Source organism: Tursiops truncatus, chromosome 10, assembly GCF_011762595.2.
Source record: "Tursiops truncatus isolate mTurTru1 chromosome 10, mTurTru1.mat.Y, whole genome shotgun sequence".
Taxonomy (NCBI): Eukaryota; Metazoa; Chordata; class Mammalia; order Artiodactyla; family Delphinidae; genus Tursiops; species Tursiops truncatus.
This window is the reverse complement of record NC_047043.1, coordinates 39,510,783-39,580,074: the sequence shown is the minus strand read 5'-3', so window position 1 is coordinate 39,580,074 and position 69,292 is coordinate 39,510,783. Positions and strand designations below refer to the sequence as shown.

Here is a 69,292-nt window from a genome sequence, read left to right as displayed (position 1 = left end):
CCACAGTGGCCCCAGGGCGATGCCGTGAAGGCCCAGCCCAGCTGACTGGGAGGCCAGAGCAGGGCTGGGGGCTGGGCTAGACCAGGAGGGTCCCTGCGCTTCCTGCATTTTATCTGATGACCCTACCTGCTTCTGGCCCCAGTCTTCCCCTCCATTCCCCTCCACTCCCATGCTGGCACTGGCCCTCATGTCTCACGTGGAGGGCATCCCCATCCTCTCTGTGCACCCGGCCTTCTTGGGGCACAGCCGTCCTCACGCCTCCACCCAGGCTGCGGCAGGGCAGAGCAGTGGGGCAGGGCCGATTGTCCGCCTTGCACTGGACCTCCCAACCGCCCTGCCTGTGCTTGGAGCTTGGCTGCCCAGATAGCCTTGACCGGCCACCCCCTCCAGCCTCCTCTCACGCCTTCTCTGTCCTCCCCGCTGGTGCAGGTGGCATGCTCGACATGGCAGCCGAATTCCCATAGCCTGTTGGCTGCATGGCCGCCTGCAGAATCCGTCCCGTTCTGAGTTCTGGTGCAGGGATTTGTCTACCTGCTTTCCCCTCCCTCCAACCTGCATCCTCCACCCCATGGGGCTGTGAGGTTTTTGAGAGTAGAGGGTCGTGTCTCTCTGCCTTTCAATCATTCGTTTATCCAGGTGGCACCTGCTACATACCAGGCATCTCAGGGGGTTTACAAAAACGAATCAAAGATGTCCTTGCAGTTGGTCCACACAGTGGAGTGAACACTAGGTCCACAATCCCTACTAAGTGATAGCAAAGGGGTCAAAAAGAAGGAGCCACAAGGACAGAGAGGATGAACCAGGAGAGGGCTGCAGGAGAGAGAATCAGTTTTGGGAGATGGAAAGAGACAAGCGAGTGGTAACCAACTAATGTCCAGCTTTCTCCACTTTGGGGAAGGCCCGCAGTCAAGGGATTCAACAAGGAACAGGGCGGGGGGCCTCTGAAACGAGGCAACTTATACACCTGATGCAGGAGGATGGGCTGAAAGCTGAGGAGTGGCAAGACCACATCCCCTCCCCAGCGTGGCTCCAGGGGCTGGCGATGTCCTACTTCTAGATCCGGGCTCTGGACCAGGCCCTGCCTGCAGGGTCAAGGCTCCCACAGACAGAACAAGGGAGAGGGAATACAAGGAGGCCCAATGACTCAAAGCCAAGCCCAGAAGTAGCAATCATCATTTTCACATGCATTCCAGCGACACGCTCTCTGTCCACGCCACTCAACTGTGAAGGAAGGCAAGAAACACAGCCCAGCCAGGTAGCCCCTCTGGCACGTGGAAGGAGGGAAAGCAGATCCTGGTGGCTGCCAGCAGTCGGCCACAAAGGGGTCAAAAAATCGAATTCCCATGCAGCCTGAGTCAGAAAGCTCTCAAAAGATGACGTCCACCAAAATGAGGAGAGAAACCAAGAAAGAGAGCAACCCAGCACCCGGCAAGCAGGGAATCTAATGTTGGAAGGTGGTGGAGGGGAGGCCCAGGACCTCAAGGTTCTGCAGGCCTGGAGAGCCTTGCAGGTCAGATTACCAAAGGGATGTGACCACCTTGAGAGGAGATGTTTCTTCTGATTTTTGTTTTGTTTTGTTTTGTTTTTTTCTGTGCTGCATGGCTTTGAGGATCTTAGTTCCCTGACCAGGAATTGAACCCAGGCCCCGGCAGTGAAAGCGCCAAGTCCTAACCACTGGACCGCCAGGGAATTCCCCTGAGAGGAGGTTTAAAGTCTGGTCAGAGAGTCTGACATAAATTGATGACAGTTGCACAGAAATCTCAAGGAGCAAACAAACAGAAAGCCTCAAAAGGCAACTTATTAACTTCAGGAAACAAAAAGTTTCCTAGGAGAGAAAATGTAATCCTGAGGCACTATAGGACTCAGATTCAATCATATTTACATGTTGTGACAGGAATGTAAACAGGAGATGCTGATTTAATAAAAATGGTAATAGAAGTATGAGGCAGGAGGGGGAGGGGAAATGGCAATAGATTAGTTAAATCTTAATGGGAAGTAAAACTCTAATCTACAGTAAGAAATCAATAGAGGGACTTCCCTGGTGGCACAGTGGTTAAGAATCCGCCTGCCAATGCAGGGGACACGGGTTCGAGCCCTGGTCCGGGAAGATCCACATGCTGCGGAGAAACTAAGCCTGTGCACCACAACTACTGAGCCTGCGTGCCACAACTACTGAAGCCCGTGCACCTAGAGCCTGTGCTCCCCAATGAGAGAAGCCACCACAATGAGAAGCCTGTGCACCACAATGAAGACCCAACGCAGCCAAAAATAAATAAGTAAACAAATAAATAAATAAAATAAATCAATAGATAAAACCTAAAATAGAAAAATCACGGGCTTCCCTGGTGGCGCAGTAGTTAAGAATCTGCCTGCCAATGCAGGGGACACGGGTTCGAGCCCTGGTCCGGGAAGATCCCACATGCCGCGGAGCAACTAAGCCCGTGCACCACAACTACTGAGCCTGTGCTCTAGAGCCCATGAGCCACAACTACTGAAGCCCACGAGCCTAGAGCCCATGCTCCGCAACAAGAGAAGCCACTGAAATAAGAAGCCCACGCACCACAATGAAGAGCAGCCGCCGCTCGCTGCAACCAGACAAAGCCCGCATGCAGCAACGAGGACCCAACGCAGCCAAAAGTAAAATAAATAAATAAAAAAGAAAAGTCACAAATTTGTAGTATCTGCACATTGTGTAGAAGTGAGACAGAAGCAGAAGAAAATGGCCAACAAAGGTGAAAGTAAGCCTGGGGGCGGGGCGGGGCAGCTTTCTTCGTCAGCCATGAAATACTATTTGATTTTTACAATTATGTCCATGTGTTACTTTGATAAAAGTTAAATTTACTTAAAAAGGAGGGGAGGGTGTTTTGCCACAATAAAAAAAAAAGGAAAGGAAAGGAAAGGAAGAGGCCCCCCCCGGCATAACGACGTAATGCACCAAGGTGGACCCCCTTGCTCCGCTGAAGCCCGCAGGTGGATCCGGGCAGGTGGGCGGGGCTGTGGATGCAGAGGGCAAGGATGAGGGAGGTCCCAGGCTGATGTCAACGTGAGAAGCTAATCCTAGCTAATGGGTTCATCGCTCCGCCTCTCAGATGTCACAAGGGCCTTCAGCAGCTTCCTGCATACGCTCCAAAAATATTCACTGGCTGCAGTCAGTAACTCTAAATCAGAAAGCAACTCCTGGGGGATGCAGCTTAGGGCAGCTACCCTGGAGAGGTGTTGGGAGGGGACGGTAGAGACCATTCTATCCTTGCCTTCCCCGGAGGGTCATCTGGGCCCAGAGCCGTCTCTGTTCTGTATTCCGTGTCACGCACAGGAGCTGGAGGGTGAGATTTGGGGGTGGGAGCGTGTCCGCACATGTCGTTTCTCATACATACACAGGTGTGCACAAGAGCCCACGGATGTGCGGACGTGCGCACATGTGAATGGTGTCTGGTTGGAGGGCTGCGAGTCTGTTCTGTCTGTTTTCACTCCCTGAACCCAGGAGCAGTACTGGGAGGCTTAGCTTCCGTCTCCTGAAGGTGTCTTTAGAGCTGGCCCTCACCCAGTGCTGTGTAGGCAGGGAAGTAAATCCTGAGAAACCCACTCCCCTGCTCTCTCCCTTGGCCTCCTCACATTTTTTCTTCTCCAGGATGCTATACATTCTCTCTCTTCTTTCCTTTGACAAACCTACTCTTAGGTGAGGCTCTGATGGGTTTGCATTTTGAAAAAGGACAAAGTGTTAAGCTAAAGGAATGAATTTTTAATGGTGGAATTTTAGGTCTTTTCCTCTTAGGAGAGGTTTTATTTGTTTTGGCTTTGGTTTGGTTTTGACAGGGAAGCTTCCCTGTGTCCCTGGAGCCACCCTGAAGCCCCAGGCTCCCTCTTGGATGCTGCTGGACAGGTCATTCTCCCCACGAGTCACCAGAGCATTCCCTGGGGTGGGGGTCATTAGCTTCCTCTGGCTCCAAATGGGCCCCCAGCCAGGGAGGGTCTGCTCTCTGATCCTCTGCTCCACCTTCAGCCCGCCCCTTTCCCTCCTGCTCTGCCCTGGTACACCCTCCCCAGAGGGAGGTGAGGGGGGCTCTGGGGGCCAGGAGTGACTTGCACGCCCTCCCGAGGGGCAGGGGCTGGGCAAAGGGCACCCCAGCCACCTCTGAGTCTGTTTGACAGCTGTGACACCTGGGCCTGGCTTCCCTACCTCAGTCTGGGGCGGCAGCTGCCTTCTCTAAGCGGGGAGGCCTCAGCGGAGCCAGTGAAGGAATGAGTCCCTCACACACCCTCAGTCCCCAGCAGCCCACCCGGGGGCTCGGTGCACCAGAGTGGGCTGCAGGGGATGTACTGGCCCACCCCCCCCGCTCACTCGCAGAGCAGCCCAGTCGCGGGCTGGAGGTCAGGGAGGGAGACGTGCCATCTTTGGGTATGTGGCTGAGTCCCTGCTCCTCCCTGGACCTGGTCTCCTCATCCTCATTCTCCTGGCCCCGGGAGGCCCCCAGTGGAGCTGAGGGAGGGCTCGACACAGGGCGGGCATGATGGATCCTGGCAGCCCCCACTGTGGAGATCAGAACAGATGGCCGGGTCAGCTACCCGCGTGACCCTTCTGGTGGCTGTACCCAGAGCCTCGTCTCCTGGGGTGCCAGCATCACTGTTCTGGTCTCCCCAGTCTGTCCAGAGCCCCCGAAGGTCCGCTGTGTGTTCAGTCACGGGGCTCCTTATGGGAAACCTTAGAGCCCTCCTTTTCCCATCACCCCTGCCCAGACCACTGGGTGTCAGGACACTGGCCTGACCTGCCGGACAAGCCTCGGCCTGAGCCAGAAGCAAGGCCGCCTGGCTCGGGTATCACTGCTGTCCCCACAGCTAGTGGGGAGGTTAGTGGTGACCTCCCTTATTCCTGCTGTGCTGCTGACCCCTGCTGGCCATCCTCACACACCTGGGAGGCCTCCCCTCCCCGCACAGGCATCAAGCGCAGGGTTTGAATACTTCCTGGGACGGGGGGCTCATCACCCCAGGCAGCAGCCTGCTCCAGGCAGAGATGCTTCTCCTTCTTGGACAAGTTCTTTGTAATGAGCTGAAGTCTGAATACTGGTTAATTCCATCTGTTTATACATTTTCATCATCCTCATTATTGTCGATACTGTCTATGCACCAGGCACATTGCAAAATGTCGTTTAATCCTTTCAACACCTGTGAAGTTGGTGTCTATGTCATCCCCATTATATAGGTGGGAAACCTGAGGTCCAGAGGAAGTGTGTCACCTAAGTATGTCACACAGCCAGGAAGTCACAGAACCTGGGCTTCCAATCCAGAGCCCAGGCCCTTGCCAGCTGGGGATGTGCCCATCCCACCCCCACTGTCCGCTTGGCCCCTGTCTCCAGCTGTTCTTACTTCTCTGCCAGGCGCTGCTACCCCACATAAACTCACACCTTCTCCCCCAGACCCTGCAGCTGGATTAACTCCTCTTCCACGAAGCCCTCCCGAGACAGACAAGGGGTATGGAGGGAGCCCTCTTCCCCAGGTATCTTCTAAAAGTGAGAGGAGGAGAGGTGTCACATTCAGGAGGATTCCCATGGATCAAAAACCTTGTTTAAGGGCTTCCCTGGTGGCGCAGTGGTTGAGAGTCCGCCTGCCGATGCAGGGGACGCGGGTTCGTGCCCCGGTCCGGGAGGATCCCACATGCCATGGAGCAGCTGGGCCCGTGAGCCATGGCCGCTGAGCCTGCGCATCCAGAGCCTGTGCTCCGCAACGGGAGAGGCCACAACAGTGAGAGGCCCACGTACCGCAAAAAAAAAACCCACCTTGGTTAAGCTTTAGCCAAGAGCTTCCCTGGTGTCATGCCATATCATGTAGGGCAAGACCTTCAAACTCATCTAGTTCCATCCATCTATTCCATGTTAGCATCTCTGTTGAATGCCTGTGCAGCCTCTGCTTACATACCTCCAGTGATGGGGGGCTTATTACCTATCAAGGCAGCCCAAGGTTCAAAATAGCAAGGGCCTTCCTTCTCCTACAGAGCCGAGGTTTGTCTCCTTGAGGCTTCTGCTCGCAAGGCCCAGCCCTGCCCCTCAGGGGTCATCAGAAGTAGCCTAACCCTTCCCTTATGATGTTTGGAGCAAGGGACCATCTTCCTGCTGAATCTTCTCCCAGTCACAGCCAAGAGAGGGGGCCAGTAAGAGACCCCTCAGAGAAACTGGGAGGTGCTGGCCAGACAGGAGAAAGACATGTCACTCCCAATCCTCAGCTGAGCTGCCAAAACTCTGAGCCTGGCCCTGTCAGCTTTGGGGTGCAGGGTGGAGAGGGTTCTTGCAAGAAGTGACCTGAGTCTGCCCCCACCCCTACTTTGACCACTTTGACTTTGGGAAGTCCCAGGCCTGTCTCTTGCTGAGACGTGTTTGAAGGGAGAGGCTGCCTGGGGAGGCCCTGGCCATAGGAAGGAGAGACGGGCATGGGGGCCTGATTACCAGGTGGATAGCATGGAGGGCAGTTGGGCTTGAGCTGCCTGAAAGGTACCTACCCAACGGGACGGCCTGAGCACACGGAGCTTCAGACTCAGGTGCTCCGACTCACGGTCCCCGCTAATCTCCTCAATCCTGGGTGCTATACCTTTATTGATGCAGCCACAGACCGACCTCCTCATTGCTTCCCATAGAACTGACCATGATCCCTAAGCCCCCAGTCCCCTGCTGGAGCTCAGCCGCGGCCCCTTCCCCACCCCCAGGTCTGCACAGTCAGGTCTGTGGCCCTGAGTGCAGGCATTTCATTGCCTTCCTCCTGTGAGCCACTATTCCTCCCCCATTCCTTCATGCATGGAGGCAGGGCACAAATAAATAAATAAAACAAAATAAACATGCTTGTCCCTGTTAAGTTTCATCTCGTTAGATCCACCCCATCGCTCCGGCCTGTCAGCTTCCCTTTAGATCCCAGCTCTGTCATCTGACCTACTTGCCATCGTCCCCCACAGCTGTGTGGCATCTGCAAATTTGATAAAGTACATGGAGCGTGTTTGTCTCAGATGAAGCCTCCTCCCCCCATTGGGTGGCTGGAGCACAGCCGTGCATACATGCCTGTCCACACACACACACACACACACACACACACACACACACACACACACACACACTTCCCTCTGTCTGGGTCCTGTCAGCCCTGTCCAGCCACCTTCAAGATCCTGGTGGGGACACTGGGCACCTGTGCACTCATTGTGCGCTCATTGTGCACGTGTCCCTGTGGGGGATGGGCCACTCTGGGGACATCCACACCTTCTCACTCCACTGGCCACTCTTTAAACAGCCTCTGAGCTGGCCACGCCCTATCAGCCTCTTCCACCAAGCTTGGGGCAAGGCTGGCCAGCCAGCCTGGGTCTCGGCTCTCCGGGACGGCTGTGTGGTCCTCCCTCCCCTGCTAATCAGGCAGCACATCCTCCTCTAGGTTGTGGCTGTCAGTGTAGAGCCAGCCCGACTGCCTGGGGTGAGGACTCCTTCTCCCATGGGCCTGTTGTGCACGTCTCTCTGATCCTTCTCTTCAGGGGAGCCCAGACCTTGTCTTTGGAGTAATTGCATAGCTGGGGTAGCCAGCTTGGAAAGATCCAGATCCTCACTACAGAGCCTGGCAGACACTGCTTTAGCAGAACGAAAATAATCCCAGGGCCTAAACTGATCTTCCAGAATCTTCTAGTCCATTCCCAGCCTCCAGGGTGTAGAGGACTCAGGCAGGTTCCTCCTCCTCCCCTACTGCAATACCAGCCGTTCGTTCTTCCCTCTGGGCAGGTGGCAAAAGTTAGTCGGCTGTATCTGTCAGCTGATGTTAGTAACAAACACCCCCAGATTCTGGGTGGCTTATGCCAACATACAGTGATTTCTCACACTACTGCACTGTGGGTCCGCTGGGGATTCCGGTCCAAGCCGTCGTTGCTCCAGGACCCAGGCTGCAAGGCAGCCCCAGCAGCGGCACCACCGCAGAGGAAATGAGGCAGATCGGTACCAGCTCTCGAAGCCTCTGCCTCCTAAGGCCATTGCCACTTCCATTTCATTGGCTAAAGCAAGTCACATGGCCAGGCCCAATTTTCAAGAGAGTAGGGAAGTGTGATCTTTTTTTGTGGCAGGAATTTTGGCAAATGGCCTCAGTGACACCTCTGCATACTAGCCGTTCCTGTCCCTCAGTCACTGGAGTTCCCACCGTACCACTTGGATGCCAGTTCTCTGAGCCCAGCATGGAGTGCTCTTACACCTCCCTCCCTATGGTCTGTGTGCCCAGGATTTGGCCCTTGTCTCTCACATTTCTGCTCTACAGTGCGTGTATTTTCTCTCCTCTTCCGGTCTCAGTGTCCCACCCCTTCCTTTGAGAGGCCCTCCTCCCATCTCCTACCTTCAGCACAGGATGCGCCCTGGCCCAGGGGAGGCCCAGGTTCAGGTCTGAGCAGCCTCTGGTTCCATCCCCAGTGATTGGCTGGGAGGCGGGCCCCCCACTCATGTCTGTCTGAGCCCTTCCCATCTCTCCTTCCTTTCGATGTCCTCAGAGCAGTAGTAGCCAGGTGGAGGAGACCTCTGAGAACATGTGGCCACACCCAGGCCCTGATGCTCCCCCTGCACCTGGATGGAGCTGCTCTGAGACCCGCCCACCCCCGCCCCTCAGGGGACTGGCTTACATGAACCAATGCTTGCACTTTGTGTTGAAGTTTGTCTGTGTTTCTGTCACTTCTAACTGTAACACACACTCCTGGAGATCTTGTCCATACCTGTATCTGTTCTATCACAAGCAACCAACCACCCGAAACTTAGTGATTTTGTGTGATAAAATTTCATAGAAACACACACGAAGCGCATGTCAAACTGGTGAGACCTAAATAAGGTCTGTGCCTGAGTTAACAGTATTGTATCAAGATCAGTTTCCTGGATTTGACAATGTACCACGGTTCTGTGGGGTCATTGGAGGAACTGGGTGAAGGGTACAGGAGAAATCTCTGTACTATTTAAGCATCTTTTCTTGAGTCAAAATATTTCAGATGAAGAAGTTACAATAATCATACAGACTTAGTAGCTTAAGACAACACCAGGCGTTTACCCCTGATCCACTGATGTGCCAGAAGCTTCTGGATTTGCCCCTGGGGTCTGGTCCAACCTCCTTACTTGGGATGCGGGGATGGAGGCTGGAGAGGGTCATGGGTTTAGGGGCAGAGCTGGACTCCCAACCCAGGGCTCACCCCACGTTACCCCAGGGAAGCCCCAACCTCACGCAGGGCCACTTTACCAGTCTGGCATCGCTGCCTGGGATTCTGCTTCGCACATGTTGGTGTTTGCAATCAGAAAGTTCAGCGGCCCTTCCAGTGTGCTTAAATTAGTCCCCATGAAAACCAAATCATTTCATTTGCAGAGAAGGGCTTAATTGCAAGGGGAATGAGGCAAAGGGAATTCTGTTGCCTGTTTTCATTGGAGAAAATTACTGTACTTTCCCCTGTCTCCTTACTAAACAGAAGCAGCTTAGAAATCGGGCTGTAATCACCAGCGATACCTCTGCCACCCTTTCTTCTCAGAGCCTGCTCAGTAATTCCCCTCTCCTGAGACCCTGCTCTGAGCTGTTCTTGCCTGTCTGCCTGGCTTGAGCAGCCGGTTCCAGCCCTGGTGCTGGGTAGCACCTCCCCGGTTTGGCTGGAGTCTCACCTCACCCCTGTGATGTTGAGAGGATCGCCCGAGATGTCACAGGGGCCTCAGCCAGGGATCGGCCCACACTCTTGGCAGGAAGAAACATCTCATCACTTTCTTTCGAAAACACATGAAATCTGCTCCAAGCCCCCACTCACTGGGGCTGCAGAGAAGTCACATTTCGGATGAAGGGCATCCCCAATCGATATCTTACACAAATCCTGGGGCTCGTCTGCTTTGCTGCCTGGCAAAAGGTAGGGGACCTGGACCATCTTCACCACAGCTCCTTCTGTCCTAGGATGCTGTGGACCGGCAGGTCCTCGAGGCTCTGTTGGGTGTCCCCCAGGAGGAACTCCAGCAAACAGACCCCCTCCTGTCTGGGGAGGCTGGTTCCCTCTCTGCTTCTCTGCCCAAGAACCCCACCCTGGCTCTGATAGTCCAGCCCGATTCCCACTGTGGCCAGTGTTTCCCTGGGGAGGGGCTATGGACCCTTCAGGGAGCCAGGTGACAGGCTGGTAACCTGCAGGGGGCAGGTGCATGAAGAATTAAAATATGTAGCACGTCTCGTGTTAAGAGAGAAATCCAGGAGGACTGGGCCCTAGAGGGTGTGCAGGGTGGGAGGCAGCTACAACTTCCCACGGGGATGGTGGTCTGGAGGAGGGAGGGAGCCACGTGTAGCTTGGGGGTGGGAGGGATCAGCAGGGTGGGTGGAACAGCTAGCACAGAGGCTCAGAGGCAGGAGTGGGCCTGGTCAGGGCGAGGGTGGCAAGGTGCGTGGCCCGAGTCCGGGGAGAGTGAGAGGGCAGGTCAGAGGAGCCTCCCAGAGCCTCTGTGAGGTCCTGGCTGTTTGTCTGGAATGAAGTGGTTTTATTCTGTTCCGGCAAACCCACAGCAGCACAACAGATCTGAGAGCGGCTTCCTCTTCCTTTCTTTGGAGAAGGGAAGAGAGCTGGGCTGTCTGGGTTCAAACCCCGGCTCCATTACCTTCCTGACCTCGCCACACCCTCAGTCCCCCCCCCCCCCACCACCCCGTAACCAGGGCAGGTAACAACAGCACCTGCGGCATGGGGCCATCCTGAGGCTTCAGTGTGCTACGGTGAGCACGCTATAATGCTATCCTGTGTTGAATAATTTTATGTCTTTTAAAAAAAAATTTTTTTTTTAAAAATTTTTTGGTTGTGCCACGCAGCATGTGAAATCCTAATTCCCTGACCAGGGATCGAACCTGTGCTCCCTGCATTGGAAGCACAGAGTTCCAACCATTGGACCGCCAGGGAAGTCCCTATCATGCCCTTCTTAGTAACTTCCCCTGCTACAGGGATAAGTTGACTGGCCCGAGGTCCCTGCCAATAAAGGGCAGAGTTGGTCCTGAGAATGCCGTGTCCCCACCCCCAACCCCCTGGAAACATGGCAGCACCAGGCAGCATCGTGCCCCCCACTCACCCCTTTGCCTCTCTTTTCCCGGGCGCATCATGGGACCCGCTGTCCAGATTCTCTTCTTCTCTCTTGAGCTTTCTCTGGGGATGGGGGTGCAGAAGTTGGCCTGGCTGCCCAAGGAGGGCTGTTTTGGAGCAGTTGGGTTGACTTCCTGCATAACTGCTCCCCTGATCCCTCCTTTTGGGGGCGGCTGACAGGATAATGGATTTGAGTCCACACACCTGCCTCAACGAAAGGTTTTTTTTTTTTTGAGGCTCAAAGTCAACGGTATATTAATTAAGGGGGAACAGCTGCTACAGCAGTTCTTATGATAAGTCAGTGACAAATGGCCGCGTTTACCTTTTTCCCAAGCAGAGACTCCGGAAGGTGGCCTGGAGCTCCTGGGTGGACGTCCACGGGCAAGATGTGTGGGGTCTACCTCTCCCTCCCTCAGCCCTCAAGCCTCTTTATTGGTGCCCCCCGAGTCCGAGAGGGCCGTTTGTCACCGAGGAAGACAGGGCTGTAGCTTGTGGAGCCTTGGAAGGGACTGGGCGGAGCAGCAGAAACTTCTCAACAGTGGCCCCCACCCAATGATGCCCTCAGACCCCTTCCTCGGGCAAATCCCACCACCCCACGCTGTTCCTTCTGAAATCAGAGTCGCTGAAAAGGGGGCTTGGCCCTTCAAAGCTGAGAAAGGGTGCAGAGTTGAGCCGAGACGCCTCGCTTGGGGCTTTTGTGCCAGGCGCTCTCTACCATAAAGGAAGAGGCTGGACATTGGGGGCCTTTTGTTATTTCTTTATTTTGATCTCCCTCCTGCTGTCCAAACAGCATCACAGAAATAGAGCCTTGCGTTAACTCCCTTCTCAGCTTAAAATGAAACACGGCAGCGCGAAAATCTTGTACTGAAAACCAGAAAAAGGGAAGATGGGCTCATTTTTTTCTGAGTTGTGTTTCTGGGTCCTTGACTATCAATTTGCCCACCGAGTTTCCAGCTAATGGGAGGACAGCAGGATGGCGCTCACGTAGCAGTAGGACCTGTGTGGACGGGCCGGCAGGGTGGTGGAGCAGCTTTCCTCCCAGGCTGAGAAAACGAAGGCCCTGCCGCAAGGGGTGCGGACCCCCAATGCCAGCAGCTCGCCCGCTGTGCCCCCAGGGTAGAGGCAGTGCTGGTGGAGAGCAGCAGGACCCCAAAGCACTCCCAGCAAACCCCTGCCTCTACTGCAGGTGGGGGACCCCCACGTGTCCCCCGGACTGTGCTGTTCTCCCCAGTGACCGACCCAGAGGAGACAAGTCTGCCATCGATGTCAACCTCCTGCCTCCCGGGAGACACCGTCAGCTGCCGAGGCCTCGTCCAACCTCACCCGCCTCTTCCTTCCTCCCCCTCCCAGGGCTGGTGCCGAGCACCTCCAGGAGCCTCTGGGGCCTCGAGGAAGGCAGAAATGGGGCGGGAGGAAAGAGGCTCTATCAGCCCCCACTCCTTGCCACCCACAGGAACCAGGCGTGCATCTTGCGAGTTCACCCTGCAGGGGAGGTCGTCACACCGTGTTATAAACGTGGAAACCAAGGCTCCGAGGTATGTGGTTTGCCCGAGAACCCGTCACAGGGAGGCCGCTCCCACCTTCTCTTCCAGCTGACCTCTCCCAGGCCAGCGCTTAATGACTCAGGACGTTGCCTCTCCTTACACATTGCTTTGAGGGAAGAGGAAAAGAACCACGGACGAGAAACACATCCATTTTTAATAAATAGTTTATTTATCCAACAGTTTCAGCCCTGACAGTGAAGCCTGTTGCAGTTTCTTCTTCTGGCTGGAGCCTGATTATGAGACTGTTGCGTTGCCACGGCGCCGGCGCTCGGATTCCGGCCCCGCCGATCACCCAGACATCAGAGGAAATGAGAGAGAGTATTGCTCAAATGAGAGAGACTGGCGCTTTATTAAGGAAACAAAAAATACCAATAAGACCAGAGAGAGGTGCTTCATGCCTTTTGGAAGCAGCTGTTCCGTCTCCTCGGCTCGCCCCCTCTCCCGCCCGTCGCGGACGAGAACTTGTGGAGATGCTGCTCTAATGGAGAGGCTCCCGGCCCTTAACTAATAAGGTCCCCGCGTAGGTTTCCGGAGGTCGCTCCGCCTGTTGGGGAGGCTCTGGCGGGCGGGCGAAGGTCCGCGCAGCGGGGTCACTCCGGTGGCCGGCAGAGGGAGGAGATGCGGCCGCACCCAGCATACTGAAACCACTGGCTGAAGTTCCCGCCAAAGTGCGTGGGGTGGGGAGGCGTGGTCGCCGTAAACGAAGCAATCTTCGCCCATAGGAAGTGCGAGGATCCCCAGGTCCTGGAGCGCGATCCAGTGATGCGCCATGGCTGCAGGCCTGGACTGGGGAGGCTGCCTCCGGTGGGGCCGCCCAGATGGGGGCTGGCGGCGGCTCGACCCTCCTCTCCGCTCTGGGGGGCACATCGTCGCCGACTCCAGGCTCCTCCTGGGGCAACCCTAGCTGCTCATTCCTCCCGACCTGAGGCCCTGTATGTCCGGGGCCGCGTGTCTAGACAGTTCTCCTACAATACTTGTTCTAATTTCTAGCACCTTACCCCTCCGGGGTAAGAGGCCCAATCCAGCTAGAGAACAGGCTTTCTCCCCTCACCCTTGAGCTCCCAAGTAACACCCCCCGAAGGCACATGACCAAGCTGTTCCCCAACCCCTGCCGTCCCAGCCACCACCCCGACCCACCTCCCACGGGCGCGGGGCCCACCTCCCTGCCGCGTGCTCCACACACCCAGCTGCACACTTGCTCTGCAGGGGCTCATGGCTGCTGAGCTTTTATCTTTCCATGAAAAACCCTTCTCCCCTTTCTGCCAGCAAAATGGGGCAGAGAGGATCGGACCAACGCAGAGGGCAGCTGCCCACCTGGCCTTCTGCCCTGGCCTTTCGAGGAAGCCCACGCTTTCCTTCTGAAAGCTCGTCTCTGAAGAGTCTCACAGAGACACCTTTGGAACCAGGGTCAGGAGGAGGGTGATAGTCAAGGCAAGTGTGAACTCAGCACCAGCAGGATGGTGGCCCTCTCACGCCCCTGGAGGGGACTGGCCGGGGACAGGCTGATTGGGAACAGGCCCCGCCCAGGGTTTATCGCTCTGAGTCAGAGAAGGAAGAGGGCTTAGTCCATCTCCACACCAGCATGTCTTCTCCGGCCACGCGGTGGGACTCTGTCTGGATCCGGGATTCGTTGGAGGCCAGGAACTCCACGGCCCGGTCCCAGACCCGCTTCATGCGTCTCCTGCAACGAGGGATGGGGGTGCAGGCTCAGCAGCAGGCAGCGCCCTTGGCCGCTGTGCCCAGCGCTGCCGAGAGAGGCAGGCTGGTCTCTGGATGCCCTTTGTACAAAAGGGGGCACAAAGCTCCAAGATCCCACACAGAATTTATCTGTGGGAAGAAGAGCGGTCAGGTACTAACTGGACTCCTGCAGAGGAGAGAAATTTCTTGGGCCCCCGAGAAATGATTCCTCAACATTCTCTGCTCCAAAAGCGTTCAATTAAAGTGAGCTGAAAGGGGCTGGAGCCACCCCCCCCCCCCCCCCCCGCGGGTGTCCAAGTGGGAAGACTCTTGCTGGGACCCATTACTGCTACAGCCCAGCTGGGCAGCACCCCCCTCCAGTGCAGGCTGCATTTTAATGCCTCATGTGGGCTAATTAGAGTGGCCACTGGGCTGTTGAGTCCAGACTCCACAGCACTTCAGGGGATGGGGATGAACTAGGCATCCAACCGGGGAGGCCAAGACGCTGGAGCTGCTTTTGAAACCTGAGCCACCAGGTAGGGCCCCTTCGCAGACACCAGAGTTCCTGCTCTGCCGGATCCCTGGGGCCTTGCACCCCCTCGGACAGCCCCCTATTTCCTCGTTCCCCCTCCAAACTAGACAGCAAGATTCCAGGGCAGTGGGGGAGGGCTGCTTTGACACCTACACTTCGGTGAGCCCCGGCCTCCTGTCTGACTGCAGACCACTCCCCAGCGCCCACACGTGCAGAGCGAACATGGGTACGTGTGGAAGCAGGGGGTTCCGCTGGGAGTGCGCAAATGGAGGGAAACTCCCAGGGTGGCCCATGTGTCAGGAGGCAGAGTGGGGTGGTGGGGCTTTCTTCCCCGGGCGGTGAGGTCCTGCTGCCAACCAAACCCCACGGCTGTTCAGCAGCCCCCACCCGGCTGGTCTGGCCCTGGCCACACAGGTCCTGGGGGCTGAGCCCCTCACACCGGGTCCCTGAGGGGGGGCATTGGCACTGTGTGGGGGCCGCGGCCTCATCCCCAGCCCCCTTCCCAGGCCGCCCGTTACCAGGTGATTACAAGCCGCCCCCGTGTGCCTCCCTGGACAAGCTCTTCAGATCTCCCCCAACCTCCCACAAGCGGGCCCTCACCCACAGGGCAGTATGCCCACGCAGGGCCCAAAGGAGCTGATGGGTCCTTATGAGTCGAGAGCTTGGCTACACTGACCGGGTGGCTGAGCCTCCTGGGTTCACGGACAGGGGTCCAGACCCTGTGGGGCAGCTGCCCGCCTGCAGTCTCTGCTGATGCACAGAAGCCGAGGTGTGGTGGCTCAAGCCCCCGATAAGCTGCAGTGTCACTTCCTGCTCTTATTAAAATGACCATGCGTGCTGCCCTTTGATGAGGGCTCAAGTGCTCCGTGCTGCCTCGGTGAGGTGGGAGGCCACCTCTCTGACATCCTGCTCCCCTTTCCTTAAGACCTGCCACTACCTAGTGGCAACACATCTTCCTTATGCATCTTGTCTTCTTTCTCCCCAGAACCAATGCTCCAGCAGGGCAGGGATTTTTGCTTCTTCCTCTCCCTGTCTCTGCATGACCCAGTAGAGTGTGGCATGCAGTAGGTGCTCAATAAACGTTTGTTGAGAAAATGAATGAATGATGGCCTCTCTTCAACACAGCCCTCTGCAAGGCAGTGGGATTATCTGTGTTACAGCTCAAACAGGGCGTTACCCATGGTCACATGATGATGAATTCTGGCGGGTCCACGAATTAGGGGGGAGTCTGGATCTACCAGTGGCCTCCCCTGAGAGCTGGAGGGCTGTGTGCCAGACTCATGCTGGGGACCAACAGCTAGCACAAGCCCCACACCGTGGTTGCTCTGCTCTAAGCTTCCTGCCTGCCACTGTCCCGGGGGTGGGGTGGGCATGAGAGTTATTAAGCATTTTCACGTTTAAAAGGGGCCCTTAAATGCTCTACTCTTCCAGCTCCTCTTGGGTTGACAGAACAGGGTGACCTCGACCACAGAGCCTGGCACTGGGAACACAGAAGTGGCACCAGCCCTGGGTCTCTGAGCAGGGTCTTAACCTCCCTGTGCCTCAGTGTCCTCATCTGTAAAGTGGTGTCCTCAATGTACTCCCTCCAGGGGCCATGCTGAGGGTGGAGTGAGTGAGCTGCACCTGTGCAGGGCTCGGAGCAGTGCCCAGCTCACAGCGAGCACCCAGCAAGGGTGAGCGCTTAGCACCATCCGGAGAGGGTGGCATCTGGCCAGAGACTGTGGCAAAGTCTGAGGTGACCCCGCAGTGGGCCCTGCTGGCTGCCTCCTGGGACTCTGTCCCCCGACTCTACCCTACTCCTGGTTTTGTCAGGGATCTACCCAGCATCCGCAGCCCATTTGGAAGGTGGTCCTGGAGTCGTGCATGAAAACGGCCTGCCAACCCCTCCCATGAGCCATGCACCCGGGAAGCTGACCCCATTCACTGCTGTGAAACCATGTTTCCAACTACGTGAGTGTGCCTTTGTGCATGGAAACTAGACCATGATACCTTAGGTAAGATGTGTTTCTGACTGTACACCATGGTTAAAAATGTTTGAAAAACAATCTCTTCCTCCTTGCCAGTGACTGATTCAAGAATAGACAAGTAACCAATTCTGGCCAGTGGAGCCTCAAAGAGGTGTGTCCCCGGTGGCTTCTGGGAATGTTTTCCCTTGCTCATGAGAGCAACAGGTAGCCCATCTCTCCCCTGCTGGTTGTTGCAAGGCAGATGTTGCTCCGGCTAGCTGCTGGCCACCATCCTGTGACCACCAGGAACTCCAGCCAGCCAACAACATCCAGAGAGCAGGACCATGAGAATCACAGAGCAGTGGAATCAGAGCCCTTAATGTTCTGTGCCTGGACTTCCATTCACGGAAACCCATCAGGTCCTTCCCTGCAAAGCCCCGCGGGGAGGGGAGGGGTCGGGTCCTAGGGTTGCTCCCCAAAGCACCCCAAAGCGCCATCTCTACAGAGGAGCGGGACCGTGCTTCTGTACCTCTTGTCTGCACTCTGCCTCAATAAGCTGATGGCAAGAGGTGTGGATGGCGCCCCACCTCCCGCGATCCTGGGGCTGAACTGCCCCCCTCCCCACATGACTGACTCGAGGCTCTGGGCCTCCTTCCGCGGCACTCAGTGGGGTCCGACCCAGGTCTCACCGGCTCTGTGGCGGGATCAGGGTGTCACGCACGTGTAGGATGCCCACGTATGGGTAGCGCTCCATGTCCTGCTCCCAGTCCACGTAGTGGTCCTGGACCACATCTGCAGGACAGAGGGCACTGTTTAGGGTGAGGACCCTCTAGCAGGAGCCAGCAGCCCTTTCACTGGGGGCCACGCACCTATAATCTTCTTCACCATCTCATACATGGCCTGCTCTTCCTCTTCCAACTTCCGCCACCGGTATTTCAGGAGGATCAGGAGCCCCCACAGAAAGGCCAAGCCTGGGAGGGAACACAGCACTGTTAATCATGCACACCACCTTCCCCGGCCAGGCGCCCACTGGCTGTCTCACCAGGGCAGGTCACTGCGCTGGAGGCTGAGGGGGTTTGAGTACCTACTGTGTGTCAGACCCAGGGCTAGCAAGCAGGAAACGAAGGACTGGGAAATGCAGAGGGAGGACAGGCTATTAAGTGATCATCTTCCTCCCACTGGCTGTCACCACAGAGGCCTCCCGAGCCGTCTGGATCTCGGCTCCTCCCAACCTCATTCTGGGCTTTCATCTCCTCCCTTGTGAACCAGAACACGGCGTTTCATACATATATACATGCCGGGGCCTTTGTATTCCAGATGCTGCTGCCGATAATGATGTCTGTGCCTGCCGGCGTGGGGGAGGGAGCCGTGTGCACGCCCAGACGACCTGTGATTTGTAACCCAGCTCTCTCTGCAGAGCTGGTGGTTTCTGTGTCACGGCCTTTGGCCTTCAGAGACACCCCGAGGCCTCTGCTCAAAGGCAGCCCCTCATGTCGGGAGACTCTGCTTTGCCGCTCAGCACCCTGGGCCTGCCTGCTTTCACTGGGCGTCTGTAGCTCCTGAGGAGGTGCTTACATTGTTCAGGGAGTAAAATTAGGCCAAGCTCCTGCTGGGTCTCCCCCTTGGAGCGGCCTGCGGTCTGGGGTGCCGGAAAGGACAATGCCCACCTCCAGCCCAAGCCAGCACCCTCTCGGGGATGCTGATGACCCCCGGCCCCAAATCCAGGATGTCTTCTAGTTATCTTCCTGCTCCAGCCACCCAGTCTCCAAAGGGAAAGACGATCCGGGGCAGAGGCTGACTGGTTCATCTCCTCAGTTTCGTTAGACAGACCTCAGGTTCACTAGACAGAAACGAACTCCGAGAGACCGCATCACCCATGCCCAGGGTGTTGCTGAGCTGGGCTCCCGGGAGGCGCAGTGGGAGGGGCAGGGTGACACAGTGATGGGACTTACACCAGAAGAAAATGAGCACATTGGTGACGGCCGTGAGCAGGGCGCGGCTCAAGCGGCAGCCGACACCCATGCGGGGGCGGGCGGACTCCAGGCAGACCACCTTGTCCACCGTGGTCACCAGCTCGGACGGGTCTTCCCCTTTCAACCTGAAACAGGACACAGGGCTGCAGACACGTTCAACAGCTCTGAGGAGCCGCCGTATAAGCCTCACTATCAGCAGGAGGAGGAGGAAGGCGGGGCTTTGAGGTCTCCACTTGCTTATAAAAAGGACTCGCTATCCTGGTTGCACTCTTTCCAGAAATTTCCCACGTTAGCTACTTAGAAAGAATAAAACTTTAAAGACGGCAGCAGGCTTGAACCCCTGCTGCTGAAGTGACGCCTCCCTCTGTTGGGCGGAAGATTAAAGTGTAAACTGGATGCCCCCCTCCCAGCACAGAGAAATGGAAATGTTTACGGAATCACCGGCTTTGTGCAGCACGGCAAGAACGGAAACAGAGTCTGGGAGGGGGTGCCTTTCCTCGGTGATGAGGAGGCACATAAGCTGTTTACGTGCAGAGACCATGGGGTGCCGTGAGACTCAGGAGCACGAACACCGCCAGGCTCCTGGAGGCCAGACCCCAGCCCCAGAGAGGAGGTGTCAGGACGCGCGGGGACGCTGCCGACACTCCGCCTTCTGCCGGCGAGGCAACAAGCTCCTGGTCTGGATTGCACAGCCGAGTGGCTGGTGCCCAAACTGTCCGGATTTCTCATGACCCACTTTTTTTTTTTTAAATTGAAGTATAGTTGATTTACAACGTTGTGTTAATTTCTGCTGTACAGCAAAGTCTCACGACCCACTTCTAACACTGGTCGTGGGAGCCAGGCTCAGCTCCCCACAGGCCACCCTCCTCAATGGGAAAAGGCAGCGTCATCATTCCTCTGCGTTAGCAGCTTCAGTGCACGCTGCCAAGGATAAAATCCGTGTTTTCTGCCTTTCCAACACACAGGAAAATCGCTCAGCCACTCAGGGAAGCTTCTTTTTTTTTTAAGCCAAAGAATTTGAATCGTGCCACGCATCCAGTCATCAAGTTTTAGGCTGAGCTGCCCGAGGGGCTTCTGCTGGATGCACTGCTGATGGAATCAGTAATTTGGGCAGATAGAGAGGAAGAGAACAAAACCCTAGAGTGTGCTTTAACATCAGCAGCTGTAACCGGAACAGAGACCCCGACAAACCCTGAAGGGTGGGAGGGGGCGATGAAGCGAGTGTCTCTCCAGCAGGGGACTCCGGTATCAGGCAGTGGCTGGTGCCCACCCGCCCCTGGGCCGAGCAGCCAGATAGGACCTTTCAGGAAGGTGAAGGGCACGCTGTCTCTGCTAACTGTGCTCACTAGAGACAGAAACAGGTGGAACTGCCCAGCTGGAATAAAACCCAGTCTTTCCTTTTGCAATTTCCATACTGAGTGAAACCAACATTCAGAATCATTTCATCTACAAATGAAAACTAGTACCAAGGAAAGGAAGTGCAAAAAAATGCCATCTCCAGCAAACTGTGCGGGGCCCGTGAAGGAAGGGGGCACAGACTGAGTTACCTGAAACAGGTTTAGCTGGACTGCCAGGCGATCACCCTGACACCTGGATTTTTGTCTCATTTTGAAACTGCTCCTTACACTGCATTCCTAATGCCTCTCCTTCCGCTGCCCGGCTTCAGACCTGGCCCAAGATGACTTGGCTGGGAGACCTGCCCTTTACCTCCCGGCCTGAGACACCTTGATGGGCGATGACAGGGCCTCAGGTGCTTCCGGACGCCCCGCCCACACTCACCAGATGCCCACGTCCTTGTTACTGTTCAGTATCCAGGTCAGTGCCGCTTCAAACTTGGCGGAGGAGCTGCCGGTCACATTCTGTGGGAGGGGGCGGGAGATTAGTCCTCCATCTGGGCGGAGCAGTTGGAGCGATATTATTCTGCTGCTAGATTAAGGAAGCCCTCTCCATGTCCTCCGCCTGCCCCAAAGCCCTGTTCTGCTAAATGCCCAGCAAGCTGGCAGGAAGGAAGTCTGTAGCTGATGATACCAGGGAAGAGGCTATAACCAGAGGAGGTGATGCGGAAACACACACAGGAAAACAATGCAGGTCTGAGACAGCAGAAGCATGTAATTTTCTCAAGGACTGAAGCACCAGGCCAGAGAGCTGGCAGCTCATCTGCAGTGAGACGAAAGAGTGTCGGGGTGGGGGCCCTGCAGCCAGTCCCGGCTGTGTGGCCTTGGGCAAGTCCCTCCCCTCTCTAGGCCCCAGGTTCCTCATCTGTGAAATGAAAATTGGACGAGGTGACCCCTTAGGTTTCTGCCAGTTCCAAAAATCTGTAATTCTGTCATACTGAGGCCACACCGAAAATCAAATGGACTCAGAGCAACCCAGACGGTAATCCTGAGGGGAGAGAATGACAGGTTAAATGTCTTAAGGCTGCTGAGAAGGGGGGAAAAATGAGTCAAAGGAAGGGCAAGTCACAGGGCCACTTAAAGAAGGGGCAGCGGCAGCAGCCCACACCGCTGGTCAGGGAGCAGCAGGTCAGGAACGAGCTGCGGCAGGCCTGGCTCTGGCTCACCGCTCACCTTGGGCCCAGTCACCCCATCATTGCCTTAACTTAAGGTAGCCTAACACTCAACTGAGTTAAAACAATTTTTTTTTTAAAACAAGGGAAAGCAAACACAAAACAAAAAGGGAAAAAAAACCCCGCAGGGCTTGAGGGATCAATACAAAAGCACCAGGACCTCCCGGGAACGGAGCGCACTGCAGCCTACTTACTGCTATATATTCCTGGGCTTCCATTACAGGAATGCATTTGCTTTTTAGTTTCTCTGGATTTCCACATTCAAAATTACCTAGGAGGGAAAAAACACACATTCAAGTACAAAGAAGAGGTGAAAAAGATTTACCCTGAAACCAACTAAAAACTGCAGCAAAAAATCAAGCCATCAGCTCTGATGTGGAACATGTGGCCCGGCGGCTCCAGCTTCTGTGGGGCATCTTCACTCTGCAGCAAGATCAAAAGCCACTTAGCTTGGATCGATTCCAGATCATTAAAACCTGACCTGCAAAGCAGTGCAGCGATTTGCATTAAATGACTAAAAAGCTGCCCAATACCAAGGTCCGTTTGCAACTGATCCCTAAAAGGATCAGACAGGCAGCTTCGGAGGGCACTGGGATGGCACTATAAATAAACGCAGCCTGGGAAAAAAGAAAGGCAGGGAGGCTGTTGCATTGCAGGGATTTTGACCCATGACACAGGCAGGTGACCTAGAATGCCAGGTTTTGAGGGGCCCTAGGGAGGGATGTCCAAAATGCTCCGTGGAAGAAGGGGTGTCTATGTGCTGGGGCCCCGATATGGTGCTCCAAAGCTCTCTTCTGAGCACCCTGGGTGGCTGGCTCCCACCTAGGATGGAGCTGGGAGCCTCCCCCTTAGTCCTGCCCAGGCTCCCAGGCCTGGCCCAAGGCCCAGCCCCTCTGAAAAGCCCCCAGCCCTAGGGGCCTCTTGTTTAGCCAAATCGGCTGGACTTGGGGCCCTGCCACAGCCCTCGGCTCTTGATTACCCACGGTGGCTCACCCACCAGGTGCTGCTTCACCACTAGACCCCTTGGAAGCAGGGACAGTGCAGGGCTGGGGTCGTACAAGATCCTTCACCCCCATACACGGCCTGACTGCCCTTGACCTGGCACAGCCTGGGGGCTGCGATGGCCAGTCTGTGCATGTGCTGGGGAGGGAGTGGCTGAAGATAATATTAAAAAAATCCTGAGAATGAACTGAAGCCTGCCCCTCACCCCCTAACACAGCCAAATCCTCCTATTTCCAAGTTGATCTCGTCCTTCTGGGTCCCCTGAGAATCAGCTGGCTTCTCCCGTGCTCCTGCCCCACCCAGATCACCCTGCCCTGCTTAGGCCTTCCAGGACCACTGCCAAGGTCTCCTGGTTTCCTCCTCTCCCCTTTCTCATCCATGTTTGGTCAACAAAGCTTTAAAACGATTCTGCTTAAATTGATACCGCTCCACTCAAACTGCTGCCACATTTGCCTCCCTGGCACCTGGCTCTCCGTCCATCACTCCCCTGCTCGAAAGCCTTCCCGGCCCTCACTGCCTTCAGAAGGGACTCCCAGTGGCCTGGCAACCATGGCCAGCCAGGGTGGGACTCAATTGGCCTTTCCAAACTCCATTCCCTCTGTTTCTCCTTCCTTGTGAAGCTGCTTCCATCTCTGACCCTATAATTTCCTGCCTCTCTGGCCCCACCTTTCCCCCACAAATACGTAACTAATCCCACCCGGGCTTCAAGGCCTGGCACAGATGCCACCTCCCCTGTGACGCTTTCCTGACTACTCTAGCTAAAAGGCATTGTGCCTCCCAGAAGTTCTGGCCTCTTGGTTCTCATCCAATGGCATTTTATACCACTCAGTGGTCAGGGGGGTAGGTAGCCTATCTCTTCTACTAGACCACAGGCAGCCTGTGGGCAGGATTCTGGGCTGAGTCGCCTTGTGTCCTGCAAAGGCCAGCCAGTGCCCTGTCCATAGCTGACCTCCAGCAGGAGGTGGGGGGAGGGAGTGTGGCTGAGTATAGAGCCTGCACGGCCCTGCGGCCTGTCTCACTGAGACGCATACCCTCAAGGCTGCCCCTGCCTGGCTTGTGGGAAGACGGTGGGTACTAGGCCCCTTGATGGCATGAGCCAGGACCACACAAGGAGGGTGGGATGGAGGAGAACTGTCTACTAGGATCCACGGTTTAAGAGCAGAGCTTCTCGACTTTATATCCTGGGGAACTTAGTAAATAGTAAAATTCAGACTTTGATTCAATAGGTTTGAGATGGGACTAAGATTCTCCATTTCCAGTAAGCTCTCAGGTGACACTGATGTTGCTGGACCCTGGACCACAACTGAGTCACAAAAGTTTCAAACACCTCCTCAGGCCAGAATTTATATGTCAAGCACCTGGGCCACAGATGACTGTGATGCTCTGAGCCCCAGCTCCTACCTCTCCTCCGAGGAGCTCACAGAAGCCTCCCTGACCACCCCAGTCTCCCAGCAGTCAGGAGGGAGGAGGCGGCAGAGCTGAGGCCCACAAGACTGGCCCCGAGGACTGAGGGCCCAGTACAAGTCCACCCAACCCTGACTTCCCGGCGACAGCCTTAGACAAGGGTTGGCCCTACAGGTGAGAGGCGCCCCTTGAACCTCCCACAGACTGACGTCTGGTTCTCGAGTCGAGTACACTTAACACAGGCACAAGCCCTGAGCCGTCACCCACGTCATCCGTGATTTGGAGAGCCTCCTGGATGCCAGGTGTCGGGCAGGACACAGTATAATGCAGGTGCCATCTCTGGCCTCAAGGAACATGTTTACCAAAGAAAACAGTGGAGGGAGCCTTCTGGATGGAGGAGATTTCAGGGGGGCATCTAGAGAACAGCACTTGGCTTTCATTTGGTTAAGAAAAGACAGACCCAAGATCATTCAGTCAGATGGGGAGACTGAGGCCCTGAGATGTCAGGGACTTGTCTGGTGTCCCACAGCCAGATGGGGACATGGGACACTAGGGCCCAGGAGGGCGGGCCGGGCCTGAAGGTGCTTGGCCCACCGCTCAGACCGCTCCACCTGCAGAGGCCTCTGCACCGAGCTGGGCCGACCACCTGGTACAGGGAGGCCCTCCAGGTTGGGGGACCCAGACTCTGAGAATACCTGAGGTCTGGGCCCTTCCAGTGCAACACGGACCCCTAGAACATTAGGTGGGGGGCATCCCAGAGAAGGGGGCACATCCGCTAAAAGGCCTATGCACGTGCCAGGACCCCTGGGATCCTTCAGGAACCTATGCGTTTTGCCCAGATGCAAGGCTTAAACAAGATGCGCCTGTGGGGAGGCGGGGAAGGGGAGACTGGGCTTCTGAGCGTGTCTTCTGGGAGATGACACGGCATCTCAGCCCACAACCCGCTCATGGGGAGTCTTGGGCCTCGGGAGACCTACTCACCCGCTTGGATGGCCAGGAAGTTGTACAGCTCGTGCAGCACCTCCAGCAAGGCCGCCTTCTGCTTGGCCTGACAGAACTGGAAGGGCACGGGACAAGCGGTCAGCAAGGAGGAGTGGGTGAGGGGGGCCTGTCTGATTTTACCTGTTCAGCTACACCGTCAAGGACTCAACAGCAAGGTACACCTCATACTTTAAAACAACAATGACAACAAATTCTGCAAAGGGGTGGGCCCAGGGATAGGGCCGATAAATACTGGGTTAACTGACTGAAAAGAACACCATAAAAGCAGAGGCAGATGGACAGCAGACACAGTAACTAAGGGTCCACCATCCTGGAGGCTCCTGGGCCTCTGCCCCGTGGTCCCCGTTGGAATAAAGGCCATTGGTGGGGCCGTGGAGCAGGGGCGGTGTGGTTGTGGGGAAATGCAGGAGTCCAGCCTCCTCAGAGGGAAGAGCAAACGCTGCACGGTGCAGTCTGGTCTCCCCCGCGGGCCATTCCTGTCCGTTTCTGGAGAGCCAAGCGTCTACAACCTGCCTGTGGATGGTCTACTTTGTGGATTATCTGATGCAAATGTTTAATCTTAGACTGCGTTTCCCTGGAAATGGAAAATTTCGAGCAATCTTGCAACTGTAGGGAGAAAATAAATGTCACCTGTCTGAGAAAATCAGAATATCTGCACATTTACTCCTTCAGCACCTGTAACAGTGGGGACACCGTTTTGCTAGACTCACTGGATTTGGAACATTTAAAAAAGACCGCTCTTCCTTGAGAGTGGACAACAGACCGGGTGCCATGCTGAGTGGTCTACATGTGAGGGAGCACTGCGTCCTCGCTGCACTCCTCATTGTACCCCAATTTCTCAGGCGAGGGGTCCAAGGTTTAGAGACCTTAAGTGGGCCACCAAGAACCCACAGTTCATAGTAGATGGTGGAGCCACTTGGAGTGTGGCCAGTCGACTCCAAGCCCCCACCCCTCGAACTCCAGGCCTCTTCTGGGTTGTCACTGGGCAGAGACCTGCACTGGAAGTCGAAGGTCTGGGTTCTGGACCCGGCTCTGCAGCTACAGAAGGAACCAAGGGCGTTTTCCTTCTCGGGGCTCGTTTGTTGCCCTGATCTAATTTGGTTTCTAACAGTCTCAGAGGCCAAGATTTGTCCCTTCACGTGGCCTAAGGACCCTCATGCCTTTACAAGGTAGGAAATGATGCGACCAAGCTTTATGCACATGACTATAAATGTCCAGAAACAACTGACGTGCCTCCTAGTAGAGTGAGAAACCCCAACTACTTTTTAAATGCTATTTAACAATATGGGAAAAGTTGATAAATAAGTGTCAAATGTAACTAAATACACAGAGATCCCAATTCTACAGACACACATACACAGAGAGATAAGGTGAGAAGGAAATGCTCCCAAAACGTTAATGGTGATTATCTCTAGGTCTCAGAATCACCAGCGACTTTTGTCACATTTTCCAAATTTTCTAAATATCTATTATTGTCGCAACCAGGAAAAAAAAAAAAAAGCAGTAGCAATTAATACTGTTCCAAACTCACAGACATTTAGGAAAGCAGGGCTGATAGCACCTAAAGGACAGAAGGTACCAGACAACGAGACAGCCTGATTAAGACAACACACCCACTCCCAGCCCATCCCCAGGGTTTCAGCAGGACAAAGGCAGAAAGAAAAACAGAGTCACAGTCAGCTGAGAAGGGAAAGAATACGTGTATCTGAAACCCAAATGCCCCTCTGGGTTCTGGGTGAGCTTGAGCCACACAAGGAATGAGACTCAGCAAGAAACTCACCCAAGCTGAGAAGCACCTCCCAACCCGCCTGTTCCTGTGTCCACCCACCACGAAGGCCAAGGGTACCCCATAAAATCTCAGCTCAACAGAGCCCAACACTGCAACCGAAGGGAGCCTGTGATGTCGTGGCGCAGGCCCTGCCTGTCTGTGCTCGCTGAGCAAGTCTTTAGCGAGGACCTGGATGGTGCCCGACTGGCTCACTCAGGTGGGGCCGGGTGCGTCCAGCGCAGAGGAGCACCCCGGAGCTTATCTCATATGTCATTCCGTCTTGGGCCTGATACACTCAGAGGTGTGAAGGACCAAGAGACAGAAACCAGGGAACCCGTTTCTAAATAAAAGACAAATGAAACTAACATCACCAGAGAAATCTTACAGAAAAAGTATTTTTGGTCCCTGTTTTTGTTTTCAGTCTTCAAAATTCTAGTTTCCCCTCCTGGCCATTTTCTGGGCCACTTCCTTCAATCGTCAACTACAGTTTTTATGATAGAAGGCAGATTATAATTATTATGAGTCTGTTTTTACAAAACAATAGGGAAGCAAAGACATCTGGTGGATGAAAGCAATAAATACGTGTAATAAAAACACCCCCCAAATATGACACAGCAGAAGCCAAAGGGAAATAGAACCGGTTGTCTGCGTCAGGATGCCCCTTCGTTAACACAGGTAAGAGAGTCAACGCAGGGGCCTGGAAATGACCGTGGGTGGTTACTTTCCCAGCCTCCAGGCTGCCAGAGATGTGCACTCAGGGCTCAGGGAGGCCAGGCGTTGCACACTTAATAATTAGACTACTAAGGCATGCCCTCTGGCAGCACGAGGCTCCTCCTGGCAGGATTTATGACCTGAAAATGTACTGCCTGGTATCTTCCCCAGACTACCACCTGTACCGGAGCACCCCAGCTCCTCGGTAATGCTGCTTTCATGACTCGTAAATGGATGGGGCTGCTCACCTTCCCCAAGTATTATTTGTAGGGAACATTAAAGCTTCATAAAACAAATCTATAGACTAAGAGGGCTAACTCCACTTCAGATGTGTTTAAAACAACTCCCTGATGACCTTTCAAATCAGAACAGCATTTTCAGAGCCACAGACGTACAACTGGAGAATGTGGAATTGAGAACCTGGCCTCCTGATGCCTAAAAAGCTGCCAGCCCTTCCTCCTGAAGCGAGGGGAGCTTGTGAGGTCCCTCGACCACAACCTACTGCATCCCCCCAGATCGACTTAGGCAGAAGATTAAAGTCCTTAATGCTGCGATTGATGTGAGAGTTCCCGTAACAAGCCGGGGGTTGGATCTTGGAAGGTCAATTCTCTCTGTTTCAAGTACTCCTTCACTGCCACAGTTGAGTCTAACACATACATCAGGGAACACTACATGACTCTGATACATTACAGGAAGCACTCCTGACAGCGATCCTATTATCATCTTTTTGTGGGCAAGTTTACCTCCTGATAGAGGCCAACATCCTTGGGAGGAAGAACAAAAGCTAGAGAAACTCAAACTCACCTCATCTGTTTTTGTCTCACAGTCCACTGGCAATAATTTCACTGAGACCAAGAAAAGAAACAGAGGAAATTAAAAGTGCGGGTTGTGGGAAAGGGTACAAAAAGGGATCACTCTCAAAATTCAGGGTAAAACATTACCAACATAACGTGGGGGGAGGATTAGAAAGATGTCATCTAAATGAGGCATTTTAAAAATGCGGACAGTAAAAAACGTAAGGGGTTCTCGGTCTTGGATTAGGGATTAGTACAGCTGTGTTCTAATCCCAGGGGAAAATGATTAGCCTCAGGATAGTAGATAACTATTCACTTAACCACTCTGAACCTGTTTCTTCATCATAACATGGTGTCACTAAAGCCTTCCTTGCTTAACTCAGACTTAGTCTCAAACAAGACAACACATATGATGGTTTTATAAATTGTACACGTTATGTTAAACAGGGATTAATACTATCACGGGAAGGGAATTCCAGGTAAATCCCAGTATCTATCCAGGAGCTATTGTCTTAAAGCATCTCAGCAGTGAATACGACAGTATACCGTTTTTTGATGTCACCAATGTAAACAGTTATAGTTAGTACCAGTATGGTACCATGACACTCCTGGGACTGCTTAATTTCTCTAGCAGGTGGATTAAACTGCTCTCATACTCAAGAAATTATTTGGGTGTGTGCACGAGCCTGGGATCCTCGTGCCCACAGACTTGTTTATACACCCAAATATCCATCTGCTGCAACAGCTAAGACATAATTTAGCCTTTCCCTGCATTTTGGCTGTTCCTGCTAGGCGTGGAAAGATGTGGCCTGGGCTAGAGGCTGGGAATAGTATTAATCACAATCATTCTTTGCAAAGAATATTAAAAGTCAGTGAACTACAGTCATTTTATACTTAAATTTATAAAGAAATGGTCTTTGTGCTGTTTCCTATTAGCCTAGAGCCCAGAATTATGGAAGAAGCAAATTTTCCTTTTAGGAAACACGAACCCTTAACTATTCGTTAACATACTGTATCCTGCAGACTTCTTGTTGGTATGTCTTATCACGGAACTATCTGTGGACAGAAGCATGGCTGGGAACATCCTTGAGTCACGGCACCCTCTCTTTTAACACACCCCAAGAAGGTGCTGCAGTGATAAATGCCATCATTTACATCAGTTTAAACTCTTAAAAGGCTCTTCCACACCTGTCTCAGAGGCAGGGTTAGTATAATCCTTTGACAAATGAGGGTCCTGTGGTCCAAAGAAGTGGAGTATGTGGCCTTTTTGGTGCCGCGAAGTTGGGACCCCAACCAGAGCCTATCTGTGAGCCGTGATACCTGGGGTGCCTTCAAACGGGCACTAATGTGTGAAAGAGCAAGAAATCAAAAGGGAAGAAAGAACTCAAAAGCAATGGGGGTGGACCTTTAGAGGGGTGTGTCAGAGGGCTTTCTCTGGAGAGGGAGAATAAAAGTGACCACAGAAAGATTGCTTCCAGCACGTGGTTGAAAGGGAGATTAATAGGGAGAGCTAGGGCAGAAAATGAGAATAGGACAAAATGAAGACAGAAATTATTGCAGATGCAGGAATCCCAGCCCTCTCCTCCCATAACTGGAGGAAAAAAAGTCAAAGTCTGGAAGGAAGAAGACGGCCAGAGACATCTGACAAGGCCCAGGAGTGTTCAGCCTGGTGCTGAGAGGACCGGGGCGGAGGGGTGTGGGGGGCGGATTATCCTGGTGGACACACGCGCGCTCAAAGCCCTCCCCTGCGCCGGCCCGGGACGTACTGTTGTCCTCCGCCTCCTGCGGCGCCGAGGGCTTGCCCATCTTCACCCAGAGGATGCCCAGGAAGACGAGCAGCAGCCCCAGGCTGGCCCAGAGCAGGAGCCGGGAGAGGTAGCGCTCCAGCCGCCGCCCCACCTCGGGCCGGGCCCGCGCCGCGCCCGCCTGGCCCGCTCTCGTCGCCCGCAGGCCCGGGCGCGGGTCGGGACCGAGGAGGGCGGAGGACGGCCGCACCGGGGCCGGGGACGAGGCCCACCACCGACGGACTCCGTGGCCGGGGCCCGGCACGGCCCTGTCGAGTGGCCGGCAGTCCTCGTCCTCCTCGGAGCTGCCCCGGACCGAGGCGCGGCGTCTGAGCTGTGCGGGGCGGGGTGGGTAGGCGAGGCCGCGGCTCCTGGACCAGGAAGCGGCGGAGGCCCCGATGTCGCCGTAGGCCCCAGAGGTCGCGTAGGCCGGGCCCGAGGCCGGCGGGGAGAGCCAGGGCTCCGACCGCAGGGAGGACGCGGCGGGCCGGGCGCGAAGCGGAGCCTCCTCGCGCAGCCGGGCCTCCTCCCGCAGCCGCTCCTCGCCCCTTGCCCGGGCCTCCTCCCGCAGCCGCTCCTCGCCCCTTGCCCGGGCCTCCTCCCGCAGCCGCTCCTCGCCCCTTGCCCGGGCCTCCTCCCGCAGCCGCTCCTCGCCGCGCTGCCGGACCTCGCCCCGCAGGCGGCGCAGCTTGTTGCGGTAGACGTTCCGGGTGGTGTCGGTGATGGGTCCTGGCTGGAAGCCCAGGGCCTGCAGCTCCCGCCGCAGCTCCAGGTCCGAGAGGCCGGCCATGGCCAGGACGCCAACCCCCGCCTGCCCCCGGCGCACCCCGGACCCGGAACTGTTCCCGCCGACGGCCGCGGCGGAGCAGGCGGGGCCCGCGCCATGTTGAGAAGGTCGTTCTTAATCGCCATGTTGAGAAGGTCTGAACCGCCGTATGGGCGGGCCATGATGAGGAGGTCAGAATCAGCCTCCAAGGCTGCCATGTTGGGGAGGTCTGAGGGTTTTGGGCTATTTGTTTTTGTTTTCTTTTTTTATTTCCCACCTTGCTCAGTCCTTCTCGTCTGTAAGAGCAAGTGGTGTTTACCTCTGAATCCTCCTCCCCTTGCACAGTCCCTGGCACGTGGTAGGCACTCGATAAAGTCATGTTGATTTAATGGATGAATTACTTAATGGTAAGAAAATATTGCCTGCCATATCAGTAAACTAGGGATCTAGCCACCACGTTACAGTCACCCCCAATGATGAGCCCTGAGGGAACTCAAGAAGGAAACAAGGGATGCCCGCCATCTAGCAGCCACTTCCCACAGTGCAGCTTGAGGAAACTGGATGAGAAAACAGAGGATTCTGCCCCAGATAGCTGAGGTGCATGTGAAAGAGTGGTTTAAGTGAGTCCAGACTCTTGCATCTTCCCATACATAGAAAAGTGCTAAATTCCTTAACTTGAGTTATCTGGTTTTCTTTTATTGACAGTTATCTTTTGTTCCAACTACCTGGTGTTATTGCAAAAACTCCTATATATCCTGACTGCCCCTCTTCCCCTTGGGAACCGTTTTCTCAGTGTTATCTGAGAGGCTCTCTCCCGGGCTTGAAGTCCTAAGAACGTCTGCTGAATAAAACATAACTCTCAACTTTTAAGTTGTGCAATTTAGTCGACAATGGTGAAAGACAAGCACTGCCGAGAGTGGGGAGATGGAATCCTTTGCCTCTCTCTGCACTTGGGGACCAATGCGTTCAGGGAAGGGCTTTGTTTGGGTTGTGGCATAGACCCCAGGCACGCTCTGGGACCTGGTCTGAACTAAGGTCATGGTCGGCAGGCCTCTGTGTTTTCCTGGCTGTTCACTCACTGACATTGAGCCCCAAGGGGCTGCAGGCCCTGCCCTTGGCGAGATGCTGGCAGGAAAGGAGCTCCCGCCAGAGGAGGACACTGCATCCCATCGTGGGGGCAGAAGAGGCAAATGCCCTTGGGCTCTTAGGGGCAGTTTGAGCCCGTGCGAGGAGGCCGTGTGGCCGGATGGTGGGATTTTCATAAGGAGAGATAGATAGGAGAAGACCCCAAGATGTAATCTTGTGTCACCTGTGGATTTAGGTAGGGGGTTCTTGAATCCAGACTCCACCACTATTAGACGTGCGATCATATCCAATTAACATTTCTAGCCTGTTGGCCAGTAAACCTCATTGGATTGCTGTGAGGATTAGAAGAGGTAATTTGTATAAGGTGCTCAGGACACATGCTCCATAGTGTTTGCACTTAACCCATTTGTGTGCAGCATCAGTGCTGTGTAGAACCTCCCACCCGACAGAGAAACCCCTAAGGAAAGCATGGGGAGTGGTGACAAATGGAAGTAACACTGTGGTCTTCCTTCTGCCTCCCACTCCCTCTTTGTATTCCTTACACATGGATCATCAACTGCCTTTCCCAGACACTTACTGCTGGTCTCATAAGTTCCATTCTCTTTCTAACCCCTCCAATTCGGTTCTCGCCTTCCCCCAATCTCGCCTCCTCCCCTATGGTCCCGTTGCCCACCCACACCTTGTCTCCCCACCCTGGGTCCCTGGACAAGGCACCTCTGCCAGCGTTTGCATTTGTGCCACTTGCTCTATCACGGAGAATTTATCACTGGCCACATTGCGGGGGAAATGACAACCTCCGCTTGGTCAGGCTTCCGAGTTAGTCTCGCCATCTCCCCCGACTTAGCTGCTCCCACGTGGTGCGATTTCTCTCACCAAGTGTTGTTTTCCTTTCCTCTGCCTGTGTTTGCACGGAATACCATGAATTTGATATAGTGATTGCCTAACACATATACCACATAATAGTATTTTCTTTCTTTCTGAAGCACTGTTTGCATGACAAATGAGTTGGTAACATTTGTGCTTCTCCTTGCAGCTGTGCAGTTCAATATATAAAGAACGAGCCTTTCAGCATCAGTACTGGCCCCGTGTATTCTAAGAGGGCTTGAAACTGATGCTTAAACAAAGTTAATGTTACAGCATTTCGCAGAGTTACAGTATATTTCCACACAGTGGATCTCGGGGCGATTTAAAAAAATACCCAAATGGGGCCACCCCTGGGGTGGTCCCCAGTGTGGGCTTTGTCAGCTTTCCTTGTGTTTGGGGTCCCGGCTGCTGCTACATACACCCAGGGCCAAATGACCCCCAGCCCTCCCCCAGCCCCACCCGAACCCTGTTGTCTTCCCTTCAGCCTCGAACCCATCATGTTTGCAGCAGTGCCCTCCCTCCCCCCATCCCCCAGCGCTCCATCTCTGCCTCGCTGGGTCTAGCAGGCCTTTGGGGTAATGTGCCACCACTTACAGCATATTTGCCAATCATGCTTCCCTTCCCCATCCCTCCAAGAAGAAGCCTCACAATCTGTTTGGAAAATTCAGTCAGAAAAAACCTCATGAGGGACCTCCCTGGCCGTCCAGTGGTTAAGATTCCACGCTTCCACTGCAGGGGGTGCGGGTTTGATCCCTGATCAGGCAACTAAGATTCCTCATGCCGCGCCGCAGCCAAAAAGTTTTAAAAATTAAAAATAAGAAAATTAGAAAAAAGGAAAATTAAAAAAAAGAGAAGAAAAAAACCTCATTAAAAAAAAGAATAAAGAATAAAACCTCATGAGTCAATCATTCCTCCCATGTCTCGGGCCTCTGCATTTTCCTCCTGAACTCCCCGATCCAGTCTACCCCTTCCCTGGATTGATAACCCTTCAGGGTCCTCCTTCAACATTCTCCACCCCCAAAGCACTTTTACCAGCTTCAGTGAAGTCAGTTTGTTGCCCATCAGCTTTTATCCACGTGACCGTCCCCACACTTCTGACACTGACCCTTAGGTCTTCCCCTCCGAAGGGCTCCATCTTAGTGCTTCTTTGCCACCACTGCCTGTGTTGTGTTGGGAGCTGCCCACGAGGCCCCTTTGGGCCTTCTCAGATCTGCCTTTCTGTGTCTCTTCTAGTTCTGCTGCTGGGCCTGTCGAGTATGGGAACACACATTTCCAAGAAGAGGGCAATATCGCAAAGTCAACGGCTGTCCTGTGTGCCCTCCTTTCTCATCACTTTGTTGTGGTTTTTTTTTTAAGGTGAGCACCTCAGGCTGCGGTTGGTCTTCCTGATTTCTTAAAGTCAGAAGAGGGAAAACAAGCTCCAATATCTAAATCTACTGCGTAACCACATCCACACATTTAGTAGAGACGAGGGGCCGCTGGGAGGATGCTCTGGATTCCCAAGGGGCTGCCACGCTGCCTGCTGTCCTGCCGACCTCTCTCTGCCTCGGCAGAGCCTTATAATAATAACAGCCATAAATCTTTTAGTGGGTTCCTTTCTCATTCTCTTCCTGCGAAAAGCCCTGCACACATTTATCAGGTCCTTTACAGATGCTCCAGACCATGGACTTGCCCTTGATCCACCTTGTCCCCGGCCTCGTGCATCCCTCTTGGCTATTCTGGGCTTCCTTCGAACCATAGCATGGGTGGCGTCACACCGTGGTGGGGGCACTGGGAGAGTATGGTTGGAAAGGGGGACGATGTAGGTGCAATTTTTGGCTCAGATTTGGACTGGAACGGCCCCAGCTCTGCCCAGCATCTTGCTGCCTCATCTCAGTACCCTGACCTATCTCTCTAGGTCAATGAAGGGGCAAACAGAGTCACAGAAAAGTGTCAGAATGGGTTTAATGAGCAGTTAGGTTACCTGCTTTTCATCAGCAGCTGAAAATTAAACAAAACTCTCATTCTTTTGGCCACTTTCACACCTTGAAATCTGTGGGTAAGAGTTCCTTTAGAGGCATGGAATACATTCCCCAATGTCAATAATGAATTGTGTATGAAGAAAAACGTAATGCTTTCAGAACATTTTCTTTTGGGCTTTGTCCATGATTAGATTACACTAAATTATAGAGTACAGATATCAGGCAATTACTCTTTGCTTTTAAGTATTCAATTTCATGGCAAGTCCACGTAGCTCAGTAATTTTAAAATCACACCGACGTGGTTACCAAGAAAATACCTCATCATCTCCATCTTGTGAAACTAGGCTCAGGTCGCCCTATAATTACCCGTGGTCCTAAGTGTAAAAGTACATTCCAGATGAAAACGGGTAATCTGTAACTCTCTGTAATTGCCAGGTATCTGGAGAGACTCGTAGATTTTGCTGGATAAATCTCAGCCAGATGTTGAGAAGCTGCGTCCTCGCCCTACTGGTTCCTCTGGGCACTTTCCCTGTCTCTGATGCTGGCTGGGTCCTGGTCTAGGCATCCTCTAGCTTTAATCAAGAGTGTGTCTCTCTTTACTTCTGTTTTGTGAAAACATGGTCATTTTCTCCTTGGCTCAGTTCAGAACCTCCCCAAGCTATCCCCCGCCCCGACCCAGTTTTAATTTCTTCCAGGGCTGTGCATGTCCTGTAAGCAGTCGAGTCCGCTGTCCTGGAAACGGAGGCGCTCATTGGAGAAAAAGAATTATTTGAGCCGATGATGAGAAATCGAACCAGTGGCAGGAGGAGGAGGAAAACGAGAGAAGAAAGGGGCCGACATATCTAAACAGGCGGCCAGGGCGCTGTGCATAAAGAAGCAGGTGGTGGCTGGGTCCCCGTCGTGGCTCATTACTGGGAAGCACTTCAGAGGCCACCGGGTGAGGGTGGGGGACAAGTCGGCTGCAGCGCTGAGCTTTGAACCGGCCTGTTCTGCGGAACCGACAGCATCCTCACGCTTCCTAGGTGCTCTGCTTGCTGAAGCAATTCCCATTGAAAAAGATGCAGACCATCCGGGGTGAAATCTCCTAGGTGTCTCATTTCCCTCCATAGCACCCATTTCAACCCTCAGGAGCTTCGGGAAAATTCCCCAGAGGATGTTGGGACCTCCACACCCCGCCCCAGAAATGGGTGCCTCCTGCTGGGGGTGGGGGAAGGTGGTCTCACTGTAGGGGCAGATCTCGGCAGAGGGCGAGGAAAAGACGCAAAATCTGTGTTTTCCACAAGGAAAGAGACAGTGAACATTTTACGTTTTTGCTTCTTGGAGAGCGTTACTGATAACGGAGGAACTTGGTGGAAATTGGAAGGGCGAGGAGGAGTTCTGGATCCAGTTCCTCCAATCGCGTGCTTTATAGCTAGATTCCTGTGGCTTTTCCTCCCTTCATGTGCCCTGCTGCAGCCCTCTCTCCCCGTTTATTAGCGGGTGTCTGGGCAGCATCTCCCGGGATCCGGCAGCTGTGCTTGGGTTGATCAGTACGTGCACTGGAAACTGTGTGAACGTGCTGTGTGCAGGCTCTGGGTCCCGTGTAAGCTTCCTCGAGGGGCATTCAGAGCACCCCAAGCGAGGGTCCTTTTTAAGGGCTGGAGTCATCTTGTTCTGACTGTTATCCATGGCTAAGCCCTTGAAGTGGCTGAGGCGGGTGGCGATATGGAATGGGCACTGTTGTCTAATTGCTGGTAACCTATGCATGGAGCTTGGGTTCCTATATGGCCCCAGTTTATAAATAAATGAGCATTCATTAGCGTAAAATTAAATTAGAATGAAATTTCCCATCCAGTTTTGTTTAGAAGGCAGAAATAAAATGGGTTGGCTGTGTAATTTTGCCATAGATGCTGGAGCATGTAGTCACAAGGTGATAATAATAATAGTAATGTGCTTTTTGCTGGTGCCTCCGTCCCCAGATCTCAAGGCAGATATTACCACCTTGCTTTTGCAAAGGCTCATTGAGGTTAAAGGGCTAGCTGGAAGTTACCCAGCAAGGGGTTGAGCGCAGAGGCCTTAAAACGCTCTGGTCCATTAGACCTCGAGTCAGTAAACAGAAAATGGACGAGGATTCAGGAGGCCTGAGTTACTGTGCTTGCTCTGCCACTGACTCAGAACATGGGCCAAAGATGCCGTCTCTCCGGGACTCAGTTTCCTTACCTAGAACGGAAGGGCTGGCGCAAATCTTCCGATTCCGTGGGTCTCAATTAATATTTGCACACAGAACTTACAAAAGGCACATGCGTTGCTAATATATGCACCATTTATGGCCAAACTCTCTCTGAGCTTTATTATTTCCCTCTTTATGGCATGACCTGACTCTGACCTTTGGAAATTAAAATATTAAATAAAAGAGTCATTTCTGTATATTTCATGATTTATTTGCTGGAGGGGGATTTTCTTGGGAGACGGTGTTTTCCTTCCCAGCCCAGCAGATGGGCTGTGCAGATGGGCTCCCGGGGCCTCTCTGGATGGGGGGTGGGGGGATCCGAGTTCCATCCAGCTTCTCCCGCAGGTGACCTGTCACTTGGCTGCTGGAGAAAAGCAAAGGAAATTTGCAGCTCAGAAGTGTCATCAGGTCCATCTGTGAAACCGCCTTCTAAACCTGCCTGCAGGTCTGGGGAACGAGGGGAGGTCTGGCCAGACTCTCCCTCTAGCTTTCTCCATAGCCTGGGGCTAGTAATTTAACCTCTCAGTTCCTCCGCCCCAAACGTTTTCCCCTGGCCTTTCTCTTCTCCTCCTGGGGACTAGGAGAAGAAATTGGTGGCTGTTTGTCACATAGGACCTAGCTTTGCACAAGTAACTCAGGCCGACCTTGACCCGGGGAAGGCCAAATGGGGCTCAGGACTTTGATTTGCAGAATGGATGAGGGGGAAAAAATGCAGGCTTTTGTGGCATACTACGCCAGGGTTTCCATTAGAGTCACCAACCAGCCTCAGCAGCGTTCGGGGAGGGAAGGAACAGATCTGTGCAGGGGGAGGGGTCGGGGTTGCTGTCATTTGTGGTCCTCTGCCAGAAAGGCGTTAGAGAAAGGGGTCTGAGCCCTGGAGGCAGGGCCTGGAGACGCCCCTGGCTGGGGAATTGGGCCTCCCCAACCACCGGCAGCCATCCGAGGCCCGCCCCCTCGCCCCCTCCCCGTACCCCCACCAAATCTGTGATTAGGCTCCCCTCGGAGATGGGGTGGGGTGTGGGAGCTTGCGGTAGAAGGCAGCTTCAGGTTCTCAAGAGCAAAGCAGAAAAACAAATCACAGCCCCCAAACCCTGCTTGGCTACGCTGCAGGAATATGAACCCAGAGGCGCCCTGGCTCCGCTTACCCTTCTGGCTGGACAGCAGCACCTCAGGCATCAGACCTTTCAGGGTGGCCCGGTCCTTTTCCAGCTGCCTGGAGTTCATCCTCATGCCAATTTCCACGGGAGCAGTCAGCTGTGAAATAAGGCAGAGTTAACAGAAGGCAGAGTGCGCCGTTGACCCCTGGGTGCCCTACAGGTGGTTGGAGGGACCGCGGGGGAGCCGTGCCACTCTTCCAGATCCTCTGGGGTCCTCTGGGAACTCTGGCCCCTCTCCCCAGTTCTCACCTGGGGGCTGGATCCTGGAAGTTGCTGAGACCAGCAGGGAGGGAGGAGGATCAACCAGCCTCACCCCGGTGGGGGAAGCTGGGATCAGAGGAGGAAAGTCCCCTCCCCTTCTCCTGAATGATAATAGCTAACACGTGGGAGTGTACCAGGTGCCAGGTGTCACTCTAAATGCTTTCCGTAGGTTAAGCCTCTCAATGACCCTATGATGTAGAGACACTAATGGGGATTAATATCCCCATTTTGCAGATGAGGCAACTGAGGACAAAGAGGTCAGTTAACTTGCTCAAGGCCACACAGGTACTAAATAGCAGAGGGAGAAGTACACCCAGAGGGCCTGGCTCCAGGGTCCGTTCCCGGGACCCCCAGGCTACGCTTTCTCTAGCACCCTGGGGACACAGGTAAGACCCTGGAGGAGCTGTCTGGAGGCTCTCCACCAAGAGAGGTTGTTGGGGCAGAGCAAGGGGCTCCAACCGATCTCCCCCCCTCAGAGCTTCCTGGTTCAATGGTCTTGCCACACAAGCCAAGACCCCCTAACTCTCCAGAGACCCACGATGGAGGAGTCCCAGGCCTGCTCCCCCACCTCCCACCCGACACACCGGGGGTGGGAAATGGACTCAGGAGGCTGAAGGACAACCTTTGGGGCGGCTCTGCAGGCTGGCGGTTCCAGCCCTGCCTGTGCTGTTCCCTTGCTGTGGGAATGGTTTCCTTACTTTTAAAATGAAGAGGCTGGACTGGATGACCCAGAAAGGACCTCCTGGCCTGCATGTCATGGTTCTAAGGATAAGGAGAGGGGACAAGAGGTACCCACCCCAAGCCTCCTGAGATGTTACATCGGATATAACCTGTACTGTGGGAACCTCAGGGTCAGTGCCATAAACTCTGTCTCAGGTGCATTTTGAGGGCAATTCTGAGCGAGCTCCCCCTTTGCCAGGTGGAGGACTCGCTCCCGGCTCCCTCCTCTAGAGCCCAGGGAGCATTCGGGAAGGAAAAGAGTGCCCCCTCCTTCCTCCGCTGCAGTGACAGCACCGAGGTCACTCTCTGTGCCACATGTGTGACCTCACTGTCTGTGGACAGCATGCTGTGGGGACCCAAGGGGGTGCAAAGATCACTGGCCAGTGTTCACTGGGAGGCAGGAGGTGTGGAGTCCAGCTCTGTTCTGCCTTGACCACTGCGTGACCTTGGCAAGGCCCCCACTCTCTCTAGATATCAGTCTGCCAGTCTGCCCCACCCGCTTCCAGACCCCTTTACAGGAAAGTGTTCCACACTCAGCCCTGGGACTTCTTCTTTCTCCATCCACCCGCCCCGCCCCGCCCCGCCAAGGATCTCGCCTTGTCCTGGCCTGAAATTTTATATAATCGCTGATGACTCCCACATTTATGTCTCCAGCCCCAACTTTTCCTAAAGTCCAGACTTGCATATCTACCTGCCGGTGCAACATCTCCACCTGGGTGCCCAACAGGCATCTCACAGTTCACAGGTCCAGTTTGACCACCTGATCTTCCTGCCAACCTGAGCCAACCACAGGCTTCACCGGCTCAGTGAGTGGCAAATCCTTCCTTCTAGGTTTTCCAGCCAAAAACCTTGAAGTCAGTTTTTACTTTTCTCTTTTTTCACATCCTATATCCATTCTTTCAGCAAATCCTGTGGGCTTGTACCTCCAAAATATTTCCAGAATCTGACCACTTTGCTCTGCCTCCCCCATGACCACCCTGGGCTGAAGCGCTCTCTCTCTCTCTCCTTCCCCCTCTCCTCTCCCTTCCTCCCTCTCCCCCTCTCCTCTGGGCCCACTCCTGCCTCAGGGCCTTTGCACTGGCTGTTTCTTCTGCCTGGAAAGCTCTTCCCTCAGATATCCTTATGGTTCACTCCCTCCCTCTCTTCAGGTCTTTGCACAAACACCAGTCTACTCATGACACCTGCTCTGATCACCCTATTTAAAATTACCACCCACCCCTTCTCCTTTCCCTGTTTTATTTTCCTCCACATCACCTATCCCCACGTGACCTACTGTAAAGTTTGCTTATTTACCCTGCTTGCAGTCTGTTGCTGATGCTTCCAGTACCTTGTTTCTGTTCTCCCCGGGAGTGTGAGCTCCATGAGGGCAGAGGATTTATCTGTTTTGTCACTCTATCCCCAGTGCCCAGAAGCGTGCCTTGCACGTAACGGAGGCTTAGTAAGTGTTCTCCGTCTGAATAAATGAGTCTGTGAAATTGAAGAGTCCTACTAGACAAACTCAAGGCTCTCTCCAGCCCTGACAATCTGTGCATCCTCACTGGGCGCTCAAGGCCCTGGACCCTGTGTCCTGACGCAGTAGCTGTCTCCCGGCTCCAGTCTAGGGCAGGAAACGGCCCCCCGTCGTCTCTCCCTGAGGACCACAGCTGCCTTCTGACCGGCATCCAGCCTCCACTCCTGCCTCCTCCGTTCTTTCTGAGTCGGAGCAGATGACCTCCCTGCTCTGAACCCCCAATACCCTCCCAGGTATCTTGCCTGGCCCACCAGGCCCTGCTGGCCTCTTGCCCTCTCTCAGCACCCGCTGGGCCTCGAGGGCCTCCGACCCACCAGGGGCTTCCTGAGCCGGGCCTTTGCACTCCCTGCTCCTTCCTCTGGGGTGTTCCTTCTCAGCTCTTTGCATGGGTGGCTCCTCCTGATGCTTCAGGTTTCACATCAAATGTCACCTCCTCTGAGAGGTCTTCCCTCCGCTCCCCCAGCCAAAGCAGTGTCCCCAGCCCCACTGTCACTCTCTGCTCTGCCTCCTTATTTGGGGCCTAAAATGGTTTATTGTCTCATCTTCGGTATCTGTTTCTCCCTCCTAGGATAGAGCTTGTTGCCTCAGTGTCTGGTTCACAGAACATTCTGTGGTGGCCGGGGACCATCCCCCTACTGGGTTTCTCTGCATTGCCCCCCTGTCTGCTCGCCTTGGTAACTTCCTTTACTTCTTCCTCCGAGGGTTCTGCGGAGTCCAGAGGGCCCACCTCCTCGGACCTCTGCTGTACACTCAGGGATTTCTTTTGCCCTTCGTACCGCTCCTTTTCCTAGGGGTTGAGCACAAAACTGTACAAAACTCACTCTCCCTCAACCATCCATACGGCCCCTTGGAGTCTCTACCCAGAGTGCTAAGTGGCCTGAGCTCCCGCTCAGGCCGAAAGAACCCCTTTTCCCAGCACCTCTCACAGGGTGTCTCAGACACCCAGCGGCTTGACAACGGCCCTCGATTTGCCCGGCAACAAGTCAACCAGAAGAGGAATCCGTTCCTTTGTAGTTCAAACATTACACCCAGGTTGTTACTGTTAATTAAGTTAAATGCTGAAAATAATGGCTGCCCTTCCTGCGTATTAAGTGTGAAAATGTGTTTTTCTTAGCAAAGAGCCTATAAAAAAGATGGTGAGGGCGCCGTGGGGTGGCCCCGAAACTGGAGCCCCTGGGAGGTGATTTATGAGGCAAGACAGGGAGATGAATTATGGAGGAAGGAGTTTGCAGCTTCTTCATAAAAATGCCGGTGCCTGGCAATGATGAGGAGGAAAACCACAGAGCAGATTAACGCCAGGCGTCCTTTGGTTGCCACTTTGCCAGCTCGTGTAACACTGAGTTTGATTCTTTCTGTCCAGCCCCACATCTTGCCGGGCATCCTGCTTGCTAGGTCCCTGAGCACTGAGATCAGATACACCCCCATTCCTTTGGTTTCTCTGAGGACACTCTGGGGGTTCAGCTCTGGGCCTGCCCTGGGACATGGTGATTCTGGAACAGCTGGTCATCTTTCCTGCAGAGGGAGCCAAGTGGTGGACAAAGGTAGGTTTAGGGGAGCCTCTGTATCTCCTCCATCACTTTGCATGTGCACCCCTGAAGAAGGGGAGCTGGGTCCAGCCTGGCCTCTGTAAAGGATGCTGTTCACTGGGTGTGTGGAAACCTACCCTGGGACAGAGCGCGTTGCTACAGAGGCTGTGCCTCAGGGCCACGTGACCTCCCAGAGAACTGACTCAGTCATGGATCCCCGTTGGAGCCTTGGTCTCAGACACGTGGGACATGAACGTCCATGACTTCATCCCATTTAAAGAGAAACAGGGAATTCCCTGGTGGTCCAGTGGTTAGGACTCTGCACTCTCACTGCTGAGGGCCTGGGTTCGATCCCTGGTTGGGGACGTAAAATCCCACAAGCCGTGTAGTGCGGCCAAAAAAAGAAAGAGAGAAACAAAGGTGGCGAGACACTCAGAACTCCTTGATGTGTAAAGTAAAAGGTCCAGGGAGGCAGGTGCAGCAGCCCAGTTTTCCTTAGGCTCTGCTGCCTGAGTTCCATTAAGCCTGCCCTGTTTTCTTCTGGGCTCTAAAGAGAAGGAGGCTTTGGCCACCACTCCCCGGAAAGACACCTTCTTTCCCGCTCGGACATTTGCGCCCACCTGTCCTCCATCCTTCTCTCTCGTGGCCCTCAGCTCAGGTTCCCCTCTTCCGCACCAGCCCACCATGTTTTCTCCTGCCCTGAACTCAGCGCGTACCAGCAGCATTACTTACTGGACAATTAATCACATCCTGCCTTGTGACATCTCCCTTTTGTTTGCTGTTATTAGTGAATCTTTCATATGTTTGTGTCTTGGCTCCCGAGCCAGCTCCCTGAAGATGGGAGGTTCTGAGATTTCCTTGCGTGTCTGGCCTCTCACCCGGGGTGCGCTTTGTGATGCAGAGATGTTCCACAAATATTTATTGGCTTGTTAATTGAAAACTTCCCCTGAAGGATGGGCAGGGGTGGGAAAAGATGTCGCCCGTGGGAGCCACTGATACCTTTGTGGCACTAGTGAAAGAGTGGAAGTGGCCGGGGGTACGGCTGGGGTCTGGGGTTATCTGGGGTCCTGGTTTTTCATATTCGCCTCAGTGTCCCTGGCATAGCTGATTAAACGTGGGTTTACTGAAGGAACACTTATGCCTCAGAGAAACTAATGTGACTTCAGTGCTGAGCAGGGCTGTGGGTCAACTCGGCCACACTGGGGAGGCGGGCAGCCTGGGAATATCTTACCTGCATCCTCTGGACTTCGCCGTAGGTGAAGATGGGAATGTAGGCTTCCGTCTGGGAAGCCAGCATGGTGGCTGCATGCACCACCAGCAGAAAGGCCACGGCCTTGCAGGACAGCATCCTGGAGCTGGACGAAAACAGGGAGCTCCTGTCACCAATGTAGGGTACAGGGACAGGCTGCTGCGTCGGAGGCAGGAGCCCTCAGCTCTGGTCCATGGCCCACCTGGAGCTGTGTGATCCGGAGCAAGCCACTTACCCTGTCTGGACTTGGGTCTGGTGTGGGGCTGTACCAGAGGAACTCAGAGCCCCCTCTCTGCCCTAAGCACCCAGGAGAGGCTGCCCTGCCCCCTGCACACACCGGGGAAGAATCATTCCACGTGGCCCTTCCCTTTGTTACTGACGAGATCTCCTGGGGTCAGCTGGGCTAATGAAGCAGGAGGGACCCCATGTTGCAGATTAAAAAACTCTTAGATTGTCAGCAGAACCAAGCCCCAAGATCCAGAGAACCCTGCCTGCTCCCTGAGCCGATTAGGATGATAAAAGGGATGGACCCAGGCCCAGCTGATTCCAGCTCTGCCTGGGAGCACTGGGCCAAGACCCCAGGTCTAGAGAGGAAGGGCGCAGACCCTCTGCCCATGCGGAGGCAGAGCCAGATTGGAAGACTTCAGCTTGGAGCAGCATCTAAGAGCAGAGCAGGGTTCCCATCCCTCTGGGCCAGCACCAGCTCTGGAACAAACCCTTTCCCAGCTCCAGCGAGTCCAGCTGCCTGCTGGCCGCCATCCAGAAACAACTTCCTCCCTGTAACAACCCGCACCAATGCCACCAGTGCTGGCGAGGTGCCAGCGTGAGCATGTGTGAGGCCCTCCCACATCCTGGAAGTAGGTGTGTCAGGAATGGCTGGCGGGAAGGAGGGCTGCCAAGACACCAGGGAGCAGGTGGGCGTGAGGACCTCAGGAGTGCAGGGACTTGAGAGAGGGGCCGGGGCAGGATGGTCCTGTGGAGGGGGGCGTGGCCTGCTGGGCGCTGGCCTTGGTTGATTCCTTACCATTCCAAGCCCTCTCCCGCACACTCCTCATGTCCACCTGGGAGCAGGTGTGATCTAGGGAGTACAGGAGGCCTGGGGAGGTGAAGGGACCCATATGAAGGCAGCGGGGGCTGGAGGCCTGGCCTTCTGAGGCCCGGCGCTCGTCCTAATACGCTCTCCATGTGGCCTCTGCCCACAGAAAGGGGAGAAGGGCACCACAGCGGGCCGGCCCCTGGAGCAGGGAAGGGAGACCGGAGCAGCCTCTGCTGCAGCGGGGTTGGGGGGATTACAGGGTTCAGATAAAGAGCTTCTGGGGGTCACCTCAGGGCTCCCTTGGGCGGGCTGGATTCCATTGGGAGGAGAAGGTCCTGCCCCAGACTGGCCTCCAAGCTTCCCTGCAGGTCCAACTTCGACTCTCCCTTTGGAATCTTCCAAGATTCCAAGGCTGTGGGCCTGCGTCCTGCCTCTCCACTAGGACCCGTCTCCTTGGTTGTGTGAAGGCCCCTCTGCCTTCTTGTTCTCCCACTGCCCTGTCCTACTTGGTCTCTCCATGTCGCTAAAACTCCACGAGAAAGAACACGACAGCTCAGACAGCCAAAGCCCCCCATGCCGGCTGCATACAAATTCCCAGGAGGGTGGGACGGACCACCCACCCACTGAAGATCACGTCTCAGAAACTGAGGCCCTGTGCTCTGTTGAGGTAACAGAGCTCCCTTTCAGAGGACACAGCTGTGTCACATTAATGGTGTCCCATTTCCTTCACGGAGATGCTATGGGTCCCTTTTCATTCTGGTGTTCACATTTAATTCACTCCAGAAGAATCAATAAAAACTTTAAATTAAAAAAAGGCAAAAATCCAATTGCTGCTCATTTTCGTGCTCCAACTGGCAGCCGGCATGTCACCTACATTCATTTGCGTTCTGGGGAGCTCAGAATAGGAGCGAGGGCTTTTCATATGACGAGCTGCTGATTTTCCTTTTCCGTCACCGGGAGTGGGGCTCCAGGCTTCCGGCGCTCGGCTCTGGCTGAGGGGGCACCTGTCTCTTCTCTCTCTCTCCTTGAGGAAGCCTGGGCCCCACTAGTCTTGCCCAGCCGTGTCGTCTCCCTAGGGACCCAGCCTTTCCCCTTAACTTCCCGGGGCCAAGACTCCATGCCAAGTGGGATGGCCCTGCACCCAGGCCGGGCTCTGGCTTGGGTTCCCGGCCTGCAGTCGATGGCACCACCGACCCCAGACAGCTTCACTTTTGCCAGGATTTGCACCCCCTGCTCCTCCCTCCAGCCTGCACGCCTCCGGGCAGCCCTGCGCTTGCCCGCTGTGTACAGCTTTAACCCGTACGCTGGAAGCCAGCTCGGGGTACTCAGTCTGAAGCCCAGGTGGGTATTTGAAGGTGGCAGAGGGCCACAGGAGCGGGTCAGCTCACCCCGGAGAGCTCTGGACGGGGCGGGCTCGGCTCACATCCCATCCTCAGGCTACTGCTGATACCTCCCCCGCCCACCTTCTCTGGCTACTCACAGTGTGAGTGTGGTCTGAGTGGGCCAGGCAGAGCCTCTCTCTGCTTGTCCACTGGTGTCTGACTGGTCTGATGGGCCCTTATATACCTCCTGCCCTCCCTTTGGAGCCCATTAACCTTTGGCCATACCTTTGGGGGCTCTGGGTGGGGAGCCTGGATTCTTGAAGCTCGTGGAAACAATGGGCAGGGCCTGCCACGCTGTGGATGTCGGGCCTTTCCTGGAAGGCCTTTTCCTCGAGTGACAGGTTTGGTGGAGGTCAGCCCCTGCCCAGATGGCATTCTCCTGTCCACTTAGAGCTCGACTGCCGCTCAGAGGGTCATTTTAACAAACGCCCTTTCTTTTTGTTACTTAAATATATAATGTTGACCGTCTCCAGGCCACCCTATTGATCAGATTCTCTGTTGGCCTGTCAAAGTGCTGTACTAGGAAGATAACTTGTCTTTGGCCTTTCCCCTGAAGCTCCTCACAAAAGAAAGGACACCAGAGTGTGTGGCAGCATTTCAATAGATTAGGGAAAAGCAAATGGCAGTCCAGACCCAGGGCCGTGGAGGCCCAGAGTCTCCGTGGAGGGCCAGGGAAGGCGTAATGCTTTCAGTACAAAAGGTTTGTAGCCTAAATGGGGAGAAGGGACACCTACCCTGGAAATCTTTTGTGGTAATTGTGTCATTCAAATGGTAACTTTAAAAATATTCAAAGAGGGAAGAGGTGAACCTATTCTTCAGTCAGACAGGGCTGGCCGCTGCTGGCTGGTGCCCTTTCCAAATACAGTGGCGACTCTGGTACCACTCAGGGGACGCTCGGCACACGTGTTCTAATTAAATCTCAGCAACCCCATGAGGTTGGTGCTCCTATTTTCCCCATTTTATAGATAAGGAAACTGAAGCACAATTAAATCCCTCTTCTGTGACCCTACTGCAAGATCTCTTCATATAAAGGTCAAGGCTGGATGTGACCAGGTGTGGCAGAGGGTGGGAGCGGGGGCTTCTGGGATGCAGGACACACACAGGTGCAGAGGATGGTGGTGTCCCGGGAGGTCCACTGTGTGGCTGGAAAAGGGTCAGTCTGGGAGCCTTAGAAACCAAGTAGAAGGATTTAGATTTGATGGCGGAGGAAGCCAGGGGTCCTCACGGTGTCTTGAAGGGGATACAACAAACGTGTCATGGTGGAAGATCACTCAGTGTCTGGGTGTAGGCGTAGGAGCAGGGAGAGGCGGGGCTGGGAGACCACTGGGGAGGTGGCTGGGCAGATTGGTGTGAAGTCCCGAGAGTCTGGTGGGCAGAGGCCTTTCCCCAGGTGAACGTTGTTGGCCATTAGTGTCTTCCAGAGAGGCTGCCCCAAACATTCAGAAGCCCTGCTCCTCATCCAGGAACGCCTATCTTGTCGTCCTTCCATCAGCTCTGGCTTTTGTCCTCTGAAAGAAGCAAATGTTTGCAGTGCTTCAAACCCAACCCAGATAACCTCTAAATTCCCTGCTCAGCAGGGCTTCCCACCAGCTGGGGCTCTGTGTTCTATTCCAGATGCAAGGTTAGACCTCTTCCGGTGTGCTGGATTGGTGACACACTTGTGCATTGGGTCTCTGGAGTCTGAAATTTATCTTAGAGGAATTAGAGCTCAAAATGCCAGGGCTTGGAACTGAATTGCCATTTCTTAACCCTGGCCTGATCAGAGTCTCAGTGTCCCCGTTTCGAGAGAGACTTTTAAGACAAGGTCAGAGAGCTTGGTGGGGGCATAGTAGCCTGAGGGCTGTGAAGGAGCCCTTCCCAGGCTCAGGGAAGCTCGTGGGCTCCTACGGCATCTGCATCTCCAGCGTCTCGACCAGGGGTCAGTCAATATGGGTCAAATCCAGCTCGCCCTCTATTTTTATATAGACTTTGAGCTAAGAGTAATTTTTACATTTTTAATAATAAAAAAATCAAAAGAAGAATAATATTTAGTGACAGGTGAATTGATATGAAATTCACATTTCCGTGTCTATAAATAAAGTTTTATTGGAACACAGCCATGCTCATTCTTTGCTTATTGTCTATGGCTGCTTTGGGGCTATAGCAGCAGGGTTGGAATAGTTGAGACATTAATGCCCACAAGGCCAAAAATATTTATTATCTGGACCTTATAGGAAAAGTTTGCTGACCCCTGACCTCGACAGTGTCTGGAGTGTGAAAGCTGTTTGATACGTAATAAATATCAGCCAGACATCACACGTATCAGTTTTAAAAAAATCTCACAACAACCCAATGAGGCTGGTGTGGCTACTATCCCATTTTATAGGTGGGAAAACTGAGCTAAAACAGCTGCCCTAACGTCACACAGCTATTAAAATGGCAGGACCAGGGTTCAAACTCAGGAGTCTGGCTTTAGAATCCAGTGTGCTCTTTTGCCTCTCAGTATCTGATGAGTGAGCACGTGAATGTTTACAGCTGGGGAAAGCCCATAACAGTGGCCAGGTACAAATTCTCCAAACCTGTGGCTCTCTCCCTAAGCCATCTGCCTGGCAAGGCATCTGACTGTGACGCAGTCCCAGCTGACCAACTGGGACACGCATAGACGGTTCTCGTATGTTCTTAGGTTTGGAGAGACCAGATCTGGACCCAAGAAGAACTGCAGCTGGCAGGGGGTGGGGGGGCGCGGCAAGCCTGTCTGCCAAGCACGGGGGAGATGCGAAGCTATTCCTGCCCCCCGCCCCTTCACACTCTGCTGGGCCAGTCTGGGCTCTGGTCCAGAGACACCTTCAAGACACTCTGTCTGGGCTTCCCTGGTGGCGCAGTGGTTGGGAGTCCGCCTGCCGACGCAGGGGACACAGATTCGTGCCCCGGTCCGGGAGGATCCCACATGCCGTGGAGCGGCTGGGCCCGTGAGCCATGGCCGCTGGGCCTGCGTGTCCGGAGCCTGTGCTCCGCAACGGGAGAGGCCACGACAGTGAGAGGCCCGCGTACCGCAAAAAAAAAAAAAAAAAAAAAAAAAAAAACACTCTGTCTGAGAAATGATTAGGAGCCTGGAAACCGGAGACAGGCCTGCAATGAGGGATGGGGAGAAGGGAAGTGTTGGAAACAGTAAATAACCTGGGATCAATTTTCTGGGCGTAAATAGCATTATCCTGAATTGCTTCTGTGATTCAGTACTTCTGATCCAAGCAATTTGCAGTGCTACGCTATGATATCTGCAGTTTGGTGTGGAAGGAAGGCAAATCAGGGTTCATAAAGGGCTACGCCTCGTAGGGCAGAGAGGGATGTAGACTATGGGGGAGGGGGTGGGGGGGCTTAAGGTCTGCTATGGGGTCACAAACAGGGTTAGTGGCACCAGCCACAAGGACATGTCCCTCTTGGCGGCAGATCTTGTGGGTCGGCCCTTTAGGAACCGACTCAGCGAGAACAGGCCTGTTTTCCCCTAGCTGTCAGGTGCCTTGGCCTCGACGTGTATTTTCCACTGTCACGGTTACTGCTTCAGGAACGGAGAGGTGGCCGGATAACAAGCCTGATAACGACAACTTTGTCTTTATCATGTACACCGTCTCTCCCTCCAAATGCTCAATTAGTGGCTGTTTCTCCTGCTAGAAACTGGACAAAAATAAGATGAAGGCATAATCTGATGTTCTTCATTCTCCAAATGGGAATTGCCCCGGATGTGCAGCGGCTGAAGCTGAGGGGAGGCATAAAAACCTAACGCAAGTCAAGAGAAAGGAAGTTCCCAAAACCCAGAGGAAATGACTCAAACCACATGTGGGCACTTGATTGCCTCTTTCCCCCGTGTTGGGCAGAGGTATTAGCAGCTTAGCTCTCCTCTCCTCATGACCTTGAAAATATCATTTGCGGGGTACCGCGGTAACATCTTCATTAATGGCCTGGAACAGGGAGGCAAAGGCATGTTAATTACATTTGCAGCTGAGACTAAATTGGGAGATGTAGCCAACGTCAGGATGGACAGAGACCTAATGCAAGAAGACGTCAGGAGGTTAGAACTGTGAGCTGGAAACGGGCAGGTGAGTTGCTGGACATATGTCATCGAGGCCCCGAGGACACAGCACGGAGGATGTGGGTGACAGGCAGGGGTCGGCAGAGAAGGAAAGCTGCGACTGGGGGCTCCTGGGGGGAGGTGTGGCGGCCGAACACTGTTTCCCCTCAAAGAGGCAGAGGGCGTCTAGAGGATGACGGAGTTCAGATGAACAAAAATAGCCCGGGATTGCTGGGAGTGCCAAAGCTTACGGCATCAAAATGAAAAATGAAAGGTTTCCAAAGGTCAGCTTGCCCAGAACTCTGGGAAGAATTAAACATGCACTGCTCACCTTATGCCAAGGCCAAGGAGAGGCAAAGAACCCGCTTCTCAAGTGCGGGAGCTGCGGGGGAGGGGGAGGGATAGCTGTTGCTTCCCCTTCGGTTCCAAGCCCTTGATGCCCCCCACAGAGCTGGGGGTGTGCGACTGGGCTCACGGGCAAAACTCCTAGCCCATGGGGACGGCATTTAAAACTGGGGCAGGCAAAGCACCGAGAGATGTATTTTAGGCAATGACTGTGCCCTGGCCCAGGGGACACAGGCTTCGGTGACCTGTGGGGTATTTTTGTTCTTTTCCTTCTATGGCTCAGGGTCCTTTTTCAGAACACACAAATGATTCACTGAGAAATGATACACAGCAGACACCACTGTAGCCCAAGAACCCCTGGTAGAGAAGCAGTGCCAGTGGAGAGGAGAACATAGACATGCAGAGGGTCCATCCAGGATCAACTTCCAATTTGTTGAGCTTCTTGTTTGTGTGTTACATCTGCTACTTCAATGAACATTCCTGTGTCTCCGGTTTCCTGTAGAGTCCATCCCACGCTCGACCACAACCTGGACCCGAAACAATCCGATAAGATCTATTCGGTTCGGCCGCCTGGACTGTCGACAGTGTGCACAGAACTTCGGGACTTGGCTGAGTTTCACAATAGCATTCCTGCCGACCTCCCGGTCAATACATCCCTGGGTGGTTAATATACTCCTAGAAATGTCCCAGTCACCAACTTGCTTCTGGGTTCCCTTTCTATTTATGGGGGTTTATCACGAAAGCTGCTGCTATAAAACTTTAAGAAGAAGAGGTCCCATAACTTTTCTTCCAGGGACAGGACGCGGGTGCTAAGAGCTGGGTCTGTGGCCCGGACTTCGGTGAGATCTGTTCCTTCTGTGAATTGAACTGATAACACCGGGTCTCCTTTTCATTGAATTTTAGCTATATGTATTTATTTTTATGGAGATGATAGATGTGTGTGAAGAGAAAGCAGATGGCTTTGCAAGTGACGAATTAATTTTAAGGAAAGTTTGGCCTCTCATAAGCTGAAGCACCTCCTTTCTCTTCAACCCCTTCGGGGCAGGCAGCTCGCAGCTCCCTGATCCCAGGGCACGAGATGCTGGAACAAGGAGGCAGAGACAGCTGACATGTTTTCATAAATGATCAGGGAAGTTGGTGCTTGAGAAAAGTTCGTGCTTTCATGTTTAAGAAGGAGAGAAGTCTTGGTAGAGGTTTTATGCTGTGTGGATGGGAGCCAAAGTCATTTCAAATGTCAGCCTAATCCAGGGTAGATTCAGGTAAAAGGTGTTAGCGGTCCCAACTTCTTCTCTTCCATTGCATCACTGAACCTCAGTCGCTGACCTTCCCACATTTGCTGGGCTGACGCTTTTTGGATCTGGGGGGCTGCCAACGGCTCCTAACGGGAGCAGCGGGCCACATGCAGCCTCTGCTGTTGACAGCTGTGGCAGTCACGCAGGCTCCTTCACACCAGCCCACTCTGGAGGCGAGTGGCAGGGAAAGGGGGAGGATTCTGTTTCCTCTGTGGTCCAGCGCTAGGGTTGGGTGGCCAGGTGGGGTCTGGGCAAGCGTGGTGGGCAATGGAGGAGGGTGAGTTTACCCAGGAATTCAGGGGGCATTGTTTGCTGCTAAAGGGGCCATTCACAGCTCCGGCCTCTTCACGAATGTCTGGCTGAGCAGAGACCTGGTCTCCCACGACGGTAAGCGTGGTCCTCAGGTCCTGAACCATTGTGGTCTACCGTGCACCACATCTAAGTGAAGGAGGTGCCAAATGGGAAGGTCCTAAAATCCCAGCTGGGATAGCAAGGCAAGACAGAGGCATGACCTCGTGCTCACACCATAGGATCCAGGACATCAGCAAGATGAATTTGGAGAGAGCAGTTTAGATAGTGGCAAGCCTTGACTACTCTCCCCTAGACTTAACACAAGAAAGAGCCGCCCAGAGCAGCCCTGAAGACGGGGGCATTAGAGCTCACCCTCACCGCCCCTGGGAGCACTCAGAGCACTGTCTGTTTCCTTTTCCACTTCTTAGAATATGATTTTTCTTGAAAGAGCAACCACGTTATTGGGAAACTGCAGCCCCAAACACTGCAGGACTTTGAGGGAACACCCCCCAGTCTCAGGCAAGACCCAATCACAGAGATATTCATTTAATCGTTATTCACCCAGGGCCTATAGCACGAATGTTTGACTGTCAGAACTGAATTCCACCCCAAAGAAAAGCTATCCTCAGAGAAGATTTGCAGTTGTTCTTTGTAAAAAGGAGAGAAAAAAGAGGGAATTTATTTAAAATAGACACGAGTAAGCTCCCAAGGGACAGGAGACATAAATTGAAAGAACAGCGCCTATCAGACTTGAATCCTCCCGGTTTAGGGTTCTACTGAGGAGGAGGGAAAATGAAAGGGAAACGAGTATCCCCACTCACTTCCAAGTGACATCAAGGCAGTCGGCTTGTGACAGGAAGATTACCTGCAGGAGGGCTTCATTTGATGTGAAAAGGGTTAACGTTATTTTAGTAGATTAGACCTTCTCTGGGTCTCTTGGGGTGAAAAGCAAATTCAGAGCTTTCACATGAAGGGATGTGCATGAGCCCTTTCTAGATACTGGCAACAAAAGCGGGCGAAATGGCCAGACTTGCTTTGTGTTTTAACACACAGGCTCATGAGGACCATGGTTTTTATTATTCTCAATTTAGGGATGGACTTGCTGGGTTGTGGGGAGGTGATAGGGTGCAAGGGTGGGACTATGTTAAAAGCTTCAGCCAAAGACACTGGGCGTGGACTGATAATCACAGTCCATATCCACAGAAGCACATGCTCTGGTGGACAAGGAAGGTGAATAGCCAGGAATCAATGCTGAATACCAGGAGAGGGGAGTAAGCTCTAGAGGACTCCAGAGGAGAGGACTCCCTTAAGGCCAGTCATCAGGGAGGGCTTCCAAGGCAGGGTGGGATGGGAGTGGGGTGAGCAGACTTTGGCTATGTGGTGGGAAGGCATGTGAGACTCAGAAACCTCCGTTCCCATGCCACCATTTTCTCCCTTTCCGACTCTTTCTCTTTCCTCGTCGCCGCATTCCTCTGTCCTCGACACCTCCCCACACGCCACCTCCACCCTCCCCAGAGACTGAGGACACGTTTCAGGCCAGCCGTGTTATTGGATTTTAAATGATGCTATGGCTTTTTAATTCTTGCTTTAATTGCCTTTCCATGCAGGGCACCGAGAATGGTTGATTACAGGGCATCTGGGCCTGGCGATGACATTCCTTATCCGATGTCCCTTCAAGCTGCAGTGAAAAGGACGAACTCTTAGGGCCTTGAGAATGGGGTTTTCTTAGGCCTTGCACCGCCACCCCCCCTCCCCCCTCCTCCAACCTGCAGGCACCGGGTGGTGGCTCGGGACGAAGGTGCTGTCCGTGGTGCTGACGGCCCAGGCAGCCCCAGTCAACCAGGCTCTCTGGCCAGCCCAGGGCACACCTTCAAGCAGCTTTGGAACTTGGAGGGTCGAATAATTTAAACGAATGGACTTGGACATACTTCCCTTTTCCCCTAAGGGCAGAAAAACATTCCCTGTTGCGTCTCTGGAATGACTACTCCTCATTCAACGGTACTCAGCGGCAAAGTGGGGTTGAGTGGCACTGCCGGGAGCTGGGAGAACAAGAGATTTGGAAGGATGGGGAGAGGAGTGTGGGCAGGCTCTGCTACAACCTTCCTGCTGTGCGTGGGGGCCCAAGGGAGAGGAGCCCTGAAAATAAGACCCAGCCTGGCAGCCATGCCCAGCTCCTTCCCTCAGCCTCTGGCCTGGTCAGGCCCATATGGGGGGTCCAATTTGTCCCCTCAACATTTTCCCTCAATGCTCATCACAACAGGCTCAGCACTGTGCCATAGAGAAGGCTCCCACTTTGTCCTAAACGACTCACAGCTGCTTAGTGAGGCCAGGCTCCCACGGATGCACACGGGCAGATGCTGCGTGGGGATGAGACAGCTCATTAGAGGATTAAACATTCTGGGTGTGGTGGTAACTGCGTGGGGTGGGCAGCAGGCCTTTCCTCAAACTCACAAGCTGCTGCCCAGAGGTCCTGCATGACAGCTTCCGGCCTGGGCCCAGCTCGCGTTCAAGGGAGGGGTACCCTGGAGGTACCCAGGGAGGGGTACTGTTCCATCTCACTGGCTGCTGCTCTGGGTTTCTGCTCTCTCCTCCAAGCATTCTCTGTTTTCTCCCTCACACCCCGTCTCACAGCCTAGCAGTGAGTAGCTGCATCTGATGGGTCCCTCTCCATAGATGTCACACATCTCTTTCTCTACTTTTCTTTCCTCTGAGAACTTAATCCACTTGGAATCCTCCTGTGTCCGGTAGATCCATGGTCATAGTCAATGACCAGGGGGCTATGTATCCAGTGCTCTGTGAACAGGAATGCAGTCCACTTCCTGAGGGCTGAACACTCTCTGGGACAGAGGAGGGCAGGAGGACCACTTCCCATCCAGGGGGGTCCTGAACGGGGTGATTTCTAGAAAGCCAAGGAGGCCACAATTTCTTGCTGAGGCCACCTTGGCACCACCTGTATTTTTTCCAACACCAGCAAACAATTCCATGTCTAAGGATACAGATGAACAGCCAGATGAAGAGATAAACAGGGCGAGGTCTGGGAGGGTCCTGAGTGCGGGAGCTTCGTCCCAGGGAACTGGGGTCCACCACCCTCTCAGTCTGTGAATGCATTCACCAACCCCAGAAGCTCTCCGAACCCTGTCCTTTTGATTTTTTTATGGAGGCTTCATTACATAGGTATGATCGGTTATATCATCGGCCCCTGGCAATTGATCTCCATCTCCAGCCCTTCTCTCCTCCCTGGAGTCGGGGCAGGGAAAGGCTGAAATTTCCAACCCTCTAATCACGTGGCTGGCTCCCCTGGCAACCAGCCCCCAGGCTTTAGGGGTTTTCCAAAAGTCACTTCATTAACATAAATTCAGGTTGGTCGAAAGTGGCTTGTTAGGAATAACATGGTACAGATGAACCTATATGCAGGGCAGGAATAGAGACATAGACATAGAGAACGGACATGTGGACATGGGGGGAAGGGGAGAGTGGGACGAACTGGGACATCAAGATTGACATATATACACTACCACGTGTAAAATACATAGCTAGTGGGAACATGCTATAAAGCACAGGGAGCTCAGCTAGGTGCTCTGTGACGATCTAGATGAGTGGGATGGGGGGGAGGGAGGTCCAAGAGGGAGGGGATCTAGGTATACGTATAGCTGATTCACTTCATCGTACAGCAGAAACTAACACAACCTTGTAAAGCAATTGTACTCCAGGAAAAAAAAAAAAAAAAAAAAAAGACTCTCCCTTCACCTTTCTGGCTCGGGTGGGGGCTGTTCAGGAACAGAGGACAAAAGGCCAAATATTATAACAAACGATGCTCTCCTTTCTCTTATCACTTAGGAAATTTCAAGGGTTCTTGGAGATCTGCGCCAGAAATGGTGGGTGGGTGGGGAACCAAATACGTATTACCATAAATCTATATCACACCACCATTAGGGAGCACTCTCCTAAATGACGAGGGGTGTAGGGGGCTTAAACACGGCGCGGTGGTGGGAGGGGCTGACAAGAGAGCTCCTCCAACCCGTCCTGTGTGAACTGGAGGGCGCGACGAGGAGGGGGAGCCACAGGGGAGGGAGCTCAGGAGACTGCAGAATGGGGGCGCTGACGTCAAGCCGCACAGCCTGGCTCTGCCTGCGTCTCCCACCATCACCACGCTGTCACTGTCAGCGCGGGTGTGACAGGCTCCACCCGGCAGTCCCACTTTCATCTCCGGCATTTCAATTTGCTGATTTAACATTTCCCCGGAACGCAGAGCTGGGTTACCCCCCCTCCCCCACTTGATTTCCGAGGGTTTGTCTCTTCGTTGTTTTTCTTCTTAAAATAATAAAGCCAAAGACGAGCACCTGTCTTTTATGCTCTCGGCTGAAATTTTGCAGCTGTTGGTGGTGAAGAGGTGGGGGGAGGCGGAAGCAGGCACGTTTGGGGAGAAGGGACTCAGAGGGACCGGATTTCTGTGCCCACTGAGGATGGGCCCTGCCTCTGGGAGAAAATTCTGGGCCTGGAGGAGGGTGCGGCTGGCACCTGAGGGTGCTCCCTTACAGGGGGGAGGCCCTAAGTGGCCCTGACAACATCCCTGTCTCAGAAAATGTGCTGCCCCAGAGGCTGGATGAGGGTTACTCACCACAGCTGACTGCAGCATGGCCTGGGCACCTACCGGACACAGGATTAGCTCCTTCACCCCTCACACCCCCTCCAGCAGGGAAAGTGGGGGGTGCAGGAGGGCTGCAGGGCAGCCCCAGGGGTCATGGTGCACCGCTCCTCTGTGAGGGGCAGCCCTGTTAGAGAATATAGAGACAAGAAAGAGCTTGACTATGTTTTAGAAACTGACAGGTCAGCATGGTGTGGAGTGAACCCCAGAGGGGAGGTGGTGAGGGGTGGATGAGCTGGGGATGAGGAGGAAGCAGGAGCTGGATCATGCAGTGCCTGAAGTCCACCTGTGGGTGTGTATCCTGCTTTGCTTTGGCTGCCCGGCATTCATCCTCCCTCTCTTTTGGGGTGGAGAGAGGGAAGCCAGAGAGTTAGATTCTTTCTCTCTCGGCTAGGATATGGCACTCGAGCAGGTTTGTCTGACACCTCCCTCCTGCCCTGGACTTTGAGTCTCAAGTAGCCAAAGATGGGAAAAAGTCAGGCTCCTTCTGGGCAGTGATGGGGGATGTGGGGCCTAGCAGCCTTGGGCATGTTCTGTGCTGGTTGTTCCTGCCAAAAGATGCTTCTTGCCTGTTTTCCAAACCTGGAGTCTCCTGCCATCAATTCTGAGGGCCCAGATATCTTTCAGCAGAGCCTTTTTTTCTTAAGCCATCCAGAAACAGGTGATATTACATATGAATGGACACATCCTGATTGAGCCTGGACAGGAGTCTGGATTCAAATGGGATCCATTGAGAAGTTTTAGGCAGGGGGCAGTGGTGGGGGTGGGGGACAGGATCTGAGTTTTGTTTTTAAAAGGCCATTCAGGGTGCTAGGTGGAGAAAAGATTGTGAGGAGGCAAGAAAAGAAGACTGGACACCAGTTGGGAGGCTCCAGGACAGGTGAGAGATTATGACGGTGATGGAAACCAAGGATTCAAGATACATACTTGCAAAAGGATTTGGTGACAGACTGGACATATGGAAAAAAGAATCAAGGATGGTGTTTAGTTTTCTGACTTGGGTGCTGTGTGGACAGTGGTGGTATTTACAGAGCTGGAGAAGACTGAAGAAGGAAGAGATAAGTGTCGGGGGAGGTGGAATTAATAGTTCCATGTTGAACATTTTAAGTGTGAGTTGCTGTGTCGGTCAGGGTCCAGGCAGGAAAAGAGAACTTTCACCAGATAGTTTCAACAGAGGGAATATAATATACAGAACAAGTTACAGAGGCGTTGAAAGAGCTAAAACAGGAGATGGGGAAACAACCCAGAGACTGCCGATGGCAGGAATCTGCCCCAGCCTAGGATGGAGGTACAAGGGAAAGAGGTGACGGTACCAGCCCAGGATCTGCGGCTGCTTGGTGGGAGCTGGGATGTGGGGAAAGGGTTGCACAAGGGGCCTCCCAGGCTGGAACTGGAACTGTGGAGGACACAGCAGACATGTGGCCAGTGCCAGATAAGCAGCCACAGGCAGAGACCACAATCAGAGAGAGGGAAGAAGTACCCTGGCTTCTCCTCATCTCCCTCCCACCAGTCCCCAGCCAGAGGCTTCCACTGGCTGAACCTGACAGGAAGCCAGCAGGTGAGGAGCCTGGGAAATGTAGTTTTCTGGGGGCAGCTGCTGTGATACAGAGCAGAGCAGGAGAGGGCAGGCAAAGCAGGCAGGGATCAACACACGTGCCTACTGGAAATCACAGGGGCAGTTTAGTCTCCCTCCAGGAATACTTGTATTTTTAACATGCCCTTTTCAAAGGGCTAAATCTCTAAGGAGGGGATTCAGGCATCAGGGACAGGTGAGTTGTGGGCCGTGGGGTCATGAATGTCTCTCCTAGTTTCCCTGCCGAGAGACTGGATGTGACCTTCTATTCCATCTTGGACAGCTCTACCTTGGAAGTCACACCCAGCCTTGTCACATTCTAAGAAAGCCACCCCACACCCCTGCAACCCCCAGTCTCCCTCTCCAACAGCCTCCTGCCTTTCTGTGCAGGGAAATGGAAAGAGCACACCTGTCAGAAACCTGCGTCCAGGATAAAGAGAAGGAGAAATGTGATTAGGAGAACCGTGAAGCGGTGATGACAGCAGCTGCTTAATATGGAAAAAGGGATCCTAATTATTGCTTGGACAAGTGGGGAAGTAAAAAATCAATCAGAGCTGAGGGAGAAGGCAGACACGTGTCCGGGCAGGCTGCACCCCGCTAGGAACCAGGGATCCCCTCACCAGGTGGAGGAGCCTCTGACTGAGAGGCAAGGAGGGAGGGACCCAAGGGAACTTGGCCAACCGCTCACTTGGCCCAGTGGGAGAACTGATTCCAATGAGGAACAGGGAGGGCTGAGCTGCCTTCTTATTTGAGCCAGGAAAGCAGGGGCTCTGAGGAGCCTTGTAGTAACCAGATGCCTCCTGCTCCTGTGGGGAATCTACAGGGACTGGGCTTCCTTCAACACCCACACGATACTCTGAGCCCCTTCCCCTGTGCACAGGAAGCCCAATCTTTCCCAGTTTCCCCTCCAAAGTGTCCTGCACGTCCCCCAAATCCACGGCGGCAGGTCACCCAGCAACTTACCGGATGGTGCTCTGCCCGCCACCTCCCCACTGTGGGCATTTTCAGGCCAATTCCTTCCCTCCCAAATCCTGCCCCTCCAGGCTGGAACGGGGTCCTAATTCTTATGATTCGCAAAGCCCAGCTAAGATTAAGCTCCGGAGTTTAAGCAAGCTTTCCTTGGGGCTTAGTCAGCGGTAGAGTAACATGGGTTAGCAGGTGCCCCGATTCTGGGGTCTGAAGGCCCCACGCCTCCATGGGCACCTCTCCAAGCCCTCTCCCTCTGAGCGGCTTGGACTTGATGCCCTGGGGTCTGCTCATACCCTTAATGAGAGTGTCTTTGGCCATAGCCCTGCTATCCAGAGCCCAGGCCCTGACCTCTGCTGGGCTGGCGGGGAGAGAGAGGGAGGGGGAGACAGAGAGAGAGGGAGGGAGAAAGGCCATATTGCTTCTCATCAGCTCTATCCTCTCTAGTCAAGAGGAGAAGTTTGGCTGCACTTTTACACCAAAAACCTGCTAAATTATTTCCCACAGAACAAAAGAGCTCTCTTTCCACAACATGGATGGGAGAATTGGTGACAACTTTGACATAGAAGTTTGTTCCCACTTCTGGCCATTGAGACCATTGAGAAATACTGGGGCTCAGCTTGGTTAAAGTGCCTTTTCATGTGAATGATGGGGATCATAAGGTCTGCCTTGCTGGGCGTTGTATTAATTAGATGATGGATGTAAAGAGCCTGATGTATATGGAAGGTGCTCAATAAAGGCTGAGGCATTTCCCTATCTTGGCTCAGTTACTTCAACTGTAATATAAGGAGTTGGGGGAAAAGCAGGCCATACAGCAGGGTTTTGGATGCCCCTCCCAACTCTCTGATACCAGAGACAGGAAGGAGGAAGCCTTTTCCAGGTGATGACAGGGGGGCGTGGGAGGGGCCGGACCAAGCACGGTGGTTGTGGAGCCAGGTCTCTGCTCAGTGTGGTCCCTGGAGGCCAACTGTGCGGGCCGCTGAAAAAGCGTGGACACCTGGGTTTACATCCAGGCTTTCTCCCTCCCTGCCTTGTCGTGTACCCCTTGGTCAAGGCACAACCTCTCTGTTTCCCTTTCATCAGTCGACAGCAGGACCTGTTAACCCTATCAAACCCCACTTTACTCCCGGGTTGGCTTGAGATTTAATGAGATGTGGAAGTGAAAAGGTTTTCCCAATTTAAGTGTCATCTCTTCCAGGATGGGCCCGAGTATCTGGCTTTGACTTTCCAATGCCTAGATGTGTGGCAGATCCAGGCCTTGTGGGGATCGTGAACCTCCAAACACATGCAGGGTCTGGAGAAGCTGCCGGCAGTCGTGCCTACAGATGCGTGACATTATCCTCGACCCTGCACCCCGCAGACCTTGCCTCCTCCTCCTCTCTCTGAGCCCCGAGGGCTTGGCCCTGCACCAGGCACACAGTGGTGTTCAATTAGAGTTTGTGAAATAAACAGATTTCTGGGTGAGAAGCCTGGTTTAAAAAGTGAGAAAATGGGGCTTCCCTGGTGGTGCAGTGGTTGAGAGTCCGCCTGCTGATGCAGGTGACATGGGTTCGTGCCCCGGTCCGGGAAGATCCCACATGCCATGGAGCGGCTGGGCCCGTGAGCCATGGCTGCTGAGCCTGTGAGTCCGGAGCCTGTGCTCCGCAACGGGAGAGACCACAACAGTGAGAGGCTCGCGTACCGAAAAAAAAAAAAAAAAAAAAAAGTGAGAAAATGGCCAAAGGGGTGGTGAGAATCACTAAGGGTGGGAGGGAGAAGAAATATCTGAGTGGCAAGTGGGTCTGCTATTTGTTCAGCTGTAAGTAGTTACCAAGAGCTTACGGTGGGGGAGAGGGAGATGGACAAGGCACGGCCCCTGCCCTTCAGGAGCTCACAGCGAATGATCCACAGTAAAGGGTGGGCCAGGCAGAGTCCAGAGGACGGGAGGACAAAGGTTGGTGGGCTTTTAGTGGTAGGTGGGCTCCTGGAGGGCTCCCTGGAGGAGGTGGCATTTAGACGCAGAGTGGAGGGTAGGGTGCTTGAGAATAGCTTCTCACAAGGCCTGAGGGAGTTGGGGAGAGCTTAAATGGGTGAGGGCCCCCAGGAGAGTGGCTGGGGATGTGACCCTATTCTGGACAGCAAGGGGGGAAGCTGACTCTGTCCCCCCACCCCGTGTCTGGACCTGGATCCTCTCCTGGTGGGTGTGCTCCTGGTAAGAGGCAGGGTGCCCACTGCTTGTCACTGCCCACCAAGCTGTGTTCCAGCATAAAAGTGCAGCTCAATGCAATTGAACACGTGTTTATGGAGCATCCACCGTGGAGCCCTCAGTGGTGGTCCTGACCTGCCTCTCCCCTGCGGGTTTGCGGGGAGAAGAGGATTTTGACCTGGTTTCTGGCCTGAGGTTGTTGGGGGGTGGAGTGGGGTGGAGACTAAGGGGCATGCCCAGTTACAATCAAGTGACAGGATGACATGAAGGCTGTGGCAACCTGACTTGACAAGTATAGGATCCATGTTTGACATAAAACACTTCCAACAGCTTTGAACGTGGACTAGGATACGAAAGAATTACCACTAATTTTGATGACGGTATTTTGACTGTTTAAAAATGAAGGGTCGGGGCTTCCCTGGTGGCGCAGTGGTTAAGAATCTGCCTGCCAATGCAGGGGACACGGGTTCGAGCCCTGGTCCGGGAAGATCCCACATGCTGCGGAGCAACTAAGCCCATGCACCACAACTACTGGGCCCACGTGCCACAACTACTGAAGCCCATGCGCCTGGAGCCCGTGCTCTGCAACAAGAGAAGCTACGCAATGAGAAGCCCGTGCACCCCAACGAAGAGCAGCCTCCGCTCGCCGCAACTAGAGAAAGCGCACGTGCAGCAACGAAGACCCAACGCAGCCATAAATAAATAATTAATTAATTAAAAAAAAAGAAGGGTCCTCATCTTCTAGGGATATACAGTGAAATATTGACAGATGATATGATACTATGGCTGGGACTCTCTTGAAAATAACGGGGTGTGTGGCTGGGGGGGTGTAGATGCAAAGACTGAGTCGATGCTAGAGGATGGGTACATGGGCCTTCATTAGACTATTCTCTGCACTTTTGTGTATTTTTAAAAATTCTCCGTAACACAAAAGTTATAAAAGAAAGAAAAGAAAAACCAATAGCACCACTTAGTTTGAAAACAAAAACTTTCAACTGTACTTTCCAGTCACCGTGTAGGAAGTTCAAGATGATGAAATAATTCACCACAGCTTCAGGAGCGCTTTGGATGCATTTGGGTTTTACTCATCACAATAGCATCAAAAGGGTAGTGCAAGCATGGGGGACATTAGGGGCACTGTAGGCTGTGCTTGCCTGGCGTGCGATGCAGAAAATCTCTGACATAATTTGACAGCTTCCTGGGGGCTTGGATGTGCAGGCTGAGGATGGACCTTGGGGGACGGATAGCGGTGAGGGTGACGTGACCCAAGGCTCCCTAGGAGGAGGACGGAAACCCAGGGGCTCCGGCGCTCCCAGAGATGTGGTGGGAGGGGCACTGGGCCAGACCCTGCTGAGGACCTGCCACATGTGGCTACTATGTGTGGTGGGGGTGGGCAGTGGGGGCCACCTTTGCACCGTGTGACCTAACTCCACCTGCTGCATCGCATTAGGCAGGCGACAAGATTCCCCCGGGCCCAGGGACAGGGAGGAAGATGGCTCTCCCAGGTGCCTGCCCCAACCAGGACGGGGCTCTGGGCGCGCTTGCCGTGGGTTGAGCGTTGGAGTCAGCCCAGTTCTCTCCCTGCCCACCCTGACTCCTCCCTGTGGGCTGGTGCTGACACTTTCTCGGCTTCCCGGCCTCCCCTTTCTCTGTCTGCTTCTCCTCTTGCCGTTGCAATTCACAAAGCAGGGTCCAAGGGGGTCAGTGGGAGTCCCCGATGAGAATGGGGGTGTTCTTCACCTGTCCACTCCTTTTGTGTTTTCACTTTCCTCCTTCCAGGACCTGCCTTGCCAAGGTCTCTTTCTGTCATCAACAGGCAGTGGCTGATATTCCCTGAGAACATCCCCAGGGGTATTTAAAAGCAGGACAGAGGAGGAGGTCGAGGCTTAACCCACAGGAATAACCTCCGGGGAGGAGGAGGGAGGAGGAAGGCAAGGAGGAGAGAGACAGGCAGGAGAGGGAGGGAGAAAGAAGGCAAAGACCCATGGGGGTGGGGAGTGGGGGTGGGAGCAGGGTTGGTGAGAGAAGGATGGAGTTGGAGCAGCGTGGGGAGTGTGGTTCGGGGAGAGAAGAGAGTTTGGTACAGAGGGAAGCAGAAAACAGAGGAGCTGGCAGTGCTTCCTGCTGCCACCCAGGCCTGGACCAGTCACCAGAGCGGGGTTAATCCCGATTTTGGGGAGACTCATCCGCATCCTACTTCTGCTCCCGCAGCCCGCCTGTATCCACCTGATGTTGATGGCTCGGGCGCCTGGTGCCTGTCCTGCTGTTACTTCCGCTCAGATCCCCGCCCACCGAGAGGTCTCCGGCCCTCTGCCAGCAGAGCTTCTGGCAGCGTGTGGCCGACGCTCTGGAGGGAGGGTTCAGAGAACCCCCAGGCCAGATGGGTGGTCACTAGAATGGGGGGTACAGAGGCAGGCCTGAGGTTCCTGAGGTCTCCTGACCTCAACCCCGGGCCCAGCCCCCTCTTCCGGCCTCCAGGGGCCTGCGGCTGGAGCTGAAGTTGTTTCTGGGCAGCCTTGCCTCAGGTCTGCACAGCCTCCCTGGGCTCTGGGCTCTGAGTCAGCATTCCTGGGCCAGTCCTTGGTGTCCCATACAGGCTGGAGGTTTCACCACATGGTGGTGGTGCTGCTGGGCCAGATCTGACCACCTCCCCAGTGGAAAGAGGCCTGGATTTGAGGTCCTGCAGGGCCACTAACTGAAAGTTTGACTTGAGGCCAACTGCTGCTCCCACTGGGCTCATTTCTTTAGCTGCAGGGAGGCCACACTCCTTACCAGACCTGCTCTCAGAGAGCCCAGGCCCCACGGGCAAAGGGGGCAGGGAAGTCAGAGCTCCTTCCCAGGTGTAGGACTGCACTGGGGCTCCTCTCCTGAGAGGGCTGGAGAGGGAGAGAAGGCCTTTAAGGACCTGCCTGGCCCTGTGCTCCTGCCATGGCTTCTGCCCTTCCCTCTGCCCATCTAAACCCAACTCTCTCCTCCAGGAAGCCCTCCCTGATAGTGCCCGCCCTTTCTGCCCTCCTTTTCAATGAATACCATACTGAGGGCCCAGTCCTGTGCTGGGACCAGGAGGGTGGCAGGGGTATCAGGGCTGAGCCCTTAATTATACATATTTTGCAAAGGAATATTCTGGAGTAGGTCTCCATCCCCCCAGGTGTTTCCCCCACCAACTGGATCATATGCCTGGATGTGGACCGAGTGGCTGTGGGGAAATAGGGCCGGGTCACAGGACACAGACCGTGGCGCCACTGCAGCCCTGTGTCCAAGCTGGAGCCTCAGAGCATGTCTGCTCCTCCTTTTCGCTCTCCCTTCCCGAGGCCAGGCCTCCACACCCACACTGTCCCCCAGCCCAGGGCCCCATTACCCCTCTCTGGTCTCCAGCCTCTCTTTTCTGCCTCCTCCCACCCAATCTACCCGCACAGCCTCTGAGACGTCCTTCTGAAAGAGCTGAGGGGCTCACCTTTCTACTTCAGCCCTTGCAGGGCTCTCTGTGAAGTCACAGCCACTTAGCTCCATAGACAGGGACTTCTGCCACCTCCCCCTGTCCCACTTTTTCTGGCTTGCCTCCAGTGCCTTCTACCCACCCCCATCCTGGAGGCCTCCCGGCACCCCAGCCTTTTGGTCCATCTCCCTAAAAACTCGGGTACCGGTTTCTTCAGGCTCTGCTCATGCTGGTCCCCTTGGCTGGGGTCCTTCAAGGCTGAGCGAAAATGCTACCTTCCCTCTGGCAGCGTCCCTGCTGCCTCAGGGGGGATTAATTACCACCTGCATGCCCACTGTGCCTGTCAACGCCTCGAGCGATGTCCCTCCTTCTTTCCGTAGCGCTGTTCTGTCTGTCTCACTCCCCATCGTGACTCTTCCGTGTCCAGACAATGGGATTCCGGGTCTTAATCTTTAAGATTTTGCCAGGCACACAGTAAGCGCACAATAAATGCTTGTTAAGTTGAAGAGATAAATGCCATTTGCACCATGCGTGAATCACTTCCTTTCCTTAAAAACTTAAAAAAGTTATTACAAAAATCATCCCTACGGGCTTTTTTTTTTTCTTTTTTTGGCCATGCCATGTGGCATGCGGGATCTTCCCCAGCCAGGGATTGAACCCGTGCCCCCTGCATTGGGAGCGCAGACTCATAACCACCGGACCACCAGGAAAGTCCCCTATGGGCTTCTAAACGTCCATGACCGTACCGAAGTGGATAAACAAAAAGCAGAAATCCCTCATCCTTCTCTCCCTAGCTCGAGATCTAAACCCCTAGCTCGAGCCTGTGAACGGAGGGGAGAGTTTTTGCCTGGCTGGTAGTTCTCAGAGCTGGTGCCCCTTCCAGCTGCGTGGGCCTTTGTTGGAAGTGCAGATTTGGGGCCCTGCACTCTATCTGTACGAGAGAAGTACTGGAATCCCAGCCTGAGAACAAGCTCCGTGAGTCCTGGTCCAGGCAGGAGTGGAGGTGAGGCAGGTACAGACCCCATCACAGGAGTCTGGAGCGAAACCCCAAGTCAGCTAATTTCCTGTCTTTTGCCTCCTTTAGCCTCAGTGGGTGGCAGAAGAGAGCCAGTGGGCTGGTGGCCAGCACCCTCCCCTGGGGGTCCACGCTGGGGTCGGGGGTGGGGCTCTGGCTGGGCCACTAACTGGATTCGGCAAATCATTGTACTCCCCTCATCTCAAAAAGGCAATGACTCTCTAGATATTCTCTCACGTGCCCAAGCAAATACATGAACGATAACAACAAAAATCTGTGCTTTGAGCTCTCTGAGTGCTTGTGGTCCAGATACAGGGAATTTTATGGGGAGATGCCACCAGTTTCCAGATTTTCAAGGGGAGGGGCAAGACCCGGAAGTGACACGAACGGGCTTACTTCTCCCCTACGCTGTCCCAGTGTGGACACACCCTGCCCGTCATAGCCCGTGTGCCCGTGTTCGTGGATCGAGGCAAAGAAAAACTCCGCCACATAAACTCACTCTTTGGAAAGAATAGGATGTAACAAACATTTCTTCAGCACCTACTATGTGCCAGGCACTAATGCAGATGCTATGGATACAGCAGTGAAAAAAAATGGGCAAAAATAGCTGTCCTGGGCTTCCCTGGTGGCGCAGGGGTTGAGAGTCTGCCTGCCGATGCAGGGGACCCAGGTTCGTGCCCCGGTCCGGGAAGATCCCACGTGCCGCGGAGCGGCTGGGCCCGTGAGCCATGGCCGCTGAGCCTGCGCGTCCGGAGCCTGTGCTCCGCAACGGGAGAGGCCACAACAGTGAGAGGCCCGCGTCCCGGGGGGGGGGGGGGGGGGGGAAAAGCTGTCCTGATGGAGTTTACATTTTAGTCTGGAGAAACAGATAATAAACAAATAAAGAACTATGTAGAGAGAGTGCGGGGGAGAAGGGTGGAGGAGGGGAAGAGAGTGGGCGGGGTGGGCTGGGTGGGAGTGGCTCTCGGAGCACAGAGCCAGCAGGCCAGGCCCCACCTGTGCAACTGGAGGAGGAAATCTCCAAACGTTCCTCCCCTGAACCATGGTGAGTGTCAGGCTCTGCCCTTAAGGTGCTTCTGGTGTATTTAGAGAAATACACTAGACTGGCCTCAGGGCCCTGTGGGATTCTCCCCTGGACAGGATTCCCTTCAGGAGCTGGCTTCAGACAGGTCGGTAAGGAGGGAGTCAGGAGGTTGGCGGCTTCAGAGTGGGCTTCCTAGAGGAGGTGGCATCTGGGCTGGGCCTTGAAGGATGAGTAAACTCACAATTGCACAGGAGGGAGAGGGCACCCCAGGCCAAGGTACAGTGTGAGCCAAGGTGCGGCAGGGGCTGCTCCACCCACCCCGGCCCCGGTGCAGGAGGGGATGGGCTGCCCCAGCCCCTGACCTGAGTTTGGCAGGCACTGCCGGCACAGAGCCCTCCCTGCCCTGGCACCTTTTAGAGGCCTGTGATGCCAGCCTCTACCCTTGGCAGGACATTGATCACCTTCCTTTGTTTCCTCCCAGGCCTCACCTTCCCCTCCCCACTGCCAGCCTTACCCAACAAAGAGCTGTTTCCAGCAAAATCCAAACAGAAAGTTTCCATCTGGGGGGTGGACTACAGGAAGGCACAGATATCATCTCTCTTTTCTTCAAGGAGACCCCAGAACTGTCATTCCACGATCTCAAGGACAACTCTGGTCCCCTGCAGGTCGCCGAGTGGGCTGGGAAAGGCAGAACCATGAGCAGGTCTGGTGGTCCAGAAAGGACCCGGGAACATCCCTGTGCTGTTTCCCTTCTTGGAGTTGTGTTATGGAACTGGGGTGAGAAAGTCAAGGCCTTTCGCGCTCTGGATCTTGCATCAGAAGGGCCTGGCTTGCCAGTGAGACGGGGGTGGGGGTTTTTCATCCATCCTGCAGCTCATTATGGGCTTCTAGGCAAGTCTGGGCCGCAGGGCCCTGGGGTGAAATATGGCCCAGGGAACGGGAAGCTTGTGGGCGGCTAAGCCTGATGAAGGCGGCCAGGCTATTACTTAACCATCCTGATGGGCTTTACGCTCCCAGCGGTGACATTTTTGCTGCGTTGCTTAAAAAAACAGTAGCAGTACTTCCCCCGGTCATTTTTCTACTTTTTCCACATAAATGAAAAGGCAGATGTTTCCCAGAAGGGTTGCAGCTAGAATCTCATTTCTCCCTAGTGCCTGAGAGCTTGGGATGAGATGAGAGATACCGCGGCCCCTCCGGCCCACCCTCCCCTGCCCACCTCCTCTTATACCCTGGTCCCCCCCGAGCCCCCAGTGCCCACCCCACCCCTTCATTCCCCTCCTCACTCTCGTTTTCTCAGCTAAGTCCCTTTGTCTTCAAGGTCTCTTAACTGCCACTCCCTTTCACTCTGCCCTCCCCTCTTCCTTTTCAATCCTAGCCCTCCTTTCCTCCCCATTCTCTCCTCTCCCCTCCTCCCTCAACACTTCCTTCTCTCTCCCACTTTCTAGGCCTCTCCCAGTTTTGAGCAAACAGAGACAGAAGGAACTTGCCCAAGGTCACATAGCTCATCCCCTTGGGTGGTTTGTGACATTATAGGTGGTCAGGGCCTGTGGCTCCCATTTCTGTGTCTGCAGCACAGGGGTCTGGAAGATGGGCCCTTGGACTGGGTTGTCTGGGTTGCAGTGTCCACCTAGGAAGCCACAGGTCAGCTAGACCAGACCCTTTGCTCTGTGGACCAGCAGCATCAGGGTCACCTGGGAGCTGGTTAGAAATGCAGAGTCTCACCCCCCCACCCCACGCCCCCTCCAGCCTGAAACCTTTTGAATTCGTTTCAGCATTTTAACAATATCGCCCAGGAGAGTCACGGGTACACGAGCATTTGTGCTGGAGTGCTTTCAGGGGAGGGTCTACATCCCGCTAGTCTTGTATGTCTGATACCCCTCAGCCGTCCCAGGAGTGTGCTCACAGCTGCTGCAGCACCCCCCCTCCCCGCCCCTCTTCTGCACCTGGGGAAGCATGTCAGAATCCCCACGAGGCTGCTGGCCCAGAGTGGGGCGGCAGTGGGCAGAGGCTTGGCTGGTTGCCTCAGGGTCTCCTGATGCTTGCTTATGCCCTGATGAATAAGGGCTTGGAGATGTCTGGAGACCACAGCCTGGCTGGGCCCTTCCACCTTTTTCCTGACTGTGGCCTGGGCCAAGCCCCCCGTGCCAGGGAAGGAGTACACCTGAGCCCAGCCCAGAAGCGGTGTCAGGATAGCAGGGAGATGGGCTGAGAGCTGGGATCCTGCCCTGTGGTGCCTCCCAAGAGCTGCCCAGCCCCAGTCTCAGGCCCCCCGACCAACATTCTGGGAGCAACCCTGGGAGGAGAGGTGATCTGCCTCCTGGGGGCTCTCAGGGAAGGCAGCTCCCAGCCTCTGTAGCTGGTGTTCCTGGGCTGGAAGGGACAGCTGTCTTCTAATCCAAACCCTTCACTTGACGGGTCCAGCAAGGGGAAGGGACTTGGCTAAGGTCACACAGCTTTGTCTCTGGAGGGTAAGATAACTGGGATGTAAACAGCATCCCCCATCAGGAGGTAAGTGGCCCAGCCCCCAAATCCTGGAGTCTCCCTGACTTTCTCTCCTCTGGAGATCAATGATGGCTGAAAATTCTCTCTTCCTCCTGCCACTGAAAGATGAAGGTGGCATCAAATCTCCCTCCCGAGTCAGGGCTGGGCTTGGCGAGTCGTTTAACCAAAGGAGAAGGTGGAGTTATGTTCTGGGACTTGACCCTTGGTCACAAGGCACACTGGTCTCCTGGAACACCTGCTCTTGCTACCCAGCTGCTGTGTTATGAGAAGCCCCGAAAGAGGCCGGTGTGAAGAAGAACTGAGACCTTGGGCCAAGAGCCCAGGCTAAGCTCCCAGCCCTGTCAGCACACACTTGCCGACACTGACTCACCTTGGCAGTGGCCCCAGCACCTCATGCCAGGCTGCCCCAGCCAATGTCACACGCAGCAGACGAGCCTTCCTTGTTGAGCCCTGCCAAATTGCATTCTCATGAGCAAAA

General features: G+C 54.3%; 2 protein-coding genes across 3 annotated transcripts; both read right to left on the bottom strand.

Moving 5' to 3' along the window:
• Positions 1-12,934: 12,934 nt before the first annotated feature.
• On the bottom strand, positions 12,935-30,620 carry LEMD2 (LEM domain nuclear envelope protein 2). 2 transcript variants are annotated; one of them, XM_033864407.2, is made up of 9 exons: positions 29,751-30,616; positions 27,995-28,035; positions 24,691-24,766; positions 21,498-21,574; positions 20,517-20,596; positions 18,717-18,862; positions 17,634-17,735; positions 17,454-17,556; positions 12,935-14,290 (listed from the first exon to the last, which is right to left on the bottom strand). In XM_033864407.2, the coding sequence occupies exons 1-9, from the start codon at positions 30,556-30,558 to the stop codon at positions 14,140-14,142; spliced, it is 1,584 nt and encodes a 527-aa protein (XP_033720298.1). In that variant the 5' UTR covers positions 30,559-30,616; the 3' UTR covers positions 12,935-14,139. The 2 variants fall into 2 exon arrangements, with proteins under 2 accessions (XP_033720298.1, XP_033720299.1); XM_033864408.2 differs by having other exon boundaries at positions 14,152-14,290; positions 17,454-17,573; positions 29,751-30,620.
• A 6,859-nt stretch (positions 30,621-37,479) lies between these two features.
• On the bottom strand, positions 37,480-43,176 carry MLN (motilin). The gene is made up of 4 exons (XM_073810221.1): positions 43,060-43,176; positions 40,973-41,089; positions 37,758-37,908; positions 37,480-37,493 (listed from the first exon to the last, which is right to left on the bottom strand). The coding sequence occupies exons 1-4, from the start codon at positions 43,174-43,176 to the stop codon at positions 37,480-37,482; spliced, it is 399 nt and encodes a 132-aa protein (XP_073666322.1).
• Between the last annotated feature and the right edge of the window lie 26,116 nt (positions 43,177-69,292).

What these genes read in the sequence shown, in the direction of transcription:
- MLN (XM_073810221.1), bottom strand. Translation starts at nt 43,176, where the DNA reads ATGCTGTCCTGCAAGGCCGTGGCCTTTCTGCTGGTGGTGCATGCAGCC. An exon ending in GCGAAGTCCAGAGGATGCAG is followed by an intron (nt 41,090 to 43,059) that starts GTAAGATATTCC and finishes CTCAACCCCTAG; the next exon opens with GAAAAGGAGCGGTACGAAGG. An exon ending in AAGTAAAGGAAGTTACCAAG is followed by an intron (nt 37,909 to 40,972) that starts GCGAGCAGACAG and finishes CTTATTTCACAG; the next exon opens with CTGACTGCTCCCGTGGAAAT.
- LEMD2 (XM_033864407.2), bottom strand. Translation starts at nt 30,558, where the DNA reads ATGGCCGGCCTCTCGGACCTGGAGCTGCGGCGGGAGCTGCAGGCCCTG. An exon ending in AAGCCCAGGAATATATAGCA is followed by an intron (nt 20,597 to 21,497) that starts GTAAGTAGGCTG and finishes CCCCTCCCACAG; the next exon opens with AATGTGACCGGCAGCTCCTC. An exon ending in TGTGCTCATTTTCTTCTGGT is followed by an intron (nt 17,736 to 18,716) that starts GTAAGTCCCATC and finishes GTTCCCTCCCAG; the next exon opens with GCTTGGCCTTTCTGTGGGGG.